The sequence below is a fragment of the Lepisma saccharinum genome, chromosome 1 (genome assembly GCF_977018435.1).
Source record: "Lepisma saccharinum chromosome 1, izLepSacc3.1, whole genome shotgun sequence".
Classification (NCBI taxonomy): Eukaryota; Metazoa; Arthropoda; class Insecta; order Zygentoma; family Lepismatidae; genus Lepisma; species Lepisma saccharinum.
In genome coordinates, this window is record NC_139229.1 from 178,334,367 (window position 1) to 178,406,455 (window position 72,089).

A 72,089-nucleotide genomic window follows, 5' to 3' on the forward strand; every position below is an offset into this window, starting at 1 on the left:
AAATGAAAAAGATAGAGAAACATGGCAGAAAGGTAGAAAAAAAGGAAAGACGGATAGAGAAATAGAGGCAGATGAAAGAGAAATTGGAAAAGAAGAAAGAGGTGAAGAAGATAAGTAGAGAAATGGAGAGGCAGTAGAAGTATGGATAAAGTATGGAAGATAGAAATAAGTAGAGCCCACCCCCACAAATTTCGCTGGCAACCAGGGGGGCTGCTTGCGCACCCCTTAGTTTTCTTCCGCACCCCCTATCCAAAACCTATATTCTACCGAAAACATTACCTCTTACAGTGTCATATTATGTCATGTCGTTGTCATTCAGCTCCGAATGTTAGGTTTCTGAAGTGAGACTGCTGTTACTATTTACAACAGGCAAGCATTGATCCTACTCTCAAAGAGATTCCGCAATTATTTTCCTATACTGTCGGCAGTCAGCGGCCTTTGTCTTTATTTCTTCAGAATTTGTTGTGAAGAATTGTTTCTTCTCGTGTTTCAAGTAGTCTGTTGTATGTTTTGTTGTCCGCCTACTTGTTCTTCCTCTTTTCTTCAAGTTGCATTGGAACAAAATTATAGTTGCTTTCAAGTATCATCAGGTCGTTCTCAGGAAATTATTTAACGCGAGTTGTATCGTGACGGTAGTTTCCTTGTTAATTCGTTCTATTTGTTCTAGTAAACGTTACCATTTCAGACTTATTCAAAGACTGTTACGAAGAGGACAAAAAATCGCGAAGAGATGTTACAGTTCGTTGTTGGGCACAGTGCGGCCCAATGGATTTTAACTAAACGTTTTGTCTTGATACCACAGCATCTGGGCAGACGGGAAGGTAGGTTATGTATTATTTAAAACGAACGCATATCAAAAGAGGGGTAAGAAAGCAACGGAACATTTTCAGAAAACTGAACCAGTCCAAAAAAAATGAATTGATAATTACACGAAAGAGACTACATAATTTCATATTGATTGTGTTATTTTCCATTTCAAATTGCAGAACTTTAGGTTGCATAGTAGCGATTTCTTTCTTTTACCTAACGCACACAAACTGAACACTCGCCAGTTGTTATCAGCTATGCAACGTATTTGACATTTGATTAATAACTTAATTTTGTACCTCAAATGGTTGTGCTTTATAATCAAGTGATCCAGAGTTCGATAGCCGGTGGAGGCACGTAGTGGTTCGGATCCCACTTTAAACCGTATGTCCAGTCCCGATTAGCCTATATGTGCATAAAGTGGACTTAAAACAATGGATGCCAATCATGAGCGTCGCCAGAAATTTTTGTAGGGGCGGTCAAAACTTGATTAGTAAAAATAATAATAATAATAATAATAATAATTATGACGGTTCTGATTGTTAGTTTACAATAATAACTATTACAAAATAATAAAATTCGCCGATTATGTTCCAAAGTTATCATTATTATTATTATTATTATTATTATATAAATGGGAAGACATTAGTACTCGGCCTCATGAATTTTCAGCACAACTGTATTCCATTATTTTTTACGTTCCATACAGTTACTGTAATGAAATTCATATTTATTGTATTTTGTTATTAACTTTGCACACCTTGTTAAAAAGATACTTTGAAAGTTAGGGGAAATTTTATTCATGAAGTTTATGTTCTGTAATCTCTAACACAAAACTATACGTTTTGGAACTGTAAGAACTGAGGAACCATTTATTCTTTGGATTAAATGGAAGAAGATGAAAATCTAAACTGGTTCCTGCGTTTTACATTAAATTTTTTCGATCTAATGCATTTTTAACTTTTGTTATTCTGCTCGAGTACTAACTAAAGGAACTTTATTTATGTTATAAACAATAAAAAATATCTAATTTTTTTGTAACTTCAAAATAATGATCCAAATTTCCAAGGGGGGGTCGATGGACCCGTTCGACTCCCGACGCCCATGATATCAATCTAAAAGTGTACATTTCAGTCACGGTCATTTATGTTATATTGTAAGACGTTGCAGGACCATGGTAACTTCAAACTGAAGGATTTTTTTTTAGAGAGAGTGAGCAACACAATTAGCGGGGGGATTTACCTCGACCCCTCTCCGTAGGAAAATGCCTTGCCTTGCTTGCCTCATCATGGAAAAAGTCCTCCAGTCGTCCATATATGTTATTATCCTCCCTTGAACAAACTGTTCTTTTCAAATTACCAAACATCGTTGTTGGTCTAAAATCAGGCAAAAATGAAGCAAGTCGCTGGTATTCTTCGGTTTCATTAGCATATTTACATAGATGCATAGGCGCCGACTTTGGGGGTGCAAGGCAATTTATGCCCCCCCCCCCCCCATTCATGTAGATGATTAATCCTGGCGCCGTCGCTGGTGGCAACGCAAATTCTGGTATGAGTATACAATTCCTTACGTCAAATTCTAGCAATACCAACAAAGCGAAAATTGAATGGAATTCCACCGTGTTGTACGTATTAGTGGTTGTCAGAAATTAGCAAGAAAGGTTCAGTAAAAGCAGGTACGCCTCACCCGCCCTGTTTCTCGGAAAAGATCTGACCATGCAAAAACCACGTGATCATTTCCTGTTTCGCTCACTTCTTTTTTTAAGGCATGGTCGCGTTATCTACACAAACCAATTTCCTGCAAGTTTAATATCAACACAGACCAGCGGCGAAGAAGGCTTTATTTGTGAAACTCCCAGCTTGAAGGAAGACCTCAAAAGCATCGCCATGTTACCTTCAACTACAACTCTTGTTGGCTTGTGTTTACTCTTTGCTATTCTGATAGCTGAGAATGCCGGCGTCGACCCTAGTAACGGAGAAGAGAGTGAGTATTGTCACACTGTTCATTAGTTAAAAGTTACAGACAAGTTACGAGGCCAGCCTCTTGGAAGTAATAAGTTACTTGATTGATTGATTTGCTTAATTTTACTTCGCTTGTTGTGCCACTTTTGGCTAATTTGCAAAGATGGGATGAGTGATGACCAGGCGCGGCTCGTGCATTATTTACCCGGGGGTTCACTGAAGTGATGTGACATATATTCACTTTCCGCAAAATATACTTCCTTCGCCCAACAAAAGGATGGGGGAGGGTTTAAAAGCTTTGTCAAGAATTCTTTTTATCTGGGAGTATAAGGTTTTGTTGTAGGGGTGTGCGAATAAATTTAGGGCTGAAACTACAATAAATTGTGCCTTTATGAAAAAAGTTGAGTTTTGTTGGAATATCATGGACGTCCTCAAGTAGGGGCAAGTAATATATTTTTTCCCCACGAGGAGCAAAAAACACTCCTTCAGTCTGAAGTTACTGCAACGCTTTTATAATAATTACCAAAAATTACTGTGACTGAAATTAAATTATATTCGTGTAATATATAATTTTTGGTTTACATTCAATTTCCATGGGGGGGGCGACCCCCTTTTCCCCTTCCGGACGTCCATGCTGACTAATCAGAACTGGTCCTACATTTGTTAAAGGGAAATGGCAACTAATGGCATGCGCATACTAGAAATCGAACCTGAGACCCTTTCATTTATACGCGACAGGTTTGTTCAAATTTGGGGCTGGTCGACCAGCACACGCTTTTTTTCAGTGGACAAGGAAGTTTGTTTACGTTAATTATGTGCATTTCTATGGGTCATTTCTTACCTGCGCGGACAGCAACGCCTACACTGCATCAATGACATAACCTAGGTAAAGTCCATCCCTCGTTTCACTCGCAGCATCACTTAATACTTTCCAACAAGTATCCAAGCACTTCAAAAACTAAAAAAACTTAAGACTTTGACACCGAGCGACAGCGAGTCACGTCTTCGCGCCATTCTTTCTCTTTCGCGAACCCGAAGTGTTTCCACCTTTAAGGAAAAACCTCTGAATGCATGCACAAGGTATTTTGGTAATGTATCTCCTTTATTTTAATTCATCGCATCTAATTTCAGCTTCTATTTGTTTCCACTCATCCATCTCTGACACAATCTTGCATTTATTCCAAGAAGTTCGGTGCAAAAATGATACAAGAGAAGATTGAATATGTAATGTGTGCGCTTCAAACTTGAACCGCACACAGCAACACTGGAAGGGAGGAAGCAGCGAGAAAGGAGCCTTGTCCCGCGGCTTCTGCGAGAGAACGAACTGCGCATGACCGTTGGGTAGAGACATAGGTTCTGGAATCTCATCTCCCATGTATTTTGTCCTATACCCTCCTCGCACTTCTGCTCCCGCACGAAGCTTTCACAATGGCACGAGCTGTCCTGTGGGGGTTCAACTGAGGGTCTGTATCAGGGCGGCCGATTCGCGGTTTCTTCTTCTCAGCAAGAGAGTTCGCCGTGTTACGGGCACAAATACATGACTTATTGTGTAGAATTTTTAGCGAAATAATGTGAAAATTTAAAGACATTGTTCATTGTTTATTCTCGAGGTGATTATCGTATATTACTGGGGGTTCACTGATCCTGTGCGCTATAGGGCCAACCGCGCCTGGTGATGACATGATGAAATTGATGAATGGACACTCACAAACGTCCATGCCCAGGCCGGATTCGAATCCGGAACCCCTGGCGTCGTAGCGCGATGTGCTAACCACTCCGCCACAGGGGTTGGCTAATAAGTTACTTGCTTCACCAGTCGCGCAGGAACGTACTGTAGGATTACGTTCTAACTCCCTGAATTTTCGAAAGATAATTCGGAACCGGGATTTTTCCACCTGTTCGAGCGGCTCTGGCGCCCACCGAGCGTCGTATAGAGTGGGTGCCTGGAGGAAACTCTGGGGGGTTAGGACGACCTGGGGCGTGGTGTTGATCAATCCCACCTTCGGCCGTGATCAAGAAAGTGTGGGATCCTAACTCCACACCCCTCTACATGCCTTGATGGCGTGATGCAAAGCACAGGAAGGCACTTAACTTTTAGAGTACTCCTAAACCCTTCGATGATCTTATGAAGATTTATTTTCCCAACAATGTTCCTGTGTAAAGCGGCTCTAGGGTCGACCCAGATTAGATTGATTTTATTTACTTCGTTCTTATCCCATGTTTGGGATAATCACGAATATGAGGATAAATGGTGATACGATGAAGGGACAAACATGTGGACAGCAGCAACCCTGAAGGGAAAAGAGCGTAATGCTGATCACATCACCTCCAATATGGTCCAAATCGAGAACTTGTGGAACCCTACCTACAGACCCCCTATGCACCATGCGCTACGGTATTATATATATATATATATATATATATATATATATATATATATATATACAGTGCTTCGGATCCAAATTTAAACTGTATGATCAACCTATCATGATCATATTCTCGAGCCTGTTAAACTTTATGAAACAAAATATCGCTCTCTCCGGGAATCCGCACCTGCAGACCCAAGGGGCTTCCGTCGAAAGATTCTCATTATAGAAAAATAGTAGTTTATATTTCTACAACGTTGCAATTCAGATTACCATAGCCTATTATGCCGTATCGTGGTACTGGTTAGTTGGGATCCGGCCTCCGTGGCGGAGTGGTTAGCACAGCGCTTTACGACTCCAGGGGTCCCGTGTACGAATCCCGGTCTGGGCATGGGTGTTTTTTTGCGAGTCGCCCTTCATCAATTTCATCATATCACCACTCCAGGAGCGTATATTCTAGGCTACCTAGGCTATCCGCGAAGCCTGAAGTCTAGATAATAAAATACAGGAGAAAAATCTATCAGAAATTGTAAATAAAATTATTCATATCAGTAACATGATGATGATCGTGATTCTGGAGTTGGCAACCTGATATCCTACGAGTTGGTAACCTGATTTCCTATGAGTTGCCAACCTGATTTCCTATGAGTTGGCTACCTGATTTCTTATGAGTTGGCAACCTGATTTCTTATGAGTTGGTAAACTAATTTCTATTAATAGCCTAGGACCACGTGACGTAGTGAAATAACACAGATCTTGGACTCAGTATTCCAGTCGTCCACAAGGATATGATTGCGATTTTCGTACAGAAGGTTTCAGATAATCACTTAAATATCGCAACGATTAAAGTTTGTTAAAGGGGTGGGGCTCAGAGCAGTATGCGATAAGAGGGTTAAATGTCTTCGTTTATTAGCAGCCCTATATTGTTCATCTTTTTTCGCGTATGGCCGGTTTTTTAAGGAATGGCGGATAAAAAGGGCTTATATCTTCCAACCCCCCCCCTCCCCCTCCCTGCGCTCGCTACCGACTCAGAGGAATAGAGAAAATGCTGAAAAATATTTTAAGCATTATTTTTGTTCTTGATTAGAATTCAAAATTTTGGGTGCGTCAGCACTTAGGCTATTTTGCACCCGTCACATTATACGGGGTCCAGCCCCTTACCGTTACAAATAACATCTCTAACGTTGCATAAGTAAAATCTTTAAATATTCTGACTTCTGTTAAAAGCTGAGGCTGTAAAGAGGGTACTCAGCATACACAAGGACAAAAAACAGGACAACACACACAAAATTATACTGGCCATAGTGGCAGTCGCCAGAGCCTCGTTCGTCTGCAAAATGCAGTTCAGGGTGTACTGCGTGGAAGTAAGGTTGACTTTTGGACGCCTGCGTCGAAGATACCCCTTTAAGCATTACTGAAAATATAAATCTATCCTCGCTCTATATTAGCCAAATTTAGTTATATTTTCTTCTCCAGTGGCAATTTTATGATGTGATGTTTCTATATTGGAAAGTCATTATGCTTTGTAGTTTCTCGATTCATACCAATAAGAGAAAGCAAACAGATCTAGAAGATTCAAAGAATATTAAGATTGATTGATTGATTTGCTTTATTTTACTTTGCCTTTTGTGCCACTTTTGGCTAATTTACGAAGATGGGGATGAGTGATGATATGATGAAATTTATGAATGGACACTCACAAACATCCATGCCCAGGCCAGGATTCTAACCCGGGACCCCTGGCTTGAGAGTATTAAGACATCACACACACACACACACACACACACACACACACACACCAAGGACGGTCAAGCACACAGGAAATCACTATTAAAAGCAATAGTTCATATTTCAGGTCATCATTTCCTTTCTTTGTAATCTTTCTGTTTCAACTGCTATCAAACACGAAACTTAAAATGAACATTAAAGCGTATAGGCGCCGACTTTGGGGGAGCAAGGCACTTTCTGCCTCCAAAAATTCACGTAAAAGGACAAATTTTACGTATATCAACGTATATAAAGTATTGTTTATGCCGATCTCCCCCCCCCCCAAAATATATATCTTAAGTTGGCTCCTCTGTTAAAACCTTTTAAACTGCCAATGATACACTTTTGTTACATCAAAATGTAACAAATGTTTAAACAGTAATTTTATGAGATGCTGTTCCGTGCAATGCATTAAAAATGCATCATTTGAGAAAATTGAAGTGAAAATTCTTAGCTGATGGAAAACTTCGTGCGTTAAAATCAAGGGCGAAACAATGGTGCGCTTGACTCTGGCATGACCCACCCAATACCAGACTGGGTCATCTGGTGTCAAAACGTAATATTTAGGTAAAATGCATGACAAAAATAATAGGAAAGTCTGTAGAAAATTATGAATATGATGGCGAACCTACCTTGTTTGAACCATATAACAATGTACGAGTAAATAACTGACTTCATTTTTATTTGAAGATATAGCCCATGCAAATATATTGACAGTCATCACTTGGCCAAGCCTCACCAGAATTTCTGGCGTAGCGAGTGGTTACGATGTGAATATTACGTTGCCCCAGCGTGTGGAGGAGGTAGTGCCGAGCCCAAGGAGGGTTGGTGGAAGTCATAACGCTCATTTTGCCCAGTATTTCTAAAAAGTAGGGATGTGCCGAAGCCGATTACAGATGTATGAAAATCGGCCGAAATTGACATATCGGCATCGGTATCGGAATCGGCAAAAAATCCGATATTTAAACCGGTACAGATTATACTAGAGTTTTTACCTTCTAATAAGTTTAATATTCTAGTTTTGTAAGATTTATTGAAAATTTTGTTATGATTCGTCAATATTGTAGAGTTTTTGTAATAAAATTATTGCAAACTCATTCAGAGGATCAACCTAACTATAAATCGGAAATAAAACAGTACATTGCTGAACCAGGATCTGCTGTTGTATTGGAAATTCAAAAATGAATATTCAAACCTGAAGCAAGTCCTGAGAAAATACTTGGGTATACCTGCTGCATCAGTATTCAGTTATTGGGTGTTCAGTGTTGTTGAATAGATTTGAGACAAGAGAAGAAGTAGGTTACTTCCTGAAGTGCTTCCAAATCTCGTGTTTCTGAAGTTGAATCTGGCAGAACAGGAATTCATTTTACATTTCAAATAACTGCTTGTGTACTAATGTTTAATCTCTTGAGAATCCATTTTCTTCTTAAAGGTTCACATAACATTTTGTAGATGCAAATGTACATTCGCATCTCTTGAGAATATATATGAATGGCTTATTGCAGAAAGGGACCTGAGTCACTTTTGCACAATTCTGAGAAAAACAATGAAAAATCGTATAATATTAATAGTGTAAGAAAGAAATGTGCCGTTGTTGGCTCAAATATTCAACATAATGAATAGTTAATTTTGCAACCCTCAATGCACCCCCCTGCAGTATGCTGCTAGACACAGTGGAGATGAAAAAATTAACTCCGATACCTCAAAAATGTGACTCAGGTCCCTTTCTGCAATAAGCCATTCATATGTATATACATATGATATGCAATATAAATGTACATGGCAAATTTATCTTTTTCATGCGGAAAAGAACATCCCATTTCTGTTTAATAATCTTAAGTATCGGAATCGGTTAAATATCGGCATCGGTATCGGTTCCAAAAATTATCGGTGAGTACATCGGCATCGGTAAATTTTCAGCTTCGTCACATCCCTACTAAAAAGAAAGTCAAAGGCAAAGCAAAATGAGGACTGACTACTAATAAAGTATGCATAATCCCATTTCAAAAATCCTAGGTACGCCACTGGGATGGGGGATGTTCAGGAAACACCTCATGGTGGAATAATCTTGCAAATTTCTCCTAAACTGTGCCTAGAATACATTTTAGGAAGGCAAGGAACTAAACTCACAGTAATTTTAGAACATTTAGGGAACTAAAATACTTTGATAAAATTTTAAAAGTGTAATGACCAGATGTTAGGCAAAATGCCTATTCTTTCCTGTTAGAGATATGATGGAAACGAATGTTGCGAAGGCCAGGGGTGGGGTGGGTTTAGCTTCATTTAAAGGCAATTTAATTTTGCCTATTCTGCCTATTTCATACGATATTGCCTATATTATTTCATAAATAAGGCATTTTCTTTAAAATTGGGACATGACTGAACTCTGTGCATACAATTTCCTGTTCCCAGGATTAGTTTCCGATGCTTCCAAGAAATTTAAAAATAATAGTTTGCGAGTTATTGCAGCTAATAAGGACTTGGACAAATTAAGGGCAATTCAACAAGATCTGAAAGGTGAAAATTTACAAACTGAGTTAGATCCACATGTTCTCGCGTGCTTTAAGTATGCTCCGGTAACATCTGTGGAGGTCGAAAGATCTTTTTAATTTGAATTTGAATTTGAATTAAAAGTTGTGGGTGTGTCAGCACTAAGGCTATTTTGTACCCGTCACATTATACGGGTTCCAGCCCCTTATCGTTACACATAACAACTCTAACGTTGCATAACTAAAATCATAAAAAAAACTGACTTTCGTTAAAAGCTGAGGCTGTAAAGGAGCACACAGCACAAATAAGGACAAAACACAGGACAACACAAACAAAATTATACTGGTCATGGGGCCAGTCGCCAGAGCCTCTTTAGTCTTCAGTCCAGAGTGTACTACGTGGAAGTGAGGTGGACTATTGGGTGCACTACGTGGAAGGAGCACCCCTTACACCCCGAAAGATGTTTTTAAATTCTAAAAAATGTGTTGTCAGATTGCAGACATAACTTGTTGGTTGATCGATCAATTGAAGAAATACCTTGTTGTGATGTGCAACCACAATTAGTGCTTCTCATTCAGAGACTGCCATACCGTACAGTACAAACTTGAAATGCAATTTAAACAGTTTCTTAGTTCGAACTGCTGTGTGGAATATATAGTGTAATTTTTTTAACTGAAATAACCCTGTGTGCAGTGAGAAAGTGTATATGTAAATAATTTGCGTACTGGTTGGAAGTAGCCAACAATTTCTTTTGTCAGACTATTGTGTGTAGCCATTATACAATGGAAAATTTTGGGCTGACGTGACTCCTGTTTGCAGTGATTTATTAAGTACAATATTGGACTGCTGTCTCTAATGATGAGCTCCTGGTTTATTTTAAGCAACTATAAAGAATATATGTTTCTATATTATTTAAACACCTATTTCTTTTTGTATGTCTATCGTCATTATTTTGAGTTAAATTTCATTGCCTTTTTTATTGCCTATTTGTATTTTAATGCCTATTTTGAAAATTATAAGTGCTATTTGCCTGCCTATTTTATATGTTTTTAGTGCCTAAACATCCGGTCTCTAGTAATGTGTAATTTATGAGGAAACTGGTGGCATATTCACACAAATAATTTCACTATATTTAACTGCCGTAAATCTAAGGGTATTGAGCTGAAACTGCTGCTAGACACCTTAGAGAAGTGATCGCAATCCGTCGTTCGCGAGATACCAATGCCGGGCTCCGTGGCGGAGTGATTAGCACAGCTCGCTATGACGCTAGGGATCCCGAGTTAGAATACTGGCCTTGGCATGGGTGTTCTACGTGACTGCCCCTTCATCATAGCATCACTCATCTTCACCGTCGCGATTAGCCAAAATTGGCAGACATGCGACGTGAAATGACCTAATCCAATCAATCAAACTAGCAAAAATAATTTCAGTGACTCGTGCAGATGCCGACAGTTACCTTGAGGTGAAACTTTTACACCGTCGCGTCTCATGCTTATTGCACCTGCCTGCACCCCAATCCAAGGTTGTTAAAGGTCCAGGAATTGTAAATAAATTCAATTCCGGTCCAGGAGAGAAAATCAGTACGCGTAAATGGGTTCTGGACCGTAAAGAACCTTTTTTATCTGTAAAGTGTTTCAATTCGGTCCAGGAACCTTTTTACCAGATCAATTTAAATTCGGTCCAGGAACCCTTTTTCAATGAAACAATACGCCATTTGGACCGAATTTAAATTGTGCGAGAAACAAGGTTTCGGTCCTTCAGCGGAACCCAATAGAACCCATTAGAATTTATGGGTTCCTGCACCTTTAACAACCCTGCCCCCATCATACAATCCGGTCATCCTTCAGTCTCACGGGCAACTAGACTGGCATAAGCACGGGGGTTGAGAAATTTTGAGAGAATCAAAACGTTTAAATGAGAGCAATAATGAACTCAGGGGAAAACCAAAGTGGTAAATGCAAACCCTCTTAAAATGATCCCTGATTACCGTTTTGTCTTTAAACAACTTTTAAAACAAAGGTTGAAAATGATAATTATGAAATATTTTATCGTCTGTTCTTCCCCCTCCCACCAGAATGCAGCTATGCAATATCCGAAATCACAATTCCAGCCCCTTACGAATAAAATTCCTACGTACTCTAGTGGCCCACGTATGAACAAAGGTAACGAATCGCAAAGTGCTAATAAGCAAAGTTAAAAAGAAGACCCTGATACGCGGTCATGTCCATGCCAACTACTATTATATCTCAATAACTACCAGTGATGTAAAGGTAAATTTAATTGGACTGATCTTCCTACCAAAGAGCGACTCATGGCAACATAAATTAACTCAATCGACTTGTCTTTGAGAAACAACAATATGAAGTGATTTGTCGATATCTCGAAACTAGTGAATGTGAACATCTAAAAATTTTCTAAAGTTAAATATCGTGCAAATATAAGTTTAACGCGATATGATTCCTTTCGTTTGTTCCATCCGCCTGTTTATTGAAAAGAATATCTTCATTCCATCTACAAAAAATTCAATCCACCTTTGGTAGTTTGCCATGTATTTTCAAATGTGGGAAGTAGCTGCATGTTGCGAGTAGTTTGGCGATATCTATCCAAGAAGATTGCCATCTTGTTGCATTTGTGACTAATTTTCCTCTTTGTCCCTTTGTGAGAGCTTTAAATTCAGCTTAAATTAGTCTAAGATTAGTTCCTTAGATTAAGAAACTAAAATCTCAGCTTAGAGCTATTAGCCAGGTAGTGCACAGCATAGAAGAGTGGATGGGGGTGGTACGAAATGCAGTAAGTCACCAATATTGTGATAATTGCAGAAGAAACTCAAGTTTATGCAGAAACCATGAATGATCTAGTATTGCATTTGAGTGAAATCGGTCGAAGCATTTAAAGTTTTCTTAACTTCATGTGATAAGTTATGGTCCGCCAATTTGGCTTATTGCATGGTTCATATTTCATATATTTTGGTTTCGAGACAAACTAATGTAATTTTTAAAATGTTTTGTAGCTATCGAAGGCCATTGTGACAGCAATGGACACTGCAGTCCCCAGAACAGCGAGTGCAACGACCTAGGGTTGTGCGAATGCATAAAAGGATACCTTCCGGCACAAAACCGCAAATCCTGCTATCCAGGTAATGTAATATTCTGTACTATTGTGGAGGTGTTGTGATCAGCATCACGCTCTCGTTAAACCAAGGGGTTGTCCTTTGATATACTTATTTATTTGAGGATATGTGAATCCAGAGCAGGAATATCATCGGAAAAATTCCATACTGTTGTTTAAAATATTATTGAATTCCATAAACACATTTTCAATCAGAATGTTCAAGGTTATACTCTACAGGGTGTTCAGGCTGAAAGTATCAAAAGATCCCAGCAGTTGTAAGGTACATTAAATTCTAAAAAAATATTTTTGTACAAGGTACACCCTTTCTCTGGATTCTATGGAGAAAGCAAACGAAAAGAAGTCTCCACACAAGAAGTTAATAGTATGCAATTGTCCGTTATTTTTATTCTACTTCCTGTGTTGTTTCAAGACATGTGATTCTGTTGATGCGAAGCAGATGATGCCCTCTTCTTATTGACGTTATTATTTCAAGTCATGAACACACTGAATGAAGATGGAAATGTACAATTCGCCTTTTATTTCTTTTGTTGTTGGGTGTACCGTACACACAGTTTTTAATGAAATACCATGCAAGCATCAATTCTGCTGACCGAAGTTATCAATGAACCTTCTGCTGTTGTATCCACATCTTGACTGAGGCAACAGATGCCAGTTTTGCGCGTGCATGACTACTGGTAATGCACCTGCCCAGTGACCTCAATAGTGTCACAAAACAATTCTCCTATGGATTGAGCTTGAGACCGAGAATATATAGCGAGCGGTTCTCGCATTACAAATTAGTTTTTTTTTTGGATACTTTTAGCCCGGACACCTGTTATTTCATCTTTGATTTAGCCTATTGTTGATGAATAAATTTCTTCCATTTTTCTATCAAACTCCTAACTGTTTAATTGGGTCATTTCTGGCGTGAATAGATGTTGAAGAACCCATTATTCATAACCGGAATCAACTTCCGCTGATAACAATATGGCGCTTCCTGATTCATCTAAATTTCCTGTTTATCAAATAAGTAACTTGATTACTGCTCAACATGAGACACCACATTTTATACCCAATAATCTAAAACTTTGTGTTCCACGTTGCACACTCCATGGACTTAGCACATGGAAACTAAAATTCTGAACATTCTCTGCAAAATATAGATTGAAAAACCTTTCTCATGAAAATCGGAACATGTACTTAATAAAAGAATAATCGTCTTAGTGTTCAAACGGTTAGAGAACACTGAATGTAATGTCTTGAACACAATAAAAACTTCATACATTGTTATTAAAATAACACTTCGAATATTGCTTACTAATCATGTTTCTCTTTTGTTCATTCCATATTACAGAGAATTCAGCAACCAGCATCAGTGTTTCTGTCGGCGCTCTTCTTCTGTTTTTATTCTCACGTCTTGTGTACTGAGCGCAGGAACTACAACCTATTGTGAATCTTGACACCATTTTGGAAATAAGAATCCGAAAATATTTAATATTTTAAAGTAATTTTATTCTAAGCCCGTAATAATTCAAGTATTCGTTTTAAGAATGTCTGAGAAGTTTCTATTTGTAAGCATTTTCTTAATAATTGCACTAATAAAGCACTGTTCAAAGAAAGATATCCAGAATTTATTTAAAAAAATCATACTATTAGATCTGCAGATGAAAACTAGTTATTGTCAAGTATTCTTGAAAAGGATGAGTGGCGAGTTCTCATTTCCAATTTATATTTTACGCCTAATAAGTTATTAAAGAAAAGTCTCTCTCTCTCTCTCTCTCTCTCTCTCTCTCTCTCTCTCTCTCTCTCTCTCTCTCTCTCTCTCTGTCTGTCTGTCTGTCTCTGTGTGTGTCAAGTGAGCTGCAGTGAAGCAATTAAATGTATAAACGTCACAATGGCAAGTGATGATAAGACACTCACAACTATGCACAAAACCTGGCCGATGGCGTAGTGTTAACGTCGTCGTCTTGTAATCAAAGGGTTCAGGGTTCGATACCCGGTGGAGGCACATAGTGGTTCGGATCCCACTTAAACTGTAGGTCCAGTTCCGATTATTCTTTCTGTGCATAAAGTGGACTTAAAAAACGAACTCAAACATCTATGACCAAGGAAGGACTCGAACTTGGGACCTGTGGTGGACAGATCGTGCGTTTAAAGTGCAAACACTGACAAAAATATTGCCCACTGCTAGTTTCTGTGGCAGTTTTCTTTGTGTATCGCTCTACGAAGTCAGAGGTCCAAGGTTCGAATCCTAGGATGTGTTCTTTCCATCACCTAAGTCATCAATTCATCACTCATCTTCATAATTTCTTATTGCGACCAGCATCGAGTCAACAAGCCAGTTGCGAAATGAAGACGTTTATACTTGCCAAACCCAACATCCCGCGAGTCGAAAGGTATGAATTCTGGTCGGTATCTAGTTGAGTGGTACCTAGATGACCTGGAATGAAATCTAGCTCTGTGGAATATGCGCTGTACCGTTGGCTCTAGGAAAATTTGACAAGTCCGTTCAATGGTTTTCTCATGGAACTACGAACACTTTTTTTCAGTATATATGTTTCTGCCACTGATATAGCGGGTGTTTCATAAATAATTGAGGGGTTACAAGAATTTATTGCAAGTAAACTATTGAACTTACGTTAATGAAACCAGTCCAGAACGATCGAGGAATGCAAAGAGTTTGTGCGTGTATGTTTTGTTAAGCTGATAGTTCTTATCCCTGCCACTAGGCGACACTCAAATCACCCATATCACTGACACACAGTGTTTTTGTGCAATGTTTTGGTCCCCAAGATCACCGGACCTTACACCGTGTGACTTCTTTTTGTGGGGTTTCATCAAAGACAGGATTTTCGTCTCACCGATGCCGCGTGACATCGCAGCCCTAAGGGAGCGTATCATCACAGCGAGACACTGTCGACAGGCCCATATGGATGCAAGTCTGGCAAGAACTAGACTATCGTGTTGATGTGTGCCGTTTCACCGGTGGTGCACACATTGAACATTTGTAGGTATAGAAAAACTGTTTGAGTTCGTTCTGGACTGGTTTCATTAGCGTTAGGTTCAAAACTTTACTTGCAATAAATTATCCCTCACTTACTTATGAAACACTCGGTATGTTATACACATACGTTATAACTATTCATGTGTTGGGAAGTTGTCAGCAGAACAGGCCAACATGCTAGAGGTTCCAGCTCAGCTCAAGTTAACATAGAGACGTATTCATTGGCGGACTTAGCGTGGGGAGGGAGGGGGTCGAGCAAAATAAAACAGAAGCTTCAATAATGTCTTTCTAGACTGCCAAAGAATACAAAGGATAATTTAGCAGAAATAGGCTAATCGGTACAGGATCTATTTGAAACTGAAATGTGCCGCCACTGAAAATCGAATTCAATACATCTTGATTACAGGTCGATAATAGCTTTAATACACACCAGCAAAAGCAGAGGCGGCAATACCAGGTTTGCGTTTCTCTGCAGAAATCGAGTCTAATATTTTTTATAGTTTCCACTACATCGAAAAAACTTACGAGATTTGAACGCCACTGATATGCAAAAAAATCGAATAAATGGAGTAATAATATGGTTATATTTTTACCTACGCTGTGATGAACATTTAAACATCATAATGTAGATTTTTTTGTACGGGACTCGGCGTCTACCTTGGACCTTGCTTGGTATAAAACAAAACACTTGCACCTCTGTAGCCATTGTACTGATTATAGGATTTACAAAAAATGGGGGGAGGTATGTGTACTTTATGTGGTAGTCAGTCCTCAATTTGCCATCTTCCCCTTCCTTTGACGATCATTTTTTTTACGAATACTAGGCCAAAAGGGGGGTTATGATCCTTACCAACACCCTCTTGGGTACGCCACTGACTGGTTATGTACGTACATCATTTTGTACATTTTTGTTTGCATTGCCAGAATTGTATTATTATTTTTATTGGTCAAAATCATTTGTTTGACACTTGGCAAAACAAATAGGAACTCCTTAAGTAAATTTCTTCAATTACAGAATCATTAATATGGCATATTAAATTCCACATGAAGTTTTAGAGGGTAATTTTGTATCACGTTTACATTATCCTCTAAACAATACCAGCAGCGCTGCTCTTGTCAGTAGGGCGTCTGACTGCTATGTGGGAGACCTGGGTTCGTTTCACGGGATGAGTGATCTGAGGTCGGAATTTTTCGAGCTGGTTTGGGGCGGCTCACCCAGACTCAATTCATTAGGTACAGTCAACGGCAAAGATAATGGTAAGAAAATTATCCACCGATATTGTCATTACTTTTCTATTCTACATCCTGTGTTGTTTTAAGGAATGAAACTCTGTTGGTTCGAAGCAGGCATTGTTCTCTGCTTATTGACGTCTTTATTTCAATTCATTGTCCTCACATTGTGTAATACAGAGCGAATGAAAATAGTGGTGGACAATTTGTCTACTGTTTCTTTCGCCGTTGGGTGTACAAGGGGGGGGGGGAGCTAAAGGCGGCCGAATGAATATGTGGGTCCTACTTTCTAAATGTGCTTTCGTGACACGGTGCTATACCTATGCACGGGGAACTTTACCTTTACCGTACCTTTACATTATGGAACAAAGGTACGAAATGATGATTGCGGTACGAAACCTCTTTACCTACCTCATATGCACACCACGGGATCTGCGGGTCCCTTAACGCCGTCACTCACCAAAAGCCTACAAAACCTCGTCTTCTTTCTAAGCATCAAGATACTTCACCAAATGACCGATTCTTTCAGTCAGAAAATAACTTTAGGACTGAAAGAAATATTTACACTCAACAGGATGGTTAGACCATCCCATCCCATATATCGCTTTTCAACATGTAAATGTCAGTGCCAAGAGTGATTTTTTGTCAGGTTGCACACATAAATGTTTTACAGTCCACTTCATGTTCAGATAGGCTAACCGGGACTGGATCTATAGTGGAATCCGTACCACTGTGCAATGTGCCTAAACCTGTGATCGAACTCCGAACCCTTTGATTCCAAGGCACCTGAGGATCCGAAATACCAAAACGACATCAATAAGAGCTGTTTGTTTTCATGTTCTGTAGGCCTTGTGAAAGTTTAATGGCGACGTAAGCGACATCCTGTATGTATGTCTCCCCTAATATGTGCGCGCGCATATACACACACACATACACAAAAACAAACAAACATGCTGAGTGCTCCACCCGGAAAATTCTCTATATCTGCCTATAAGTGTATCATTGTCTTTGTTGCACCTTCCCGATGACGCAGCGGTGGCGTCGTGGCCTTGTAACCGAGGGGTTCCGGGTTCGATACCCGGTGGAGGCACATAGTGGTTCGGATCCCACTTTAAACTGTAGGTGCATACAGTGGACTTAATACACAAGCTCAATCAATCAATCATTATGTTTGTTCTATCATCCATTTTATCAGTTCACCAGTGTTAAAGTACAATTTATGCATACACAAAATAGGCTAATGGCCCACTGAGCAATCTGCCTCTACTGGGGATCGAACCAGAGATCCTTTGATTACAAGCCACTGCGTAAGCCACTATATTATCCGGGAAGCCCATTATTCCTCCTCATCGTCTGGATTAACCAAAGAAATTAATGTCCTCTACACACTGTTGAAAGATATCGGTGTTGTACGTACAGCAACACCTTGTGTACTTATGTTCCAGAAAATCACAAGCAGCAAAAGGTTGAAGTAAATTAAATTCGATAGACAGAATATTTTACTGTAAATTATTTTCTTGTGCTCATATTACAGTGTGGATTTTGGAAAAGAGTAAGGGGTCGTGGATTTGAATCTCGGCATGGATGTTCTTTGTGAGTGTCCCTTCATCAATTTCATCATGTCATCACTCATCCTCATCGTCGCGATTAGCCAAAAGTGTCAAAACAAACAACGCTAAATAAGAAACATCAATTTATAAATCAAGCCAAACAAAAGTTGAATTCGCACGGTGGTTAGGTTGATGATATGTGGTGCGCAAATCATTGTGTTTCGAACCCGAGGCCCTTAACTAGGTTATTATAATGCAACTAACTTTTCGTTTTATATATCCGACGGAACCAGGCTATTACAGACCTCAGTGTGATTGTTCTGGGTAACTTTCCCTGAGATTTCATTTTATGCAATATGTTGACTGGAGGTTCGCCCCACCCCCCTTCCTGTATCGTTCCCTGAAACCACGTCCTTCGCAGTCACATCCGGGAAACGCGTGACTCACGTCGAGGGAAGCAACAGCCGTTATCAACCGTCCGTTTCTGAGTTATCTGGGACGTTGGCACAATTTGTTTACTTTGCCTCTTTTTGCGCGTTTCCAAGAAACTGTCAAAACTTCAATGCTATTTACTCTAAGCGACTCAGAAGAAAAACTGGAGAAAGCCATTTTGAGTCTGCAAGTAAGGGTGTAGCCAGAATTTTCAATATGGAGGGAAATTATATGTACTACATCCAGTGGCGTGCCAAGGATATTTAAGGAGGGGGTTAGGTATACATTTTTTAGTAGTTGGCCCTCATTTTGCCATTTTTTCCTGCATTTGATGTTTTTTTAGGAATACTGGGCCAAAGGGGAACGCCACTGACTACATCTTTAAACCTATTTCCATGAAATTAGGCGGGTGGCAGAAGTTCGCGCTGTTGCCACGTCGGAGAACAACCCTGTGTGTTTGGAGGTTTAAGAGAATGAAAGATCTCGTTGTAGAGTTGGTCTTTGTAATCCATGTGATGCAAACTCACAGTATTTGCTCGAAATGTTAGGGATGACACAAAAGTGCCCTGGAGAGAGGTCGGTCTGACATCGAATTAGGCAACGCAGCCCGGTTGACGTTGCCTCACAGTGCGCGGGAACCAGCGACATTTGTCCCTCTCGCTTTGCTTTTCCAATATGTGGCAACAGCGCAATTCTTCCCAGACGCCTATTTTCATGGCCGTGCGTTTAGTTGGAAAATAGAGAATTTGAAAACCACCATGTTTAGGTTTTAAAGAATCTCCTATGAAAGTTTAAAAAAATAATAATACTATCCGAGGAATAACTTGATTATCCATCTTGATTTCGCTCTGCTCCCTCTGTCTATTTTCGTTAAACGTCAAACAACAATAATACAAAATACCGTATAATAAGACTGCTATTTTCGCCCTTTGTACTGCTGTTATTATTCTTACATGAATTGAGAGCTAAAAAAAATGTTTCAGTTGACAAGCAATAACACATTTAATCAAAAGGTCTGGAGAAGTGGTAGATTAATGACATTGTGTTAATGTCCGAGTTTTTACTTAATGCTAAGCAAATAAAAATTCCTGTGCAGTCAGCCGGTGGAACGTGTGGCCGACAGGTGAAATAGTGAATTGTAACTATAATTTTCAACAGAAATGATATGAAAGAAATGGAATAGAAGTTGCTGAAGAACAGCAACAAAATATTAACTAAGCTGATGATCAAAGGGTTTAATGGTATCGTAACGGATGGATTTTTTCATCATGTCTTGCTTTCTTCCTGAGTTTAAGGAGCATGTGGACTGGGTCTGCCTCTACAGCGACTTTTCTAAAACGTCTCTTGTTTAGAAATTCACGCTTATATATCAGGAACAGGTTGTCTACATACTTGCAATAGGAAAAAAAAGGATCCAGGACAACAAAACTATTGTAAATACCTAGACAACAGTGAATACAGAGAACACGAACATTCTCCGACTTGCTCAAGGAGGCATTCCAAGCAGATCTGGGTTTCCCAGATATTTTTTCATATTAGCGAAGTTTTAGAAACAAGAGTAATTTTGGAAACGTCTTTTCTGAAAGAGGTCCTGAGGATATTTGATAATACTTCCCTCTTTATACTATCCAAGTAGTCCACAATCTCTATATGGCCGTTTTAAAATTGTATCTTTACAATAGTATGTGTGGAAATTAGGGCTGAGTCGATACCACTTTGAACAGATACCGATGCCGATACTTACACCGATTATCACTGATACCGATACCGATATTACACCGATTATCACTGATACCGATGCCGATACTTACACCGATTATCACTGATACCGATACTTACACCAATTATCACTGATACCGATATCGATACTTACAACGATTATCACTGATACCGATACCGATGCCGATATTTACACCGATTATCACTGATACCGATGCCGATACTTACAACGATTATCACTGATACCGATACCGATGCCGATACTTACACCAATTATCACTGATACCGATGCCGATACCGATTCTTGAAAAAATTGAACGTTGTTCAAAATATTGCTTAATATTCGTGTATTCCACTCTAATATACTTGCATCAATTTACCAACACATTTGCTTAAAATATTCAAGAATTACGTCAGATTATGAAATAAAATGTTGTGTTATTACAAAATTGCCTAATTTCCAGGATAATTAGACTCCACGAGAGTGTCGCACAGCATTTTTGAGGAGTTCGTAAAATACCAAAAAATACCGGGAAAGTATTGACCGGTATCGGTAAATAAATTCTAACCGATACTTTCCGATACCGATACCACTGATATCAGCTCAGCCCTAGTGGAAATAAGTAATTCTATCTCACTCCTTCTTCTTAAACTTGGACGAAACTTCGCAGAAATTTTAAAAAACAAATGCAGGTTCGTCTAGGACTCGATCCAGGTCTCTGGCATATACGCCTATGCTCAACTAACTGAGCTATCGAGCTTTACTTGGTTTAGCTTGGTTCTTGACTCCGCAGCTCAGTTGGTAGCAATGACACGGTATGTCAGACCACGGGTTCGAGTCCCAGTTTTGAGCTATACGTTTTCCCTTAATTTCTTGCTTAGTGCATCTACTGTCCGTGCCTAAATGTAAGGTAATTAGACAAAACTTATTAAACTTGAAGAGACTTTGTTAGTAAGAACGCCTAGTAAGTGATCCAAAAGTTTAAGATGCCATTTTCGTAACAAAAGAAATTCGACACTGATAATTACAGTAGATAACGGATAAACGTTACAGAACTGGGTGCACAATCAGACAATTAATAGCTCAGAAGCCATGTCCTGAACCCTTTCAAAGATGATTTTGATATCCTCCTTACTCTCGCTGCTAAAGACTAGGTTCATCCAGTCCACTGCTCTTTAGTTCCAGCTCTCTTGGAAAGAAAGTTACTTGGAAAAGAATTGTTCAATATCAACTGATTCCTACTTCACACACTTCTTATCTCAAGACGGAGAATAGTTCGTCAATTAACTCAGTGAATCTAAGTCTGTACTGATTATTCTTGAGGAAATTTTCACACGCCACTGACACTTGGGATTGCACCATATACTTCTGGAACTCGTCCGGAGTGTCTGGGTTCATGAGCACCCTCGCGTCCTCTTCGTCCATCAGGACGATCGGAAAGTAAAGTATGGAGCAGGCCATCCCCAGGAGCTGCTTCGACGAGAAGTCCTTCTTCAGGGCATCGAAGGTGAATTGCGGAAGCTTCACACCGAGGGCGGATAGGGTGTTCGAGAAGGACGTGTGGTAGTCTCGGAGGAGGGAGTCGAGGTGTTTGTCACGTAGAGAACGGCGAGTGCTGACGTACAGGAAGAGGATGAGGTCCAGAGTCGGAGGACCGTATCTTCCTAGCTGGAGGTCCAAAAGCTTGACGGCAAGGGGAGCTTCCCCCTGCTTGTCATTCTTGTACTTGAACAGGACATTGTTCACCCACAAGTCTCCGTGACAAGTGACGTTCACGACATCCCAAGGCTTCACCAACTCGCACGCTGTGTCGTACAGCCCCGACATCTTCTCTTGAAAATCGGCGACCGAATCCTTGTACCTGGGGAGAAGTTTCGTCAGGGTCAGCGTCGTCTTCACGCAGTTGCCGAAATAGTTGATCCAGAACTCCTCGTGGTTGAAGAGCACCTCTTGAAGAAACGGATAGACCTCGTTCAGCGGCTTCCCTTTGTTCTTTTCCAGAGCCACGGAGGCGGCATGCAGCTTTGCTAGCTCCTTCAGCACCAGGGAGCAGTGTTGGACGTCCAACCCTTGCATTCGGTCCCTGAGCCCGTAACCGCTCACCGCGAGATCCTCCAGGATCAGGAAGTCGTTGACGTCATCGGAACGAGCCAGGAAAGACCTCGGGTACGGCATCTCGACCCCCAGGCGTTCCATCTCCGGCAGGATCTCGCTATAGAATCCGACCTCGGTCCTGAACGCGCCCATCTTCTTCACGATTTCCTTCTGGCTCTCCTGCAGAGGGAAGCACTTGACGAAGAACCTAAGCTGCTTCGTCTTCCCGTTGTGCTCCACGGTCGCCGTCACTCTCCTGTGGGTTGCGAGGAACCCAGACACCTCGGCCGTTGCTGCTTGGGTCTCGTAGTCCGCGAGCTTGAAGTCAGAGGTTCGCAAGATCTGTCGAATCACCGTCGACAAGTTTTCCTTCGTTACTACAAGCTCCGCCATTTTCCAAAGCTCTGCCAACGACACAGATGTCTCCGCCATTCTTAAAGTACATTCCTTCCATTACATAACCGAATAACGATCTTATGTAAATCAATTTAGGCAGAAGATTCCCAGCGCATCTAATGCCATGTGCTCAGGAAACTACAACAAAACGCCTAATTAATTTTCGAAGATGATGACGGATTTTTCACGAGTCGTTACCGAGAGAAATTGAACGATGATTTTTTGCATGTGTGTCTCCAAGCATGGAAGGAAGACTTTCTTGCCGGCCAAGGACGCTCCCAAAAGCAACTCTCGCACGGAAAGTATTTCCCAGTAACGGCGGTGAATAGCATGTAATTTAAAACTTAATCTTACCATTTAGCTTTACGTAGAAAATAAGGGAAACAAATTAACTGAACTCCTAACCGATAATTTTCTTTGACTTACAACTTTCGCAAAATGCCCAGGGCAGAAGCAAACAAGCAAGAAGACAAGCAAAATAAGAAAAATGACGGCAACATAAATGAATATTGACCAATGTTACCTCAGAAATACCTAAAGAAACTATAGACTTTTTCGATTACCAAACAGATTAAAGATGGCGCAGCGGCATGCCTGATTAATGCGCCGCTGCATCTTTGGCTTATGTCAGCAAAGTGATTTTTTGGTCAATTTCTCCCGTACTGAAAAATACGTAGGTATAATATTACAAATTCTGAAAATCCATCTAGTTCTGTAATTGTACCTGTAGTATCTCTAACTTATTCTCTATCACAGAAATCTAGACAATAGGTAAAGCCAACCGCAGGAAGCCAGCCTACGTTGTGAAGTGGTCAGCGCAACGCCAGCGGTACCAGGTTCGATGCACGTTGCTTTCATCCCATCATCCATATCACCATTCATTCTCAGCGGCCTCCCTGATGGCGCAGTGGTAGCTTCGTCGCCTTGTAATAAAGGGGTCCCGGCTTCGATTCCCGGTAGAGGCATATAGTGGTTCGGATCCCACTTTAAACTGTAGGTCCAGTCCCGCTTAGCATTACTGTGCATGAAGTGGACTTATTAAAACACCAACTCAACCAACCAATATCACCATTCAGTATTCAATTCAATTTTCGAATCCTCCGATTATAATGGGTAGCTATAACTATAAAGAAAATTATAACAAAATTATAATAAATGGGCGTGCGGTTACAATTACATTATAGATTTGGTCATCTCCAATTAGGCTTCCTGGTTGTCCTAATTCTATACGAATTATGATACTTAATGATGTTCCAACTATTCCTGATTAACCCAATAGGTAGAAAATTACATACAGGGTGATTCAAAAGTCACTATACATTTTGTGTTTAAACAGGTTTTATTGCACCATATGCAATTGTAGTGAAACATACACCACACCAGCACACAGAATCAATACAGGGTAATTATAAAGTCTCTATACATTTTAGTGATATCGTGACAAAATGCATTTCTTTTGCATGTTATGTGAAGCAATGCTAACCATAGAAGAAAGTACAGCCGTTGTTTTTGCTCGTCTGCGTGTAATGCCGTATGAACAGGTGCGGATGGACGTCGCCTGGAAATTCAGAAAACCAGGCCCCACTAGGACCTGGTCAAGAACCTCGGCAACAAATTCAAGCAAACCGGTAAATGAAGAACGACCTGGTAGGCCCACCATAACAATACAAATTGTACAAAGAGTACAGGACGCGATCACACGTAGCCCCACTTAATCGATCAGGAGACTCAGTATCCATAATCCCATCATCTACCAACTGTGATTCATAGCACAGTGGATTGGGGCACCCCAAGCTTCTTATTATGCAACAACATTATGGGGCACCACTCCATTTTGCCATCATCGTTCGTGATCACCTAAACGAAGTGAAGTTTTCACCGGTAGAATGACTGGTCGTGCCTCGCAAGGGGGATTTGCTCCCTCCTCCTCGAAGAGACCCCCTTAGACGTTTTCATTTGGGGCCTTTATCAAGTATAAGGTGTACGTGGTGAAGATCCACAGGGATGCCCAGTTGAAGCAACGATTTACGGCCGCAGTTGCTTAGATTACACCAGCTATGATGGAGAAGGTGTTTCGTGCTGTGGAGGATCGCTGGTATTTGTGCCTAGGCTTGAGGGGTGGTCACATCGAGTTACACTGATTTTGTGCCCTACTGTGATGCATATTTCAGTACGTATTGTATTTTGTGCAATTATACCTGTTCATGCAGAAATGTATAGTGACTTTATAATCTGGACATTTCATTGATTTTTTTATTCTCCTGTTGATGGATTTCTACTGTTAAACATCTGTGACTCCCAGTGGCGTCAACTTGTATGAGCCTGTTGGCTTAGAGTCCACTAAAAATTTATTGTTATTAAATTTTAGAAATAAAGTCCTCGCGTTTAACATAACGAACTGTTTCATAATTACACACACAAAAAATCTTCCAACTTAATTAATGTTCATAATAATTTGTTACATCTCAAATTTGACACTTGTCAGTGTTCTATATTATTTACACTATCCGTGGTGATGTCGTTATTACGAAAGTAATGGAGCCTTAGAGCTTACGACATGTGTAATGTGTTGTATAAATTTCTACAGAAAATGTCTTAAGTTCAGGCGCCACAAGTGACTGCGTTAGCATTGTAGAGGCCGGCACTAGATGGGTACGAAGTCTGGGGGACACAATAGACGCGGGGCTTATAACCAAAGTTGTTTTTCAGAAGTCTGAAATATCAGAGATTTTTATTCCTTAGTCTGAAGTACAGGTGTCCAACACAATTACAGCTTCAACATTATTACAATTGATTAATATATTTCGTATAATTACCTGAGAACAATACACAGAACGTGTTCGTCGTTAAATGTGTGAGGATATTAAAAATATAACGACCCTGCGTTACAAAAGTTTCTATAATTTCTAATGTGTCGCTGGTGTGACGTTCGTTATTCTTAATTACAAAACTGGACGTGTTCATATTTTACCTATCGAAGTGGCATTTTTTATTATATCTAATAATATTCCCCATCATAATTATGTTTTGTTTACTTTTCATTAAATTTTAACACTGTAGTGTCATAATGCATATGAACTATTTCTGATTCAAATATTTGAACACGATTTTTATACAGTACTTTGCTAAGAATATTAATTTATTTATTAGACAAATGATACCACAGAACATTGTTCCCTTGAGGCATACATACATTCTGTGCATTACCACATCCATAAATTATTTTGGAGTCACTAATTACCATACAGACAAACTCCTTTCTCCACTTCCCCCAGTAGCATCCATTTTGAAGGAATGCAATGACATACTGTTTACATCAAGCTGCGGATTACTTGCCACTACTTCATTATCATTTTTGATCATTTTCCACATCGGAGATAACTTTACATAGTTTGAGATTTTGGGCCATGAAAGAACTTGGGCTTCTGTCTGGTTCTCATTTGAGACACACGATATTGCCCTGAGTCTATTTTGTTATTTACAATTTTATATAGCATGTTCATCAAATCTATATTAAACCTTTCTTCCATTTAACGATGTTAAAGTGCGATACAAGCTCCGAGTACAAAGTCAGAGTACGATATCAGTAATTTTAGATATTTTTAAGCACGTGAAAACAATCCGTGAAGTCAAGAAAAATCAAATTAGTTGCTCAATTCGAAGCACCAGCTTCCTATAAACTGTAGACAAACAATTGTTTTAACTAACGAAGGGTTGTTAATGGTAAAGTACTTCAATTCGGTCCAGGAACATTTTTTTCCGGATCATTTTAAATACGGCCCAGGAACCTTTTCTCCGGATGAATTTAATAACGGTCCAGTAACAATTTATCCGGATCAATTTAAATCCGGTCCAAGTTCCATATTGGAATGAAACAATAACCAAATTGGACCGAATTTAAATTGTGCGAGAAAAAATATTCTGGTCCTGTTGCGGAACCCAATAGAACCCATTAGAATTTATAACTTTGCCCTGAACCGCTGGGCGTCGGGCAAGTGGGTCTGGCGTATACGTTCTACATAGCTAGTTCTGTCAAATCCCGCCCAAACAAGACTCCTTATCACCATGTATGCTGAAATATCAATCGGTTTGGTTTGTTCATTTTCTGCACTAAGATAACACGTTTCTCTAAGTCCACCATGCTGAAAGCAATACGAGCAGGGGAGGTGCCCACGAATGAACTGATAGGACTTTCTTTACCAACATCCTGTTCCAGTACAGAAAAAAGAGAATATATCGGAACACCTTTTCGATCAATAGAATCAAAGATTTCTTTGCAAGACAGAAGTGTGTGTGAAACAGTAGGGTGCAATTCCCTCCACAGAATTGTTTGTGTGCGTGTGCAAGATACTAGATTTCAGTTGCTTTGTACAGAGTATTGTTCAGCTGCGATGGGTTTAAACTACCTTCTGCTTGCTGTCTGTCTGATATTCAGAGTTGGTCTACCGCTAAACACAACACAAGAAGCGTCGTCTTTTATGATTAACGGTAAGTGTTTGAAGAACTATTCTCTAAGATACATTAACTTATAAATTGTATTTTCTCCAAGTAGGACAAACCTGTTGGAATATGCAGTTATTGTGAGGAGTTTCTCCAGAATCTTCAATCTGAAGGATGTAAAGCTATGAATCTTTGCATTTATACAATACAAGTGCTGATATTTAACACATTATTATTGCCTGGCTTGTTTTACAACGAATTAGTACCGTGTCTATCTATAAGTGTTTCTTTCTAGTCAGGTAATGTCAGCTTGACTTATCTACCATGTTCAGAAATAATAGGTTTTTTTCCTTATTTTACGTCGCTTTTCCACCACTTTTGGCTAATTGTTACGATGAAAATTAATGACGATTGGAATGAAACTGGTGGCCAGTCCTGGACTCGAAGCCCGAATGTTCATGATCATGAGTCAATTGAACAACAATCTCAGCCACCCACTCGGATCTAGTCTACCGTAGTCGAAATTGCAAACAATCATATGTTTGTGAAACTAAAGGAAACTTGAAAAATCCGGAAGAAACAAGTTGCTCACCAGAAATCGAACCCGGTATCCCCAGAAAACAAGTTTAAGTCATGAAGAAGAGTACATGTATAGACAAGGCTTAATAAAGACAACCAACTGCCTGTTTACCACGAAGCATACCATAAGGAAATGAATTCTTTCGTAGAGAGCCCGACCCTGTGGCCGAGTGGTTAGCACATCGCGCTGCGACGCCAAGGGTCCCGGGTTCGAATCACGGTCGGGCTTGGTTGTTTGTGAATGTCCATTCATCAATTTCATCATTTCATCACTCATCCCCATCTTCGCAAATTAGCCAAGAGGCACAAAACGCGAAGTAAAATAAACTAAATCAATCAATCAATCAATCTTTCGTAGAGAGGCGGACAGCTAGGAACACACCGTTTTTTGTTAAGGCAAACTGATTTATTTATTTAATATTTTACTTCGCTTTTCTGCCACTTTTGGCCAATCACGAGGATAAGAATGAGTGATGACAGTCCGGGATTTGAACCCAGGGCCCTTAAGGCAAAGTGAAAGCGAAATCGTGCCTATGGAACGTGTTTACGCCAATGTCATTTAAAATCCAATCTAGATATTATATAACATTATTTTAAAAATGGAGGGAAACCTGTTTTTAATTACGTTTTTCCTTGCTATTGGCGAGGATTTTCACCGCAATTCACATGCGTTCTTATGATGTCACTATAGGGGGAAGGATATACTCACAAACCGCCTGCATTTAACAGAAACAGAAAGTTGCATACGTGTACACTTCAACACAGGGATGCCCGCAGGAGGATTCATGACGAGCTTGCTTCATGGGAATTTTTTTGGGGGAGGACAACATTTTATAGTTTAGCCACCATATCTTCACACAAAAATGGGGGGATGGTTTCGATGTTGGCATCTCGGTCAGTGGTAAACAATGTCTGATGTTTTCTTTGTGATAGTTTCGAGTCGGCTCGGAACTTTCGACATGCGGACTTCCGTTTTAGTGTTGGATGATTTCACGAATGATTTGTTTCTTGCAAGTGTTCCTGTGTTACGACTGACTGGATAATTGTAAAATACTGTCAGTTTTCGTTGTGTAAAGCATAGGCCCTGACTTCGGGATGTGGCGGGGGGGGGGGGGCAAGGCACTTTCTGCCCCCCCAAAATTCACCGAGAATGACAGGTATTATGTACATTTACATATATAAAAATATTGTTCATGCCAACCTTGCCCCCCCAAATATTTCAAGTTGCCGCCTGGAATTTCAAAAATTTAATTTTAAAAAATCAAATAAAATCCATTCAAACAAAAATCAATTACTGTGTTTTTATCCAAACTATATTTGTGTGTGTTTGCGGAGGAGGGTTGTGATGAACAATTCTTTTGGGGGAAAATTTGATGAACGACTTTGGGGGGATGCGTCCATGGCCTTGCTTCAACACAATAAGTATTTCGGAATAATTCTTAAATGTACAATGAGGCCTCTCCAATGGCGCAGAAGTAGCGTCGTCGCCTTGTAATCAAGGTGTCCCGGGTTCGATACCCGGTGGAGGCACATAGTGGTTCGAATCGTACTTTAAACTGTAGGTCCAGTCCCGATTATCCTTTATGTGAATAAAGTGGACTTAAAGCAAAAATTCAATTCAATTAAATGCACATTGCTTGTTCATTCTCGTTTACTTTTTGCTTCACTATTTCTGTAGAACTTTTGGTTTTAATATACAACAATGCTCCTCAGACAGACGATAACAAAAAATCAATAAATACAATATGTTAATAATTATTATGGTTAAACAGAAAATTAAACTTGTTGATTAATACTCTATCCATGTGTAGACAGATACTATTAGAAGAAAATGTGAAAATAATAATAATAAAAAGAAATGTCTTACATATTCCAATGTTTTCTAATTTCAGTTTTCTTATTTTTCTAGGTGGTAAGTGGCTTTGGCCGTCTGAAGGAAAATGTGGTGCAGGGGCAACTCTTCAAGGATTGAAATGTTTCTGCGACGTAGGCTACGTTCTCGTTGGCTTCAAGTGTTTGCCAAGTATGTATGGCCTACAGTAACCGACACTTCTGGTTTGTTACAGTCCAAATGATTTTCAATATGATACTAGGATACAATCGAACTTTATCGCGTCGCTTAAACTCAGCTGCGATATTCAGGTTCTGATGGATTATGACTGTAACGACACCTACATAACTCAAACATAAAGTTTGGTCATTGACTATGTGGGGAATCTGGCTAAACTTGCATTAACTTATTCAGGATTAAGATTTATAGACAAGTGCAAGTTGGGATTGTAGACGATAAAATAGGCTTTACAGGTTTCTAGAATCTGTGATTCTCAACTTTCATACACTGAGGAACACTATACCTAAGTTATGGCGCATTTGTAGATGCAACAATATTGATAATGCATTGCATTAGTATGAACATTTGCACAAGATGGATATCGTTATCGAAATGTAATGCTGACAAGCGAAAAGTGGATGTGAGTATGGGATTGATTGATTTACGAGTAGTTCAATTCGATTTTCTGCCAGTTTTGGTTAATCACGAATATGAGGTTGAATGATATGATGAAAGTGATTAAGAGGTACTCACAAGGAACACTCATGCCTAGTCCAGGATTCGAACCCGAGACCCCTGGTGCCTAACGCGCAGTGGTAATCACTACGCCAGTGAGGTAGGCAAAATGTTGAGTATGTCTTGATTGAATATGTCACGTTTCGTTTGAAAGTAAGAGGTTCGTGAGCGTGAGCATAGAATGGACTTAATGTGAACTTTGGAAAACTTTTGAGATTATAGTCATTTAGGCTGAGAAACAGGTAGCAAGGCAATAAGGAAGCATTAAATTTTGCGCCTCTGTGTTAACAATTTTTCAGATTCAATTGTTGACTCAGAAAATGTAATCTACAAATTAGATTCCAACGAAACCCATATATTAATACAATAACATCAGGGGGTACGTGTTCCATTCCCTCAGAAGGCTAAGATAATTCAAATGTGTATAAATGTGATTAATTTTATTAATGAAAATCCTTGTCTCTCTTCTCCAGTTGCATCATCCATAAACGCACCATGCTTATCCACCCTCCAGTGCTGGCACTTGGGAATGGTCTGCCAGTTCGGTCGGTGCGTTCCTCGTAACATTGGCGGAGGAGGTAAGTGGGGACAACACAATAATTGCATACAAACCGAATTTTATAAGAGAGTAATGGGCGTAAGCAGAGGTACGGCCAACTCTGGGATCCTGAATTAATTGGGCCTGAACAGAGACACGGTACAAGCACGGATGAGGGTTGTTAAATATTGGATGCGATTATCACAAGAGGGCCAGACTACGTGAGGGGACAATGTTTGGAAATACAGACAAGGGAGGAAAACGTTTACTGCTGGGGCCTGGAAGTGAAAAATCTCTTATATAATAGCGGAATGGGTTTTGCATGGAAAGAGGGAGGAAGAGAGGAATCTTAACAGGAAATCAAATCAATCAGAGACAGGTTACTGGACATAGACAAGAAAGAATAGCAGACCGCCAAACAAACACCTCAATCAGGGAACAGATAAAAGTAAGAGAATGGCGGAATGCGAAATATATCAAGCTTGTGGGAAAAATGAAAGAGGCGCGCTGGCATGGTTCAGATTAGGGGGATGGAAACAACTAAGAAAGCGAAACGAAGCAGGGGAAACGATATGTTATTTGTGCGATGGGGAGGAGACGAAAGAGCATATCCTACAGAACTGCCCTTCTACATGTGACCTAAGGGACAAATGGATGAAAAATTTAACAGGGAGGGAGGTGATAGAAGTGGTGGACGGCAGAATAAAGATAAAGGAAACGGAGCAGCAAGTGGGGAAGTACCTAGGAGAAGTAAGAGAACGGCGGGGGAAAGCTATTGGAGAAGGCAGCGAAATGAGTGATCATGCTCCAGCCGAGCCACCTTTATAGTGTAAGTGTGTGTAAGGTAAAATGTATGTGTTTTTGGTGAGAGTGCAGGAAAAGAGAAGTGGTGCAAGGATGAAGGAAGAAAGACTGGAAGAAGAACTGTTGAGGGAGGGGAAGAATGTGTATATAGGGAACAAAGTAAGAGACAGCTTAAAAGAAAACTAAATGTAACAAAATATTGTAGAAAAAATCAAAACTATGTAGTGCGTACAGCCTATGGCTCGCACAAAAAGAAAATAAATTCAAATTCAAGTGGGCGTGTTGATGCGCTGTGTGTGTGAAGCAGAGAGAGTAGTACCTTTTGAAATGAAAAAGTAAGTGTGTTATTGTTGAACAAGTCTGACTTCCTGAAGGGATCTCTTGGTGTTTATATTTCTTTGTTCTTCGGTTTTTATCGTTTAATGGTGGCCCTCCTACAGATGGCGTATTGACTAAAATTATTGATTTGTAATTCATGGTACCCGAGTTTGCTACCTAACTAATGAAGATTCAGTGATTTAGAACTAATTTTAAACCGCAGATTCATTCAGTCTTGGCTAGCATATCTGTATGCAGACTTAAGAGAAAAAAAATATCTAATGAGGTTACTGTTCATGGAGGTCGCTAGAAATATTTGTAAGGCATGTCGGTCCATTAATAAAACTTTAGTAGAAATAATAATTATTACTATACTTATGCTATAAACTAATACAAACAAATCAATTGTATTCCAATTTAGTATTATTATTATAATTAATGTTTAACATGTCCAAACACTGAAAGCACCTCCGATGGTTAATACATCTATCATTCAAAATGCCGTCGCCCTTATATCAAAGACAAAATTGTGGTGCAAAATTGATATTTTGAGAGAAATATATTTAAAACTCCATTTTTAAAATGCCGTTTAGCTGGAAAAATTATGTTTAGATAAACATTAAAAAAGCCGTTTAATATTCTAAAATAATTCGTGCTTTAGTACGATAAAATATCAACCAAAAACTTGAAAATTACCATTAGGTAAAAACACCGAAAAATGCACATACATGCGTTGGTCTTATGGAGAACGATAGCGCTCTCTATGAATGTGCTCCGCAACCCCGAACGTTTGGAAACCACTTCGTTACAGTACCTCCGCTCAGAGACATATATATATATATATATATATATATACATATATATACAGGGTGTTGCAAAATACCTGTTACAACGCTTGGGAGGTGATTCTACAAGTAAAAACAAGGAAAAAATGTCATGTGAAAAAATGTCGAAATCGGCACCGTTTTCGAGTGACAGGCGTGCGAAAATCGCCTCACACCATGTGTAAAGTACAATAACTCAAGAAGGAAGAAATATATCAATGTCGGAATAAAATAATACAAACAAAATCGTACCTGGTGAATACAATGGTGCATCAATTGAGGCCCAGTGTAAATTGCGCAAGGGGACTCTCAAAGAAAGTGGGGAATCCCCTGATGGAAAATACAAGAAATTTACTACTATCTTCTACATAATGTTGAGATCGGAATGTAGCCAGTAAAAAATGGCGACGTATGTCCACATGTCCCACTACTGCTGGGACACCGTCCCACACCCGGGAAATAGGAAAATAACTGCAAATCTCCTGTTGTACACGGTTCACATTGCGGTTCGAAGAAAAGAAACCAATTTGTCGCATGTCTCACTACTGCTGGGACACCATCCCAAATGGAAAAAAATACTGGAAAATCATAAAAAAAAGTTTTCAATCCCTTAATGTTGACACACTACTTTGCAGTACGAAAAACAAAAGTTAAACAATGGCCACATGTCGTTAGGCTGTACATATACTACAAGAGAGCTCCCCAAAGAAAGTGGGTAATCCTCGAAGGAATGAAGACGGAGAATGGCGAGAAAACGCACACAATGGCATGTAACATTTCCAGGCACAGCACATCTGGAAGGGATTCCACTGAGAAGCGCACAACCTCCGCACATGCAGATCGACGGTATGAAGTACAGCGATATCCAGCATCTTCACTCGTACCTTTCACTAAAGGACACTATGTGGTGCTGATAGGGGCTCACACAAACACCGGTATACTCAGAGACGTTGTTGAAAATGTCCGCCATTGACTTCAAGACAAAGATGGCATCGGCGAAGCACTGATTGTCTGGTACGTGCAAATACCTCTGGCATGTCACCAATTGTCCCAGCAGCGGCACTAACACGAGCAACGAGATCCTCAGCACTTTCCACAGGGGTTTCATACACGAGCCTTTTCATTTCTCCCCACACAAAGAAATCCAGTGGTGTGAGGTCGGGGGAACGAGGTGGCCACGGTAAAGGTCCACCCCTGCCAATCCAACGATCGCCGAAAATATCGTTGAGTAAGGCTCTGGCTCCCCGGTCGAAATGTGCGGGGGCGCCGTCGTGTTGAAACCAGATACGTTGTCTACCTGCCAGTGGCACGTTTTCCAAAAGTTCAGGTAATAGGTCATGTAGAAACACCCGATAATTCCCACCACACAAAGTAGATGGCAAAATGTACGGGCCTATCAAGTGGTCACCTACTACGCCACACCACACATTCACTGCGAACCTATGTTGATGATGGCGCACAATGATTGCATGCGGATTGTCCATATCCCAGACGTGGCTGTTGTGGCTATTGAACATGCCGTCCCTGGTGAACATTGCCTCATCGGTCCACAAAACTATTGTTGGGAACTCTGGAATGGAAAGAGTTTGTTGCACGTACCATTGGCAGAAATCCATGCGATGGGGAAAGTCCGTGGGCAGTATGTGGTGCACCTTATGCAATTTGTATGGGTGCAATCCCTCCTCTCGAAGAACGCGGAACACATTGCTATGGTGGGTTTGTTGAGTACGAGCAATGACACGTGTGCTGGTGTCAGGACGGTCTCGTATCGCGTCCAACACGTCCTCTTCAAATTGCACAGTGCGCACAGTGCGGGGTCTTCCACAATCCCACCTACGGGGTAGTAGAGATCCAGTTTCACGCAGTCGAGCATCAAGTCTTTGAAAGAGTGCATGTGCTGGTAATCGCCTATTGGGAAAACGTTCGTGATACAAACGACGTGCTTCACGGCTGTTTCGGTTTGCCTCTCCATAAACGAGATGCATATCAGCAAGCTCGTGGGTAGAGTACTCCACCATTGTCTTGTTCGAGAACTGCCCAGAAACAGGGGCACTTTCCCTCCGAGTGACGGATCACAACTACCGTGATTAGCACCCACGTAATGTCACACAGGTGTCCACGCAGTTGTTGCAAACCGAGAAAGAACACGGGAATACGTACTCTACGTACAGTATTCCTTAGCGCAATTCAACCATACACACACGCCAGACTAAACTCCACGCTGCGAGACGCAGAACAAGACAGGAAAAACAACGGTCGACTACAGTCTCTACGTAGTATCCACCAACACTAATACGTAACAGGTGACCTACACTCACAGCGCCTCTAGTGGAGCTTTCTGTACCAATTAGCTGAAATCAATCTGAGCGTAATTTGACGGCATAGCGTCATTTTCGAGTGAATTTCCTATTTCCCGAGTGTGGGACGGTGTCCCAGCAGTAGTGGGACATGTGGACATACGTCGTCATTTTTTACTGCCTACATTCCGATCTCAACATTATGTAGAAAATAGTAGTAAATTTCCTATATTTTCCATCGGGATTCCCCACTTTCTTTGAGAGTCACCTTGCGCAATTTACACTGGGCCTCAATTGCTGCACCATTGTATTCGTCAGGCACGATTTTGTTTGTATTCTTTTATTCCGACATTGATATCTTTCTTCCTTCTTGAGTTATTGTACTTTACGCATGGTGTGAGGCGATTTTCGCACGCCTGTCACTCGCAAACGGTGCCGATTTCGACATTTTTTCACATGACATTTTTTCCTCGTTTTTACTTGTCGAACCACCTCCCAAGCGTTGTAACAGGTATTTTGCAACACCCTGTATATATATATATATATATATATATATATATATATATATATATATATACATGAATACAATAATAGAAAATTAGTATAATTTTTCTGATCTAGTACTCCTCGTTTCATCAACAAATTCCTCCCAAAACCAGTAACGTCTTAATATTTTCCAGGTATTATTACTCCAGTCCTGGGTTCTAGCTGCTATTCAACTCAAGATTGTCAAATGCGAATGCAGTACTCTAGTAGTTGGGTTGAATGCTTCGAAAACATTTGCACCTGCAAAGATGGATATTACGCAACAATAGACGGTAATGCTTGTACAGGTAAGTTATTATTAGCACACATTTTTTCATAACTTCCACATCCTTATTTTCCTAGAAAACGAATGAATATGCCATTGTTGCATTTGATTTGGAAAATTACACTGTGTATTTCGTGAAGAGCAATCTATTGTAACTAGTTCTAAGCACAATAATAATTGTATTCGCAATCATGTGTGGAAGCTACACCTCCCCCTAATTCAGAAGCCGGTTTATTGAATTGAAAATAAGGAACGCACGTAAGATACTGTAAATGCCTGCTTCTGCTGCGACAGTCCTCTTTCATTTGCTCATGGAATTCAATGTACTTCCGAGGTACAATCAACAGCAATAAAAACGAGACTTCTACAGTAGATCCTAAAATACTAGCTTCTGTGCATGGTGCTACATGTATATCTGTTGCCTAACTAAACGACGTTGGGCGGACTTCAACAGAAAGTTAGGTAGGTCATTGCTGTAGTTAGGCGGCACATATACCATGCAGAGGAGCTGGTATTTCAGGATCTGGAAGTCTCGTTTTATTGCTGATGGCTTTATACATGAGTTAGTGTAATGTTAATGCTTACTTGCTCCTAATCCATTTAAAATGTTTTCAACCACGATGGCATTCACAACACTATTCACAGTTTATATACGAGTCTTCTATTTGTTGTCCAAAGTAAAAAGTTGGGAAAATGGGACAAAATTACGGCCTAAGTAGCCACTGTTTATTCTTCGGATGATTTTTATGCCAGTATACCTACTATACGATTCCCCAATAACTCAAGTGATTTTTCTGTGCCACACATTACGCCTTCCTCCAAATTCAATACGTAAATACGTAAGTAATGTTTATTGTTCAGATATACTTTCCTGCTTGTGCATTTTTAAAAAGTGTCTTTCGTACATTTAAAGGTCTGAAGTTCTTGTTCCTCAGTGGACCTGAAATGTCCATTATTATATTTATTCAGTTCATTTTTGGAAATGTGAAGTTAATGGATTGAAAGAGAGACGTCAACTGTGCAGACTAACTTCCCTAACGTCATCAATACAAAATATATACCCGATGTGAATTTAGGATCATTGCCAGTGGTTCGACAGCCCTTGAAGGGCTTAGGCCGATCTCCCGACTGGCAGTCTCCCTCCCACAATCCTACCTAGAGGCGTGGAGATCTTCAAGCAGTAATGGAGTGACGTGTGGTCAGCACGTCGAACCCCCAGCCGTTATAGGAGATTTCCGAGACCGGGTTACGCTACTCACTCGTAGCTCCCCAATTTCCTCACGTCTTGAACTTATTAACCCTAGAGAGTGCCACAAATGTAAGCAACGAAGAGTTAGGAATAAACTATGGTAACCTTTTGCAAGTTTTTATCTTTCTTTCAGATGGAGCGAATCAAGTTTCAGTTTCAATTGGAGTAGTCCTTCTGTTGTTTGCGTCTTCGTTTCTTGTCTGAGAGAGCTTCGAGGCAACCGTTCTTCCATCGAATGTGCAAAGCTAGAAGCCGAACGAAGGTGCTTGTAGCAAGAAATGTATGCTTTGAAGACTTATTCAGTTACAACAATGACTCTGCTGCGGAGTGATTATTGTAAAACAGAACTAGGATTAATTCAATAACCTTGTCTTGGCAGCTGATTAAAGATATTTATTAAACATAATGTATATAATGTATGTTTAAATGTGATTTTTAAATGCTCACAGAAAAAATTCAATTGAGCTTCACCTTATTTTTGTTCTGGCTTTCTGAATTATCAAGGAAGATATTTGACAATGATGGCAAGAAAATACAGTATGCACAAAAATTGTAAGATAAAGAGTTCTCACTCACATGGCCAAACTGTTGTTATGTTAATTATAGCTAATGAATGCTCAATAAACATTTATCTTTGATAGAACACTTTTGTATTCATTTTTATACACGTGTGAGGATATATACAACCAGAAACGAATCAATATAAGTGTTTTTTACGTAAACTGGTGCTTTTTAAACTTTATCTTAGAATAATTATTAGGATAATAGAAGAAACGAGCGAATGACTAAAATTAAATTACATACCTTTGCTGTTAGCATATGCAAATGATGAGTAACAAGGGGACGATATAAATACAATTAAGAATAATACTAAATAAATTTAAAAGCAACAAAAAACAGGTTTCGAAGTCAGTAAAGATGCTTACAGGTCGAAACAAACTGTTTGAGAAAAATCAATACTTAATTACTGAAACAAATAATTTAAATCAGTTCGACCTACTTATGAGCAATATTAACAAATGAAAAGTGTGGTTACATTTTTGTTCAAAAACTCTTTTCCTCTTGTGTAATATAAACAAATCTGGAAGATTAAAATGTACCAAATGGTATTTTTTTTCGTTGTAGAATATTATATTGTATATCAAACATGATCTACACATCGAAAGTGGAAGATAAATTACGAGTTTTTGAAAAACGGCAGATCATTTAGCACGCATGAAAGAGGAAATAAATGTTTATGGGGCCCTTGCTAGGAAACCTGGTGGTAAAAGACTTTTATAGGGAGACCAAGGGGAAAGGCAATGCTGAGATGGACAAATAGAAGTGCCATACAATCTCTTTCAATTTCCTGTCTCTCGACTGATTGATTGATTGATTTGGTGTTTAGGTCCACTTTATGCACAATAAGGCTAATCTGGACTGGACCTACAGTTTAAAGTGGGATCCGAACCACTATGTGCCTCCACCGGGAATCGAAGCCGGGAGCCTTTGATTACAAGGCGACGACGCTACCACTGCGCCATCGGAGAGGCCCTCCTGTTTGTCGATACCTAAACTTAGTTTATACGTTTATATACCTATATAAAATACTTTCTAATAAATGTGTATCATTTTCATATTCCTTATATCTATTTACATAAATGTTTTCAAATATATATCTGCTGTTCGGAACGTAAGAAACTCCAAAATAGATTTCTGAGATAAACTTGATGCTGTGTATCAGAAGGCCCCATCACTCGAGAAACGGATACATACAAATTAATCAGTGTTCGAATTGAAGGGGGGGAGCCAGGGAATTTCCCTCCTTCAATTTTTTTCATCCCAGACTTTACATTTATATTTTCATTCAGACCCAGGGAAAAAAATCCCTCTTCTGAATGTGTTTTTTTTTATTTGTGATGGCATGACAGTCATTCACTGTTTGAGTCATAAATTCGAGCTTGCTGTTCACGATGTTGCGAAAAAGGATATAGTCATTGCACTTTAAAGTTTTTATGGATGCACTTTATTTTATGTTGTCAAAACAGCAAAAATCAAAAGGATCTGTTCGAGAGTGGTGAAGCAGTGGCAACAACAATGATGGAAATTAACAAAATGTTTGAAATTTATTGGGTGGCATCTTATCAATCTGTGTCGGCAGTATTAAATAATTATCAGGCTCTTGTACATTTCTTTTGGAGTGCCGTGATCTCAGGGCAGCTATCAGTTGAAAAGAAAGAGACAGTGCAAAGGAATGCTGAAGAAGGGTGGTAGTAGAACTTTGTCTTTCCCATATTGTATTAGATTTCCTCAAGTAGTTTTTTTGCTTCTACAGAGAAGTGCTAGTATAATTACTGCATGGCAGGAAGTGGCTGTGGCAATAAAATCACAAACTTCAATAAAAGAGCACCCTGGGGAAAGTGCATAGATGTAGAATTTTAGTTTTCTCTAAACAAAGACGATGAGAAAAAAAATCATATTTTCGGAAGCATTTCCTTCGGCGATTTCGGATAAACATTAATTCCAGATTTGAAGATCATGGAATATTCGAAGCAGCATCTGTTTTGAACCATGAGAAGTGGCCAGAATATGAAACAGAACGTATGTTGTATGGCGACAAAGAAATCACTGTTGCGTCGTAGGGTTGTAATGAAAAGGAACTGCTGCTCAGTTTGCAACTAATGCAAAAACATGAAGACGAGCTCAGTAGGTGCTTTGCTGAGTGACGTTTCTGCATACAGATCATTCCAATATCAACGACCGAGTGTGAAAGAGGTTTCAGTAAAATGAACGTTACCGAACAACGAAATCGAACGAAGGATGAAACAGTATGAGCTTTGTTATTTATCGCTGTGAATGGCTCTTAAATCAAAATTGCAAAAGAGCCGACTTTTTTGAATGTATGATTTTTTCTGAGATGATGTTTTAAAAAACGAATACTTTGGCTTTTTGCCAACTTCGGCTAACCTACAGTATTTCACTTGCAGTTTCAGTTGTGAGTTTTGAAGTACAGTACGTAATGTCAAGTTTTGCAAAAGTAAAAGTCGAATGAAGTCCAATAAAACCCGTAGAAAAAATCTATTTCCCCCCTCACCCAAAAAAGCCTTTTTTCGGATCAACTCTACCTACAGGGACGATTTTCCTTTGACAAAATCTTCTGAAATGAGGCTACAGGAAGGACACGATGCTGCAACACATCATTTATACATTTAAATCAGTAGCGGCGATTGGGTGCCAAAATGGGGGAGGGGGTGGGCGCAAAGACAGTTTAATTTTTCTTTGTAAACAAGGCTTAGCACTAAGAGGCCATAATGTGGAGGCAAAAAGTCGGGGGAAGGGGGCCACTGCCCACCTCGCCCCCTAGTTGACTTTCCTCTCCAAACTTGTTACTGGTAAAGTAGATTATTTCTTATCTTCCCTCACATTTCCAGACTGTATGTTAAGGCCCATAAATTACCTCTTTCAAATCTCCTTTCGTAGCACCAAAATGGCATAAGTAAAGGAGAATGGGCAAATTATTTAACTCTGAAAACAACATCGGCATAGACTTTGGATGTAACTGGAACTTTAGTTCAGTTAGTTTAATTCGTTGCTTTTTTTGTATGCGATTAGAACGCCGCTTTAATTGGCATGTTTGATGAAGTTCCCTTCTTGAATACCTTCTGTGGTTATTTTTCTCTAACTTGTAATAAAATTTCACCTTTTCCTATATCTACTTATTAAACATAAATTATAGATTGAAATGCCATAATCTAAGTGTATAAGTTATTCCTGTCTATGTAAATGTGTACTTACAAATAGAACACAGATGATACACTTGTCGTGTTCCAAATAAATAAATGGTCTGAAGAAAGCTGAGTTTCTGCAATAGATTCTCTCACTCTCTCCATCCGTGTGATGGATGAAAAATCACATATACAGAGTGTCCCACAAAGGGGTTTACACTATTTGAATGTTAATAACAGAGAAAGTATTACAGATAATCTGATGGAACTTTTTGTATCTGGATCTGTCATGATTAGTGCTTATTGCCATTCATTTGTTTTTCTTTAATTTCATTTCAGTTGCCAGTAGTGACAAGTAATTGACAAGATGGCTGGGAACCTTTCCGTTGAGCAACGGAAGTGGATTTTAGAGTGTTTTTGGAAATGTGAGAACATGAAAGAAGTGCAGAGACGATGGCGGGCAGAATTTGATAGTGCGCCACCGTCACGTGTAACAATTACGAAATTACGCGACAAGTTTGAGAGGGAAGGAACTGTGTGTGATCCGGGACAGTGTGGCAGGAAGAAATCAGTATCCGACGAAAGAGGGGTGGAAGCGGCGGTACAAACTTTCACAAGCATTTCTTACCTTGTTTCTCTATCACTTTCTGGTTCCTTTCTCTTTCCAATTGCTCGATTTCACTCTGTCTCTATATTTTCTTTCTTCCTTCTCCATCTATTTGTATCTTTTTCTTTCATTCAGTTTCCGCCTTTCTCTTTCTTTCTTTCCATTTCCGCCATTCTCTATCTTTTCATTCTTTCCTTCTCCGTCTTCATCTATATTTTCTTTATTTCCCTCTCCGTCTTTCTTTAACTTTTATTCCTTTTCCTTTCTTGGTTCTCTTTTTCTTTTCTTCACTTTCCGTCGTTCTCTATCTGTTATTTCTCTCCCTTCCCGTCCTTTTCTATATTTTCTTCCTTTCCATCTCCGTCTTTTCTACATTTTTCGTTCCTTTTCCTTTTGTCGTTCTCCAACTTTTCTTTATTTCCTTCATCATCGTTTTCTCTCTATTTCTCTCCCCGCCATTCTACACCTTTTCTTTCCTTATCCACCATTCTCCATTTCTTTCCTTCTCTGTCATTCTCTATCTTCACTTTCCGTTGTTCTCTATGTTTTCTTTCCTTCACTTTTCGTCGTCGTCTATCTTTTCATTCTATCCCTCTCCTTCTTTCAATTCTATCTCCTTCATTCACTTGCTCTATCTCTTATTTTTTATTTAAGTTTCTTTTCCATTCTATTTTTCTCTTCTCACACGACAATATCCTCAAAATTTCTCAAGCTATTTGGGTATACATACATGGTGACGCCCTTTAGTCACAGGGTTTCTCGGAAGCAAATACTACCAGCGTGAATACATTCTAATACAGTATGGTGTCCCACAGATCTTCAGTCATACTCTCTTCCAATGTGAACCACTTTCTAATTTTTTTCTGTTCGATTTGGATTGAAATTGAAGGGCGATATAATTGAAATAGAGCAAAAAGTAACTCAGTGGGAAATATTTATTATGAATCACATCTACGCTTTGAAACGATAAAATAATTGGAATAAATGCAAACGCAAACACAAGCATCATACAACTTACTATTAAGACAAGTCCATACAGATATGGGCTCATTATTTACATGTAAATGCACCTTATTGCTTGATTACGTCCTCCGAACTTCAAACACTACTTCACATGCAGATATGTAATGGCTATTGCATTCAGTATTATCACCAAAGGGGAATGGAAATTGCACGGTTGACCTGAAACTAAATAAAACAAAAGATAAGTAAGGTTTTATTTTTTAAAAAGGTAAGTAAGTTGCATGATGGCTGAGACGTGTACTTAGAAAGGAACAGTTTCTGTTTCTTATATTTATTACGTAATAGCTACAGGGGAATGAAAAATTTTAAGAATCAAATATTTTGTTTTAACATTTGATACATTGTAAAAACCGTTTCACCAAATTGCCACAAAATAAATGATTGTCCATCACAAAAGCACGCAACACAATACATAATTTTGGCACAGCAGTCCGTACACATTTTTCTAAAAAAGGATCAAATTCGGAAAGTATGTAAAACATGTTGACATGAATGTTACTTTACATCGCCTTTCTGCCTCTTTTTGGCTAATAAGGATGAGTGATAATTAGAAGAAATCGATGAATCACTTCGCCAGGTTGGGCGACAACGAGCTCGGCCACAGAACTGGCTATGTATTGTCGTTAAAATGTGTAACTACATACATATAAGTATATACGTGAAGGAGGAGATAGGAAACAAGCCAAGAGTGAAGAGAATTAAGAGGGAGAAGAAAAGAAGATATAGAAAGATAATTAAAAGTATAGAAATAAAAGTGAGTACGAAAGAATAAATGAGCCTTTTCTTCTAGTTTCATATAAGAGACAGGTCAAGAAACTGCTCTTGCTCATCCGTGTGGCATCCATATACATATAATGTAGCATCGTATTTTATTGTTAAGAACCTACTGATGGATAAAAGAGTACAAACCTAGAAAAACTACAGATGCTCGTGTGTAAGGATTGAAGATTAACCCAATATCATAAAGTAAAAGACCCAATGGTATTTCACGGTATAATCCCATGGTGTAAGGGGAGGGGGGGGGGTGTCACCAGTTTCACCTTATCACCTTCATCCTCATATTGACGATTAGCCGAAAGTAGCAGAAAGTGCAGTAAAATAAAACAAATCAATCACTCACTGTGTAATCTCAAGAGCTTGAACTGTTCACAATTTATTGATCAGATACATAGACGAAGACGAAGAACAACGTACGCACACGAATCGCTAAGTTCTTGCCACGTGCTGCCACACAATATTTCTCATTCAATACGGTAAACTTTGTACAGACCAAAATATCAGTATCCAATCAGAACCGAGTACCCGATTCCGGAACCAAAATTTAGTTATCGTGGATCCGGATATTTCATGATACGGATCTAGCCATCCTTAGTACAGACAATGTTGTTACTTGTTCAGTTTGCGAGGCAGTAAAGTTACAAAGGGGCGGGGATCGTTTGAAAGTTTATATAATCTACAGGTTGTGAACACTCCCATGTTTGCTGAAGGTGCTGACACGGATAAGTATATTTCAAAACACACATCTATCTTATCGTTTATTACTTACTGCAAATAGCACAAAGTTTGGTCAAGGCAGAGGTAAGCTTAACTACATACAGAAGTTCGGTATTTTCTATTCGCGGGCGTCCAAAGAGTTTTCCCAAGGCTATGATGCAAACGGCATAGGAAATTCATATGTCGCACGCATGTTCGACGCTCTATGTATCCTATATATAATGCTACCTTCCTTTCTACATAACTTTTATATATTTTATTTCCCATTATGTGCAATATTACACACTTATATCATACCAGAATGCTTATCCATTTGTTATTGTAATATATATTTGTAAACCGGGGCTGTCCAGGACTGCCGAACAGCCTCGGTACTTGGTACTTGATCCTGCAGAATGTCTGCACAAGACACCTGTAGAATCAAGACAACTTGTAAAACTTCAACAATAAAGAAAAGAGAAAAGGAAAACGGGGGAACCGACATTCATGTAAATGACGTCCTGGTCTTTTTAGGTACCAGGACATAAGCGCATACCCTCGAATGTATGCGGGTAGAGGTTGCGCATCCTTCAGGGGTTCCCCCTTTTTTTCTATCTTAAACTTCTCCCACCTGTGCCGACACCTGCGGATCTCATCTTTGTGGTGGTGGTGGTGATGATGATGATGATGATGATGATGATGATGATGATGATGATGATAGGGTCATCCTGCATCTGAAACTGTCGTTATTCAACACGTTCTGTTTCCGGAAGAGGAAGAGGTCAGAAGGTGCAAAATGAGGTAAATATGGCAGGTGTAGCAGTTTCCACTGTTGCAATGCAGTGCGAGTCGGTGAAGCAACAACAAAACCCCTTTGGACAACATTCCACGCCTTATACTCTTTGATTATTTGCAGACGGGTGTGACGTAATTAGACTGAATGCAAGACCTTTCTAAATGACTCTTTCACCTAGACTTCTTTTGGATCGGGGAGAATAGATGATTCCATTGTTTCAATTCCATTTTTGGCTCCATGATCATAATAGTGTACCCAACACTCACACATGGTGTTCACATGTGGAAAAAAAAATAATCATACAATGGAGAAAATGGCACTTGTTCACAGATGGATACTCAACTTTCTTTGTCCATCACAACACTTTCGTCAACATGAAGATGAACCAAAGAAATATTTAAGGCTATAGTGTGACAGTCAGATTTACCGTCATTATTATTATCATTATTATTCATGTATGCAGAGGTAAAAAGACGTGTTGATTCAAAGTGTTAAGTGTTTTAATTTGTAAGATTACATATTTGATTTTTGCCAAGCCGACGGGAGGAACGAGACATTCGCTTGTGTTAAGGGCGAGCACCTGAAGGGTCACGCTATGCGTCTAAAGCTTAGGAAATTCGACCGTAATGACAAACATTTAAATATCTCGGTTTCCAACGGTCAGATTCATGTGAAACTTATACCAGCGCAGCGGCATGTGTGCAAGGACGGATGTGTGGAGTTTCGTCACGATCAAGCGACAATTACGGACGCCAGATCAAATCGGTTCTAATTGATCAGTTTGTGGACAGCGATTGCAATTGAGCTATGGGCGACAGCCAGGCGGAAGCTTAATCCGCACAAGTCAACTTCGGACACGGTACGTCCTAGTTTGGAGACAATAGAGCAAAGTGGACTGACCTCTTCGGAAGCGTCGCTTCAACGATCGCCTAGCGTCGTTTTTCAAAATCTAAATAAAACGAAGGACATGGTTTTTCGACACACAGTCTTACCGCGATCCTTGTAGCGAGAGAAGCTCCGTGCTACCTCTCCATATACAGTCTTACCGCGATCCTTGTAGCGAGAGAAGCTCCGTGCTACCTCTCCATATACAGTCTTACCGCGATCCTTGTAGCGAGAGAAGCTCCGTGCTACCTCTCCATATACAGTTTTACCGCGATCCTGGTAGTGAGAGCAGCTCCGTGCTAACTCTCTCCATATACAGTTTTGCCGCGATTCTTGGAACGAGAGCACCTTCGTGCTACCTTTCGTGTACAGTGGACTTTGTTGTGTTGTGCGAACACCAGTGTGTGTGATAGGCAGTAAGCCTACACGAGTGCGCCTACCTCAACCGCTGGGGGAAGTTGAAGCGAAACCGTGTTTCCGTGATTACCTTACGCCATTTATAATTTTTGAGAAACGAGGAACACCGGAAACTATGGCGGGCTAGAGGAAGAAGAGAGATGGGGGCGTTACGTCGATTCGCCCGACGTCAGAAGAAACTACGCCGATGATGCCTATCCGCCGCCATGGAGAGAGAGAGAACGTCGAACGCCGCCCTATTGATACGCCGACGATGCCTACCATCCGCCACGTTGACGCCCCGACGACGCCTACCATCCGCCACGTTGACGCCCCGACGACGCCTACCAACCGCGACAGAGAGACGTAGAGAGAGATGTTGACGCCCCGACGACGCCGACGACGCCCGCTCAGATGCGACGCCGAACCGCGCCATACCACGGAGATCCACCGATCCCGAGAGGAAGAGGAGCCGGGGAACTGGGTGTTTGAACCCTTTTTGCGTCTTCATCGTCACGACCAAGGAAACCTTTCGCGTGGATACTATGTGTTTTCAATCGCCCATAAAGACGCCAGGATGCAACCCGGAAGCTGAGAGATGGTAAAGTATTCATCTGTGTGAACCTTAACACGTGACGGCCCGATTGATTTAGAGAACGCCCTTGAAATTCGTCGACATTTTGAAAACGCCCACTCAACTCGAACTTCATACCAAACTCCCGTCGCGCTTGTCATTTGTAATCTATTCGTCTCAGGTCAATTTTTCTTATTCCTTGTGATATTTTTTTTATGATCTTAAATTCATTGTTGTTTGTGCTCCTTTGTATTTGTTTAAAGTGCGTACTATTAGAGTAAAGCGCCGCCCGCTTAATTGCATATTCTACTTGAGGTTTGTTCATTTTTATGTGTCAGCGCTGTGTCGCTGCTAGCTATGTCCGGTCGCATATGTGATTATTTGTTAAAGTATTTGCCTGGTAATGTGAATTGCTCGTCGCGGCGAAGTGTTTAAGTCCCGCCTGCTAGAGAGTATATGTTTGCGCCACTCAACGGAGGTTATTTGTTATGTTTGGAACCACGTGAGGTCTTGTAAAAGGAAAACGTCCGCCCACGTGAATGTAATTGCCGTTGAGACGCCTTTGTTTATACTGGTCAAGTAATGTATGGTCACCGCGCCGACTAGTTTCTTTTTTAAAAAACAAAAGGTGAACTTAAGTAAGGGCTGGCTAGGATTTAAGTAGCACTGGAGCAAAATCACAAATGACCTGATTAGACAAAAAGTAAGATAAAATTAATTGAGAATGCAATAATTAGGGCTTGTTGTCATAAAACCTGTACATGTCATGTATAATTTCTTGTGTCGATGACCCCATGAGGATTGAATCTGAGAGAGAATGTGAGAATGCAAGTGTGGGGACCTGTAATAATTCCATTTTTGTTGGTTATGAATAGAATATACTTTTTATTTTCATGTTAATTTTGGGCTATATCATTTTCGTATGCATGTCGCTACCCGTGATTTTCAGGTATGCAGCTAGCCGCTTCCCGGCTACAGACCACCCAATGAAAAGAACGCTTGGCAGGTTCTGGACCTCAGAGGATAGTCGCCCCATGGAGTTCGTTTTTTTTTTAGGTGAGGAAGGGCCACATTATCCCTGACACAATGACAAAAACGAAACAGAAAATCGGAAAGAAAAATGATAAAAGCAACAATCAAAGCGAACAAATAAGAAAGAGACGGTAAGAGTGACAAAAAGATGTCCAAAACTAAAAAAAAAAAAACAATAAAGGGAACAAAAATAAAAGAAAAAGGAATGAAAACAACAGCGGTTATTGATTTTTCAAATATGCCTACTACAAGTTATGGCGCTCTGGCTTCCATCTTTATTGACCTTCGAACCACACACACACAATCGCAATGCATATTCATTAACACACACACGCCCGCACTTGGAACAACAAAACAACACAACAATCCTTCATAGTAACAACGACTACTTCACGGGACTAACAAAATTAACTGCGAGAAATATTTTCAGGTCTGAATCCGGTTAGAATATCGTACGTTTGCTTCCTAACAACTGAAGTGCTACATACTTTAAGGAATATAAAAACAGGGTAATTTAGATCAAGCATCAAATTAAAATTTCTAAAACCTACAATTACGTAGCAGCAACCACTTTCGGAAGCCATAATGCACTATGAACATTACACCATAAATGCACACTAATAACTTCCAGAACATGAGAAAACGACGTTCAATGACGTTCTGTCAGAAATTATAGGTTTGACGTAAACTTTCTTTTGAACTTAGTGCCGCTTCACTTTAGTGTTTTAATAAACTTCTTTATTCTACAAAATGTGTCTCTTTCTTTTAATTTTAGTAAAATTGAGTAGCGTGCTATACTAACATGGTAGCGTGTATTAAGTGAAGGGTCTACCAATTTGAACGTCAGAACTTTAAAATTAGATAGAATGAAAACCACAAGTGATAATGACATATATATATATATATATATATATATATATATATATATATATATTATTTTGAAGAGCAAACAATGGTATTAAGTTTTGAACAATATGTCGTTCAAATGTCCTCCTCTGCTTCGGTGGGTGGAATGGATTCTGATTGTCCAATTTTCCAGCACGTCTGCACACATATTGAGCTGTTTAGCGTCAATGGTTCGTTCGATGTTCCGTATCAGGTCACGAACTGTGCGTGGCTTAGTCTCATAGACCTTAGATTTGACATAACCCCATAGAAAATAATCCATGGGGGTTAGATCACATGATCTTCGAGGCCAGTTCACATCACCCTCTCTGGACAGAACTCGTCCGGAGAACTTTTCCTGCAATAATTCCATTGTTTGTCGAGCTGTGTGGCAAGTTGCACCCACCGTCTTGTTGGAAAAAACACATTGTTGATATCAAGATTTGCCAGTTTAGGCGCCACAAAAACTGCACCACCATATTCCTGTATCGCTCCTCATTGACAGTCACGTGATTTCCATGTTGGTCCTTAAAAAAATTAGGCCCGATCACGCCGTTGGCCCAAAAACCACACCACACAGTCACTTTCTCAGGATGAAGGGGTACGTCCAGAATCACTTGCAGATTTCCCTGCCCAAATCCTACAGTTTTGTTTGTTAACGTAGCCATGAAGAAAAAAATGTGCTTCATCGGAAAATATGATTTTCCGGCCAAAATCTGGATCGACATCCAACTGGTAGAGCCCAATTAGCGAACTCCCGAAGCAGACAATGATCTTTAGGCTTAAGTTCTTGAGTCAGTTGCACTTTATAAGCTTTTAGGTGAAGATCGTGACGCAAAATTCGCTATGTTGTCATCTGTGAAAGGCCGAGTTGTTGCGAACGCCGTGAAACAGACAGATTTGAATCGTCCACCACGCTCTGGCTTACCGAAGCGATATTCTCAGCTGAACGACCGACTCGACGATGGACAGATGTTGGCTCGTTTGCTACTGAGTCTATTCGTTCAAATTTCTCTACGCGGCGGTAAATATAGCGTTCTGTCTGTCGATTATGTTGACCATAAATTCCTCTCAATGCACAAAATGTCTGTCGAACTGAACACGAATTTTGATAATAAATTCGAATAATTTCTATGCGTTGTTGCATTGTGTATCTCTCCATGATAACTTGCCACAGACTTAGTGCCGGATCTACAAATCTTGCCCCCCGCAAAATATTACCAAAGGCCCCCCTCTACCTACCTACTTTCACACACCACACACACATTATATATATATATTATGTGTGTGTGTGACTCTTGATCTCATATGATGCAAAGCCTCGACAGAAACTAGACTGGAAGAAGGGAAAGAAGAAATTAGTTTCCTTACTTGAAGAAAGTTGGAAGAGGAGGAAGAAGAAAATTGAAAAGCAGAGAAAAGATAATAAAAGAAAGATAGGAAAGAAGAAAAAGAAGAGCATAAAGAAACATGATAGTGACGACGAACAGGAATCTTCAAAAATGGAAGAAACAACTAAGACTGGTCATTATAAGGAAAAGAGGTATTGTGATTTGTCGATTGATAATCGACAGGGTTATTCAAAAGTCCCTGAACACTCCCTATAAAGAGTAAAGGAAATAGGTTTGGTACATGATAGAAACAGATTAGGCTTAGGGGAACCACATTGGTATGTTCCAAGCGGACGTCCGTCATATTGGTGGCCGCCATATTGAATTCAACTCAAAACTTCTAAATGGGAAGGGGTTGATGTGCATAGGAGGGGACAAAGCTAAGTAAAGCATACATACTGATTTCTTTCTGTTTGCGGGCGGGGAGGGGCAAAGTTTATTCTTTTAAAGTTGGGACCTAATGCACTTGAGTTAAACTTTAAAAAATTGTAATATGTAATTATACAAGATAATTCTTTACATCTAACTTTTGTCTGAGAATTTGATTATCATATTCCTTTTCAACTTCTGCTTGACTTTCCGAACGGAAACAAAAGTGTCTATTTTGCAATGGACTAGCTTCTTCCTCTATTCTCGCACATATTCATTCATAATATGCCATGCGTTTTCCTTAGTTCATTGTCGGTTTGAAAAAGGAAATACTGAAATAGTAAACGCACAAGCACAAGAAAGACACTCACACTGAGTAATATTCCAACATTATTGATTCTGTCCATTTCAGAACAGAATTCTGCGTAATTTCCCACCTGTTGTGTGCGAAGTTTCTGTGTGCAAAAGTTATGTAATATGTTGAAAGTTATAGATTGGGCTCCCTATAGGAGGGGGGACGAGAACTTGAAGGGCCCAGGCCCCCCTGACCCCCTTGGTTTCGGCGCCCGTGGTGATATATGACACTGTTTTCTCAAACCTGGAAAATGATGCATTTATTACAATCATGCAGTCATAACATTTTCCTGTTTAAAGATGGGTTGAAGAAACCTTCACCATTGCATTTCTCGTGAAAATTTTAGCCCAATTTGATTCTAGTCTGATTGCCACACGGGAGACCCGGGGTGTGTGATATGAGGTCGGATTTTTTTGGCTTTATCCCCACATAATGCGTCTCCAGGGCCCACCCAGAGGGTAAAGGCGGCCGGAGCGTGGTGCTGATCACATCACCTCCAAGATGTCAGACATCGAAAATATGTGGGGCCCTACTCCCCATACCCTAAATGTGCCTTCATGGTACGGTGCTATATGCACAGGGAACTGACTGTACCCCTGAGTAACATTTTTTCTTATATACATACGCGAACCCTCTACTATGTCAATGGCCGAGGGCCCCCTAAAGGCTTACTTCTCTCCGCCCCCCCCCCCCCCGCACTGCGGGGTTTTGTGGCTTGTAGATCCGGCACTGCACAGACTACTGCACACAGATGTCACAGTCCAATCTCGTCATTTCAGTCAGTGTTGCCACAACACTCTTTCAAAGTTCTGACTTTCAAATTGGTAGACCCTTTAGTTACTACTGAATGAAGAGAGAAATTCACAAGGAGGAAATTAATAGCGGCGGCAATATGAAACAGTAGAAGACAATTACTATGAAGCGGTACAATTTTATACAGATGAAAAAACTGTATGTGGTGGTAAACCTGTTTCAATAAATTGTATTTTCATGCAAGTTTGTGCAAACAGCACAATTTAAGAAAAGGTGAACTACTACTAAGCCCCGCGACAGGTTAACTTTGCAGCAGGTTTTATGTATCAATCCACTCTAGAGCGGCACTCAGCATCCCTGTTCCAGTCTCACCTTAACCGCTGAGCTGTTCATATCACAGACAGTGAGAAAATCCGCAGTATTGCAGCGGAACTATTTTCTGTGCGCACGTTTGGGTCTATATATGCGAAAAGTTGCTGCAAGGTTAACCTGTCGCGGGGCTTAGAGCTAGATATTGTCTTTTCAAATAGCTCCAGAATTGTGTCAACATTGAAATGTAACGAACTTTTTCTTCAGTCTAAGACATTTATTTCCGTTTCTCCTTGCTTAACTGTGCCACTACCAAAACAGGAGAATGTTTATTAGCGAATATACATTTCAAGAACAAACACACATCTAACAATTCTGAACAACGAATAATCACGACAATACTTAACAACGAATAAAAGGAGCTGCATGAACAAATAACGAAAAGAAAGAGTACTTACACTCGCAATCCGTTTTATCTTCAGACAGTCTATACCCTCCAGCCGCATCACAAGTGCATATTCCTTTGTCGCACATAGCTGCCTGCAGGTGAGGCATTGCGTAGCATTCGTAGTCCAGCTTGCATCTCTGACCAAATGCTGAAAATCAAGGAAGCTCAGTTTTTATTTCAACCAATGTTTTCAAAGTTTGAAGTCCACTTTATGCACAGACAGGCTAACTTAGACTGGACCTGTACAGTTTAAAGTGGTATCCGAAACACCATGTGCCTCCATTCGGGACCACTTTTCGCTTTGATGGTGGTGTATAAGGGGATCTTGTGGCGGAATGGTTAACACAGCGTGCTACGGCGTCAGGGGTCCCGGGTTCGAATCCGTCTAGGTATGGACGTTCTATGTAAACCCCGTACCAGCTAACTGTAGACCAGGCAAGCGAGAACAAGTCTCTGCGCAAGTAGTGACGCGAGACGACTCCACCAATGAACAGTGACAGAAACGGGATTGCGTAATGGACGACTGGAGTTACAAACTTTCTCTCCTTCGCTCTAGCAGCGTTGCAAACTTTTGAAAATTATAGTACCGTACGCACATGACAAACGACCCGTATGTTTGTCTCCAGGTCCGTTCGCTTTGTTAAAGAATTTCTTAGGGAAATATTAGGGATAAAACAGCAAGAAGAAATTTTGAGAAGCCGTACGTTTAGCGTATAGACAAAGGTCTGGATCGTACGGTTGGCAACGCTGAGCTTTCACCACTCGATTTTCCTCGTCCTTCTCTGCTGCTATGAGCGACCCTGCTCCACAGTTAGCTGGGACAGGGAATAGTGTCCCTTCATCAATCTCATCATATCCAAAAGTGGCAGAAAAGAGACGCTCAGTAATAAAACTCAAAGAAAAAAATAATGTAAACATGAAATGCTTATCCTGAATTTCACAAGAAATCATTCTTTTTGGAAAGATAATTAGTAAATTATTACATTATCATTAACTTGAAGAACACTCAAAACTACACAAGGGGAATCACATTTATTTGTGTACTCGGGCGCGTGTCTTCCCTCTGCTTTGTTTGTGTGTGTGTGTGCTTGCAGGGAAGCGTTAAACTTATGTTGTGTAACTTTTATATATCCTTATTTGAATGTTTGTTTTAAAGCAGTAAAGTGAAAAAGTAAAGATAAGCCCTGTGCATTGCAACATACCGTTAAAACAGTGGGATTCACAATCTCAGTTATTCGTGGAGGTAATCTAACCACCACATGCTTCGGCCATCTTTACCCACCCCCAGCTATACCCAGTGCTGAAAAAAATCCCAAATAGCTAGCATTACGGTATTATAACACAACAGGTATTCCTTTTAAGAAATAAATAAATGCGACTGCCTACCTTTCGTAATCCAGCAGGAGTACATCCTGTAATGTTTTCCCATTGGGCACTGACACAGTCCCTCTCTACACTCCGCCCCTATGTGGCTGTAATTCTCACACTGTCTGCTTTCGATGCAAGGTCGCAGCATGCCAGAATCTGAAAAAAAAGAGGATATACAGTAGAATTGAAATCATATTACATTGCAGTGAAGTATGAAATGGTATAGATTTATTTGCACGAACAGACTATTGTTTTTTTCATTTAAATGAAGTACCGGTTTCTAAAAATACTGGCTTCTTCTTTACTTTCTTCATAAATTTAGCGGGGGTTGTTCTTATTGGCTCCAAATGTCGTCTCCTATTACAACGAGTACAAAAATACAGAATGTCTGCTACAAATTCTTGATTTCAAGCAACCAAAAGTTTCCAAAGAATACATTATCTTCATCGCTACAATGCATTAACCTCAACTCTGTAACATATCTTCATTACTCATGAATTTTGGAAGGTAAGTTATGCCCCAAAGGTATTTCACCTTTGTTCAAACTGTCAGTTTTACAGTTTACAGTATTTTAAATTAGAGACATTATTTTTAGGTATGCTGGGTCAAAAGTATACTAGATCTCGGATTTTTAGGTTTTAAATAGTGTGCTTTTAGCTTCCTAAAATAGGCTCTAAAAATCCTAAAATTGGTTCTAAAAATCCTAAAATAGGTTCTGAAAAATCTTGAATTAGGCTCGAAAAATCATGAAGTAGGTTCCAAAAAACTTAAATGGTTTAAAATTCCTGAAAAATACTGATTAGGAACAATCGTTATAAACAAAATTTCAAAGGAACCGTAAGAAATTTTAATAGCTACATGTAACAACCAAATATTATTTTTCTAGCCAAATTTTCATTTGTATACATTATTTTCAAAAATATGCACAAATTATTGTAATACTATACTAGTACTGTTAGTAAGAGCTACTTGTTGATGTTAAAAACTAATTACGTAGCTATGTACGAATAATTTGCTGTACAATAACAGGCTGGCTACTCACCGAAAATTCTGCATGAATTATGCATTAATGTTTATCCATAGATGTGAAAAATTGCAACATTTATTAATCCAAATCCCATTTAATTTAGCCATATTTATAAATGCCCTGAGGCAAGTTCTTCACAGTTTAGCTTTCATTTTCAGCGAGGAATGAAAAGAAAGCTGCGTGGAAAATGAAACAGAATTCTCTCAATCTGTTTACTTTGTTAACAATCAATTTGACAGACGGAAGATTATTGCAAGATAAGATTTCTTCAAGTTGATTAGGTAAATTTGAGTCTGAAATTCTTATACAATTAAAAAAATTTTCGTATAATAGTATATCCTGTAACATTTTTGACTTGCGTTTGTTGATTTTCAGACTTGAGTCGGAGTATGTGAAACGGCAAATGTAAACTCCACACCTTAAATTAAATATTTTAAATATATATATATTTATTTATACTATGTATATATATATATATATATATATATATATATATATATATACATAGTTTAATTGAACTGAGTTAAACTTTTTGGATAGATTGGAATCACACAGACCCTTTATATTGTTATTTAGTGTGGGGTGGGAGAAGCCGTAATACGTAAGGCTGAAATAGAGAAAACGTCTGCTTGTACCTTTGAATTTTTGAAAAATTCACCTTGAAAACCGGGAATTATACTTGAATTTTATCATGGTCCTAGAGTGGCCCCCCTGAATACATAACAATCTTTTTCATGTCAACCACATTCAAACTCCGCCTTTTGTCCGTGGGGATCATCTTGCATGCTGAAAATGAGCTTTCAACAGAAAGATTTCACAGTTATCCACTTTTTCGTTTATTTGGTAAGAGTGAAACTTCGCGCGCGCGTGTGATAATCTTATAAATAGCTTCGTTTATAGGCGATACGCCCAAGCGCGCACTTTGCCTTACTAGGTTGGAAATAGTGGTTTCAAAACCGGCTTGATAAAATATATCTGAAAAACCACGAATCTAAATTTTATCTTGTTTTTAGAATGGTACTAGAATTGAAATAAATCCTTAGCTTGGCCTCTTTACACCTTCCTTCCCTATAGACTTATAATTCTATATGCTCCACCTGCTTCTGGGACTTTCGGTGGCGTGTCCATGGTGGTAGTTCTAATCCCCTCATTTACAGACACAGGTCTCTGTAAAATACTGTAAAATAGGGCTACAGCTTTGGCTTTGATTTTAGTTATTTAGCGTCGCTCTTCTGCCACTTTTGGCTAATAGCGACAATGCGGATGAGTGATGATATGATGAAACTGATGAAGGGACACTCACAGAGAACACCCATGCCCAGGCCGGGATTCAAATCCATGCGTCGTAGCGCGCTGTGCTAACCACTCAGCCACGGAGGTCGGCACAGGGCTAAAGTAAAAGGAAGTCTTAGACCCTCTCACGCTCATATACCTCCCTTGAACACGCCACTGCTTTCAATGAACGTCTAGGTATGAAGTCCGGGTAAACTTACATTCCATGCATTCTACTCTTTCTGCCGACAAATAATGCTCCTTGTCGCAGTTGCACACGTGGTGGTCAGGAGAACATACTTCCCAGTCGCCACAGCCTGCGGCGTCCGTGCAGTTGGCTACATAGAGGGAGAAGTAAACATGAGTCATTTAACTTTAGTCCTTTGCTCTAACCATGAAAGGAACAAGTAAGTTAATTAGAAATATGCACCTTTTGTTTCACTTGAATTGAAACTTATGACTACTCTGTTACAATACAAAACTGAGACGCAGAATTTTCATAATTGCGTCTATTCAAAACTACCTTACCTGTGCATAACGTGAACTTCAGCAAGTTTCCACAAATAATTATTAACACATATAATTTTATGTATGTGGCTGAGTGGAAGAGAAGGCTTTGCGCGACGTTAACTCCGCCATTTCAAACAAGGCGGTAATGTTAATAAATAAATAATAGAGTTAATTAGTACTAGTAATAAACTTTTGAAATAATCATGATTTATTTTTTAATAACTTATGTACAGTCTGTCCCAGGAATCTGTGAAGCAACGCCGCGCATAACGGTAGAGAAGGGGGAGGCGGAGTACAGCAGTACGGGCTGCTGCAAACGGCTGGTAGCCGCAGTACTTGCGCATAGGTCTTGTTTTCGTTCCCCAGAGACTCGTGGGACAGAGTACAGTGATGCTGAACAAATGTTCCCTTGCTGACTTGTAGTTTGTGTTCAGCATAGCAATATTTGTTTCAATAACATGCACCACGAGCAATATTCACAGCTTGCCTTCCATAAATACAATGCAACCTCTCCGATGGCATTGTAATCAAGAGGTCCCGGGCCTACTAACCGGTGGAGGCACATAGTGGTTCGTTTCGGATCCCACTTTCCAGTCCCGATTAGCCTTTCTGTGCATAAAGCGGTTTTAAAAAAGACAAACAAATAAATGCAAAGGGACAGGAAACAAAGGATGAAGGAAAGAAGAAAAATAAAAAGGGGGGAAGTATTTTTGAAGATGGAAATATTTTCTTACAAAATATTATACACCCAACCATTTTCGTCCCTTTACATTTTTACGTCAGGTGTTTATCAACCGAATTATGATGTAATTTTTAACTGAATTTCCAGTTCGGCGTCCATTTCTTAAAAATCGGATTGTTGCTTTAAGTCCACTTTATGCACAGAAAAGCTAATCGGGACTGGACCTGCAGTTTAAAGTGGGATCCAAATCACTATGTGCCTCCACCGGGCATCGAAACCGGGACCCTTTGAATACAAGGCAATTACTTTACCACTGCACCATCGGAAGCGCACCGCTTTTTTTTATTTTTAATAACGGTCATGCGATTAAGATATAAAATTTTAAATAATAATTTCCAGATCAAGACTTTCATCTTTAGTGAAATAAACTATTCATTTATTGTTTATGAAAAGCTAAACGTAACCCTGTTCTCGGTATATAAAGGATTTAATTTCGTATGTCCGCCATTTAAAAAAAAATAGCTATCATGTGTGGAAGTAATAATTTCGTATATGCAGTTTTAAATTTCTCGTTATGTTCATGTTATTCTCGGGTTCTACGACCACAAATCATAGAATCTACACTGAAACTAAAAATAAGATATTATTTCAACACTTTTAGATTTTGAGCGACCATATTTTCCGCCAATATTTATTCCAGGAGCTTTCAGAAAATTCATCGTTGGCAAACACAATTTTCGCAGAATAGAGAATATAAAAACAGTGATTGCCGCTTGTTATAAACAAAAACCCAAAGAATAAAAAGTTTTGACAATATTTACCCTTCTAATGTTATTTCTAGGTGTACGATTTTCAAGTATTATCAAGTTAAGCAAGTGCTAAATTTTTTGCTGTTTTTCGATTCTTCGAATTAATTTTTGAGTCTAGTAACGATAAAGTTTATGGTTTTCCATAATATTCACTCACATTTTACACTTAGTATGATTTAAGACAGCATTTTATTCTGAAGGATTTTGTCTTCTCTCCGTTAACCACTTTATTTGACTGAGAACATCTTCCAGAGTCTACATTTGATGTATTTATAATTTTTCGCGTCAGAATAAATTCGATGCTCCTTTTTTAAGATACAAATATTTGTTATTTTTGGGTTTCGAAACACCGAAAAACTTGCGCCTTTAACAATCCTAAACATATTTATTTTGCTTCCCTCAGCTTTTCGTTGTTACCATTAAAACGAAGAATCAATTATATGTATAATTATAAGTTGAATGTACACAAGACACATCCCTAAGAAGGCAATTAACGGCGGAATGGTTGTGATCTACTTACCTCCAGGCTTAGCCACAACAAAAGTTGGAAACGCAGCAAGAAGAGCCAAATAAGACAACATGTTCTTCGACACGAACCCCATGGTAGCCATAGTTGATTGAATCCCTCACGAATTTGATAGATGTATCAACAAAGCCCCTTTCCTATCTCGTTGTCAAACACAGATAACAGAAGAGGAATGTTATGTAACAAGATAATCCTGCTTTTTTGTCAGTTTTACTGGATGAAATTTCAGAACAGATTAAACGCCAGAGCCGTTATATTATTACAAATGGGCTTCAGCCACCATTAGGCTGCTTAGTCTGTGGCACATATATTGGGATAACTCAAATATTTTGTATTTTGCTTACATAACAACGCTTTTTATATCTTTTCATGCTAATCGCGAGAATGTGGATTAATATTAATTAGATAGAAGGAAGGAGAGGGGTTCAACAAAAAACCTTATGAGTTGAGAAAGTAAGTCAAGTACTCAACGTACTCGGCCACAGAGGTTAACATAAATATTTTACGAACTAATTTAAAGGGTTGACTATAAATAATACACACACTTAGAGAAAAAATGGGTATTTCCGTCCTACGGCTTAACATGATAACATTCATGGGGAGTTTACCCCATTGTACTAATTGTTTCTGACAGAGTTTTTGGGAATAACATCAGATTGTACCATGGTGTGAATGCCAGACTTTTATCATACAGATAGGCAAAACATAGCACAAGTATACGTAGATGTAATTGGATTACAATTCCACTTGTGTCGCTACTACTACTTACCTAAGCCGTTAAATTTCCGGTACCCCTTCCCCCTACCTTCTTAAGATGCAAGAAACACTACTTTGTCAATTGCAGTGACTGCATAAATATCTTACTCTGTGTGTGTATGAGAATGAACTGCAACCCACTATCTTCATTGAAGTTTAAGACGTGTCAGGAGGTTTGGGAACTTAAATTTAGACAAGAGAGGGTAGAGGAACGATTGCCACTTACTCTTACATAAATAACGATTAGTACGAGTAAATGTCTAGGAGAAGGGTGGATTGTCATTCTTAATCTCCCACTAATTTCCCTCGGATTGATTTGCTCAGTTACATTAAAGGAACTTGATTTGCTCTCGGGGTGATACCGATACGAAACCGAGACAGCCTGGTAAAAATCGAGATGAGGTCCTTAGGAACTTATCGAGAAGAGATCGAGAATGAGACAGACCTCTGTCAATTTAAACAAGTGTTTTCGGGTTACCAGGCAGATTAATTTGGCGTCAGTCGCATTTGCTGCATGTGGCCGTGGTTGCACATCATCAGGATAATTAAGTTTTTCGAGTGTTCAAACAGAAAAAAACTTTAATCAGAAAAGGTATTTGCCTTAACGACCTCTAAACGCGGTTAAAATTGTGCGGTGATATATGCACATGTTGCTTAAGCTAGGCCTACGTATTTCGAGACTTGAGACGAGAGGCAAAAACCATTTACATCAGGGTGGATAAAAATAATGATTTTTATTTAAAAATTCATTTTTGATCGATTTTTTAAATTTTAAATCGGATTTTTTATTTAAATCGATTTTTCTATTTTTTTTAAAAAAACCGCTTAAAATTGCTAGTATGGTTTTTGGCACCATGCATACATACAGTTTTTTTTTATAGAAAGGGTTTTTTCTGTTAAACAACCTTGTAAAATATTTGAAGAGTTTAATTAAAGCAAATAAAAAAATATACGTAAATATACATTTTTATGTTTGAATTTACTATGGAAATGTTTGTTGAGTGTGTTAATGAAACTATAATAATTTCAGTAACTTTTCTTCTAGTGAAAATATAACATTCTGCATGTATTATATAATTATAACTTAATTTTTTTTTATAGTCTTTGTGGCTGAATTTCTCTGCAGTTTACATGTTACATTTCCTTTCGTATGAGCTTCATCCCATCAGTATATATTTTGTGTTTCCTTTCTTTTCCTCTCTTAGAGCCTAATAACACCATTCAATGATTACTAGATTAATGTACTTTCAACAAAAGTGATTCTGATATCTACAAAATCCTCATGAACGTTATTCTACAAATTATTTTTTCAAGTGATTTAAATCGCGATTTTAAATCAACCTGATTTAAATCAATCCAGCTTGATTTACATAATACATTTATTGTTCCTATCCTGGTAATTGCTAAGACCTCGACAGACGACATGCAGGAACACGACCACCCCAAAATGTTACTTTCTTTTTAACTTTGGCCGATCAGTGTCCTAACAAGTGATAGAAACTAGGAATAGCTTTATCAAACGTGTTTTAAGTTATCTGGATATGTACATGTTATTGTTCGATGTTATCTAAATTCCTGGACGTATTCTAAAAGGGGCTAGAAAGCAGTGCATCTTTAAATGTTTTTACTTCAGTGGGAAAATCCACGTTATGCAAAAACTTTCAGAGCTAAAGTATATAAGGCAATGGAGTTGGTTGCCTTGCACGCTGTGGACAAGACATGGCTCGCTTCCTTCTGTTACTCTTCGCTACCTCCGTGGCAGGTAAGTTATCTATTCTCCTCGAAGTTTATATTGTGAACGTTACACGTCTGAGTTTGTGTTCTGTGAAGAACAGGGGCGTCCCCTTAGCACATCCTTCTGTTCCGTGAGGGATTTTCGTAACCTTTGATATTGTGGACAAAGAATCACACACCTAACCTAATTTCCTTTAAATTACACCAAATGTCGCGTTTAAATATGAAAATACAGAGAATCAAAAGTGAACCATAATAATACTTGAAATATGAAGACTGAAGTTTTATTCACTACCAGTCAATAATTTCGTGGACCATATTACAAGATACAGTGCCAACTCCCTACTGCTATTGCGACATTATCTACCATTTGGGAGCGATTGACATGCAGCATGTTTGAAACTTCTTGGATCTTGGGTTCAGTTCTGACCATTCTTGGTCTACGAGTATGCTCATCAGCACATCATTCTTCCAAACGGTATCTCCCCTGTGCAAAACGTTTGCGCCACGCAAAAACAGCACTACGGGCCAAGATTTCAGCGTTTCGCTTGCAGATTTGCCTAACTTTTAGCAAAACTGCGACATTCCAGATTTTCCGCCGCTCACAGACAACTACCCCTCACAACAACGATGATCTTTTTGCACATACCACATACACACAACTGGGACGAGAGCAAAACTGCCACGACACCAACTTGTGGCTCCACCTATCCACTGTAGACAGTGGTGTGCCCAGAATTTCAAAACGAAAAGGGGACTACTTCTTTAATAATCAGCGCTCATTTTGCCTGCCATTGACGTTCGTTGTTTAGATATACTGAACCCTCACCAACCTCCCTTGGGCACACCACAGCAACACAGTAGTGGCATATAATTTTAGCAAACTATATTTTTGTTTATTGCTGTTAAAACGTGCAAAAGTTTAACTATAAAAGTTAGCACTGATTTAGTTATCATTACTATTGCTAGGATTTTCATGACTTAGAATATTTCTTTTGGTAAGGGTGTGTTCCCTAAATATATAGAAATTCATATTGTGAAGAAACTAATTAAATTAAGGTACTTTATAAGGACATATTTTGGCATATTTGGCTATTTCTGCGTGATAAGAGCATATTTTGATTGATTTTCGGTCATATTCAACATATTTTCCCTTTTTCAAGAAATATAGCCTACAGTCATTTTCGAAGTGCATTCGTTGTTACTCCCATGTTCACTCGAGTTTTTTTTCTTTGGACTGCACCAATTTTTTTTTCATTTACATTTAAAATTTACAGAAAATATTAATTGTGCATTGCAACACAGGGCTCATAAAGGGAACTAAAATAGTACGTATGTGAAAATATCTCAGCATATGCTAGATATTGATGTTTGAAACAGTCCACTTATAAGGTCAAATTTTTCAAATCATAGTGCAGATTTTGTAAAATTTGTAGGTCATAAGAGCATATTTTATTTGGCATATTTTGGTGATTTTTAGGTCATAAAAATCCTAGTCCTACTCATTACTTTAAAACGTAACCAAGTTTCAGTAACTCGTTTCAAAAAGTTACAATTATCGTTACTCGAGAAGAGTGTCTGCTACTTGTAACTGGAATGTAGAGCATAAATATACAACGAATGGAATCCGAATTTAACGATTCTAAATCCAGTGAAATTGCGTTTCCAAAAACATGAATAGAGGATTTGAGACATATCCAATATAGAACTTAATATATATAGCTACACAACGGTGAAATTTCTAGGACTAAGGGAATACACTCCAAATCATGGGAAATTAAAATAAAGTCTACTAGCACCATTGCATTTTTAATAATAGCTGAGAAAAGTACATGACTCAAATGACCATACATTTCTATATTCCAATTTTTTTAAAATGACCTGTCTGTGTGAGAAAGATAGAGCAGCCGAGTACGAAAGAGAGAGAAAGAATGGGGGGTAGTCCAAATGTTAAATGTCCTCTACAAACGTTACAACCGCCACTGTGTACATTGTACTTGAAAAATTAACAAACCAAAAAGCTTGTGATGCAATATTTTTTTTTAACTGCTGTGTGTAGATTCGGAGTAGAATTTCTTATTAAGTTTATTATACGTAACTCAACATACATAGGGGGCGGAAGAATTCAGTGAAAACCGAAAAATAAAAACCTTGTTCTCTGAAAGATTAAAAATGTAGGTTTCACTTAGGAATATATTTTAAAGAGTTCTGATACATTTGCATTTGTCAGCTAACCAGTTAATTTCTTTTTTTAAAAAAGAAAAGAAGAAACTTGATACTCTTTAAAACTTTTTCGTCCAAAATTTTAGAGGAATAATTTTGGGTAGTATACAAATGACTTATACAGGTAACCAATGGCGTGCCCAAGTGAGTTGGTGTGGGTCATAAACGGCTTTGGCCCAATAATCCTTAAAAAAAGTACATCAAAGGCTGAAAATGATGGCGAAGTGAAGACGGAAGGGTTAAATGTCCAGTAACCCATAAATTCTAATGGGTTCTATTTTGTTCCGCTACAGGACCGGAACCTTTTTTCTCGCACAATCTAAATCCGGTCCTAGTTGCGTATTGTTTCATTTCAATACGGAACTTGGACCGGATTTAAATTGATCCGAAAAAAAGTTCCTGGACCGAATTGAAATATTTTAAACATAAAAATGTTCTTTAAGGTCTAGAATCCATTTACGCTTGCTGATTTTCTCTCCTGAACCGGAATTGAATTTATTTAAAATTCCTGGACTATTAACAACCCTGGTCAGAACTAATGTTTTTTGTTGAAAGACCAATTCATGTTTTCTCATTCCTTTATCTACTTTATGTCCAGTCCAGCTGAAAATCTTGCACTATATACATTGTGGAGAGAATAGGGGAGACATCGTAAAATCGTAACTTTTTTAAACTAACCTTCGAAACTGTCAGATATTTAGTAATTTCCCTACATTCCAATGCAACATCACCAATGACGTCGAAACACTCAACTTTACTACCGAGCGCGGCTACTGAATCAAAACAAGTAAACAGTCGTAATCCAGGATTCTGCCAGTAAACGTGAAATTATGTCCTGCTATACGTGGCTATTGATGTCAACATGAAACAACCTGTGCGTCCAAGAAACGCTGAATAAGGTTTATTAAGGTTGTTATATAATTACGTCAGAGTTAATTCCAATTAGGAAATACATATCAGTACTATTTAACATTATAACAGATAGGCATTTGTAAGTATAAATGTAGCATTTGTCTTGAGATAACAGTAATCTACAAATCAGTATTTATGGCTATTACGCAATTCCTGTTTTATTTGCCATTTTCCTTCTAGCTATGCCGTCCAACTGGTTCGCCCCACTTCCGCCAGGTGGCAGGATAGTCGGCGGTCAGGATGCGTTGGAAGGAGAATTTCCCTACCAGGCAAGCATATTTATTTTCTACCAGTGGATTCAATTTCGAACTTGATGAGATGATTCTTTTGTGCATAACATGATAACATTTATAAGTGGACTTCATTTGTTCCGAAACGTCTCCTGCCTTTTCCTGCACTTTTTACATCCAAGATGAAAGAGAAATATTGTATGTCGCACACATTCACTCACCCACTCGCACGCATATTGAGCAGTAAGACTCCTCGGGTTCCCAAAAAAAAAAAAAAAAACAGGGGCTTAGGAAATTTTTCTTCAGTTGGAGGAGGGGGGGGGCAGCTTTTAAATACACCAACAAGTTGTTAAATCTTCTCTCTCACGCCCCATACATTTATAATTATTATTAATATACATTTTATTATACCAGGTGTTTCGTAAATAATTGAGGGGTTACAAAAATTTATTGCAAGTAAACTATTGAACTTTCGTTAATGAAACCAGTCCAGAACGAACGGAGAACTCAGTTTTTTTTAACACCTACAAATGCTCAATGTATGCACCACGGGTGACACGGCATGCATCAACACGATAGGAACGCAGTGTGTGCATGTATCGTTAAGCTGAGAGTTCATATCCCTGCCGCTAGGCGACACTCAAATCACCCACATCACTAACAGTGTTTTGTGCAATGTTTTGGTTCCTAAGATCACGGGACCTTACACCGTGTGACTTCTTTTTGTGAGGTTTCATCAAAGACACTGAAGGCTATTCGACTCACCGATGGCGCCTGATTTCGCAGCCCTAAGGGAGCGTATCATCGCGGAGATAGACACAAGACCCCGTTGATTAAACATGACTATACCCTTAAAATACTATCCTAGATTTATAGCTACAAGGGAACAATTTTGTGTCAAGGGTGGGACAGATACAACACTGCCTCCTTACGTAATACAAATATTTTAATTTCTATGAATTTTCAAATTATGAAAAATAAATTACACTGATCTACAAAAAATAAGAAAGTTCTATTTCTGGGAAACAAAGTAGTGATTCTGAAAGGATTTTTACTCTTGAATGCAAATCTAATTTTCGTTTTTCTGTGTCGGGGATAGTTTCTGAGTAACCGGCACGTAAGTGTTGTGTTTTTTAACGTATTACTTACATTTGACAATATATTACATACACTTGAAGGCATGTGATACACGTGTCGACCGTGCATAATGTATAGCCATACATATCTTACAATTAGAATTATACAATATATGACTATACAACAGTATTTGCAGGGTGTGAAAACATGATATTTGACAACAAAAAATAGGGACAAGGTAATTGACCCTTCAATATTCTAGTTGAGTTGAAGGGGAAATGGAACCGTTAAAATGAGAATTTAATTGTTTTTTGATGTCATGGGTGAGACACAATACAAAAGTAAATCAAGAAGTTAAAATAAACGAACAATATGTAATATATACCTTCTACCTTCTAGCCTAAATTTGTATAATACTTGATTTTTTTTTATCCAAATGACAAGTCTACATTGTTGCCTCACAAGATAGAATAAAATTACAGGATTTCATTCAATTTCAAAAATTGAGTTCAAAGGCACTTTGATATGAAATGCCCCATACATACATAATTTCCACATTTTAACAATTTTAGATATTTTGGAAATCATGTAGCCAACATTTTTAAGCTTGCGGAACAAAAGTCATAGAAGTGTTACGACACACAATGCACTACAATCTGGTAACAAATCCACTGAAATGTATTTCTTCATTTAGGTGAAACGGAAGAGCAAAAACGTGAAAGTCATAAACATTCTGACAACGATAACTTTCTTAAATTAAGAGTCATTTAGATAAAATTGCTTCTGCAGTAATTAGAGGGCAGGAACGGTACTGTATTTGAGTGAAGTCGGATGACGTGTTTCAAGATTGTGGTTGAAAATAGGATTTTTTTTTACGATCGCTATCTAGAATATATTTTCGGAGCACAGGGAACTAAGCTCACAGCAAATTTAAGACATTATTGGTTCAAAGATTTGCAAGGAAACGTTGAAAGTATAATGCGCACTATAGAGGGGGATTGGGCAGCAAATCGGAAACATTTAGTGTTCCTTAACTGGAGGATATTTAATAGTTTTAAGCGCAACATCACATACTTGAACTTTTTGAACTTCTGTTGTTTATCGTAGCTTTTCTTTCCCTTTTGGCTAATCGCAACATGAGGAGTGATGATCAGATGAAATTGAAGAATAACCATACTCACGCCAGGACTCGAACCCGGAAACTTCCGTGGTGAGGTCGAAAGGCGACCACTTTACGCTCTCGGGCACCGAGCATGTATGGCCACTAGATTCGTCAGTTAACTGCTTTGTTATAGCATTTGTGGGAAATTTTCCAGTGTTTCAAGATGGCGAAAAATCAAGTTTTTCCTACGTTCGTAAGCGCTCGACGTTCTGCTGATTTTTTAAACTTCTTTGCCTAGACTACATTTACAGGGATTAAGAAACGAAACTATCGTCGCCTTGTAATTAAGGGGCCGCGAGTTCGATACCCGGTGGAGGCTCATAGTGGTTCGGATCCCACTTTAAACTGTAGGTCCAGTTCCGATTAGCCTATCTGTGCATATAGTGGACTTGAAACGCCTACTCAACAACAATGGTGACTATATGAAATAAGTATATTTTACTCGTAGTGTTTAATATTTAAATAATATTTAAAATCAGTAGTAGTAATAAGTATTCAACGTTATTAAAAATTAAACTGGTGTGCTTTCCTTCCCATTATATGAGTTGATAAAAGGATTGTTCTTTCCCACAGCTGTCGATGAGAAGAAATGGAGTTCACAAGTGTGGCGCAGTCATCATCAGCGAAGAATGGGTTGTAACAGCTGCCCACTGTGCTCTGGCGTAAGTTACAAGAATAATTATTTATTAAGATGTACATCCTCCTAATTAACAAATGAATAATGCAAGGTACAGTCAAGAATAAGAATAACATTTATTATTACCGTATATCGCATAACAAAATCTTTCAAATTCAAATATTGACTATCTCGTCACGCATGATGATAGATAATAGTTATATATTACAATTATTTGCACTATAAATATATTATGAAAGAAGCATACAATTAAAATTACATTAATTACCGTTAACTATGTAGAAGTTGCTGGTATTTTAAAAACTGTTTTTTTATGGTAGTTGGATGGTAGCTGAAATTGACAGTCTTTGATCGTCATTTCTCCAGTCAAGTCTTTAAGAGTCTGGACTCATGATCTAGCCACTTAAGGTCCTGGGATCAAGTCCTGGTCTGAGCATGGATGGTTTTGTGTGTGTTGTACGCTCCTTCATTAATTCGAATCCGGAACTGGGCTTGAGTGTTCTTTGTGAGTGTCCCCATATCAGTTTTTTCATACCATCATTCATCCTCATCGTCGCGATTAGCCAAAAAGTCGCAGAAGAGCGTCGCTAAATAACAACAACAAATCAAATCATCATTCATTCTTTGCAGGTTCAGCACAGAAGCCACAACATTTCTGGCGGGCACGAACAAAGTCAACGAAGGAGGCTCTGTCCATCAGGCTATCCTAAAGGCTGTGCACGAACAATATAACGCTAGCGACCTGTGGAGGAACGACATTGCAGTTATCAAGGTAAATAAGTATCTTCTGAGTCTACTTTAAACATTATCCTCAACTCAACTCAAATTCTCGTTCGAGACTTTGGTATAATATTTGAAAAATTTACCTAAATCAAATTTCTATAACTATGTGACTTCTTCAGATACCAAGTAGGTGTCTAATTATTAAGCCACATGTTCTGTTTATAGTAATTGCAGAGTTAATCCTTCTGTCCAAGTTGTAAGCCTGTGTTGAGTTGTTGCATATATATTTAGGATATAATTTTAATTTTCGACGGTTCGTAGAGGCGTCAAACAGAAGAATAACGTATGAAGGGCATAAGGCAAAGTTGCTTATCTCTATATGATGTGAAAATTAATGCTGTGACACGCTGTATATGTTGCTTAGACTATATATACGTAGATTCGAGACGAGCCTCAGACTTGTCTATCGAGATTGACACGAGAACGAGACGGATTTTATAAACCAAGACCAGAACGAGACAAGAACTTACAACTAGAGACGCGGGGCCAAGTCTCGTCTCAACTCGATAGCTATCTCCAGTTCCAGTGAATCATATCAGAACCAGTACTAAACCTGATTGTAAAGAAATATCCCCTATTAACAAGTGCTTTTCAAGTGTTGTTTGTTTACTTTTACAGGCGGAACCGCCTTTCGACTTTGGAACTCTCGTGCAGCCTGCAAACTTACCACAATTGAGACAAGAAGTGCCAGAGGGTACTCTCGCTACAGTTAGTGGCTGGGGTTACGACGAGGTATAATGATTGTATTTGTATTTTTGTCATTTAGTGTCGCTTTCTTACACTTTTTGACTCAAACACACACACACACACACACACACACACACACACACACACACACACACACACACACACACACACACACACACACACACACACACACACACACACAAATAACTTCCATGCCAAGGCCGGAACTCGAATCCGGTAACGAGATCGAAAGCTTGCCATCAAGGCAGCGATTATTATTATTATTCAGCGACTAAACATTTCGCATGTAGTAGCCTATAATAATAATAACGTAGCAAATCTATATGAAACTCAAGAATAATTTGTTTTCTAGACGTTTTAGTAAAATATTTAACGCAAAAATTCTTAAGATTTTCCTCTTAGAGGCTACTTCTTAAGAAATTGTAATCAGTGATATGTTTGAACCATGATGATATAATTGTAACTATATGTTGCTACTCTCCCCCAGAAAAGGGAATCATGCAGACTAAATAGAACACATGGGCGTCCAAATGGGACCACAGGAGGGCGTTGTCACATATATAATTTCAATTCAGACACAGTAATTTGCGATAATTATTATAAGGGACTGATAGTTGCAAGCAAGACTGCTGTAGATCCTTGCAGGAATATTTTGATTTTATAGGAGGGCAATGCCTTGTTTGCCACGGCCTGGAAATGAATTATTTGCTTGCCACTACCCTGGAAAAATCCTGTGGATGCTCCTGATAGTAGGCACACTTTCATAATTAAAACCGAATGTCATAATTATATAAAACTATAGCAGTAACAAGGTTCTTCATATTTTGAAACAATTGTTCCTTTGTCATTTGTTTCTGACTGCGAAACTTTGCCAAAGTATCGAATATGTTTATAAGAAAACTTTGTTGTTACTTAGCACGTGTCAAGCATATGTGTAAAAAGCAATCACTGTGCAATGTAATTCATCCCATTTATCAAATAAATATCCATTCATTTACACTCTGATTCTACTATCTCCCTGCGTCAATTTTATTCATTTGTTTGTATCTATTGTGCATGAGTTGTTTCGTGTCCCGAAGATTGTATATTTTCTTAATTTTACATTCTAAATATATTTGGTTGATGTTTGTTTGTTTAAATAGCTGCAGAAGTCTCTTTTCGCGAATACTTTTTTTTGGCCTGCACAAGGTTTTTCTTTGGAATAAAGGTGGCTCTGAAAATTAGTTCCAAAGCATCGTAATTATTGAATCATAATCATACATGTTTTTTTTGTACAGAACTGGTCGCTGCCGGTTGACCTTCAGAAAGTGGAAGTGCCGATCGTGAGTGACCAGAAATGCGACACTCTCATTGGAGGAGGAATTTCAGAGAACCAACTATGTGCTGGTTACACAGAAGGACAAAAGGACTCTTGTGGAGTAAGTATTGTAGAAAAAAATACTGCGAGGTAAATAGACACTGGTTAATGACAACTTTGAAACTTATTATTACCCTTTCTTCTTGCCAAAGGAAATGTTGATTTGTTAACTTCGTGCATAGTCTTGTTGTATTGGGTATTGTGTCCAATATTCTGTGAATTTGACAAATGCCAGAGGCTAGCGGAAAACAGCTATCAATGGAATTCTTACGCCAAATAATGGCATAAGGCTACGGGAACGAAGCGATTATATGTTGTTATTGCTGCTGCATTTGTTTTATTTCCTATTTTCTATTATTTCAGGGAGATTCCGGAGGCCCGTTGACTGTCAATGGCTATCTAGTAGGTCTGGTGTCATGGGGATCCGACTATTGTGGCGAGCCCAATTATCCAGGCGTTTATACTCAGGTGTCATATTTCAGAGACTGGATTTACAATAAAACAAATATATAACGGTTATAGCAAATCATGACATCTTATTTATTGCAAATATACATTTGTTATCACATAAGCAACAATGTGGTCAACTTCTTTTCAAATCGACCCGATTGATTAATAGCTGGAATCGAGAATTCACAACAGATTCATACAAATTGGTTATTGTATTTCAACCTACATACTACTTTTGATTTGATTTGGTTTATTTTACTTCGCTTTACGTGCCACTTTTGGCTAATTTGCGAAGATGAGGATGAGTGATGATATGATGAAATTGATGAATACACACTCACAAACATTCATGCCGCCAGGATTCGAACCCGGAGCGCCTGTCGTTGTAAGCACTCCGCCAGGGGGCCGGCCTACATACTACTAAATTTTGTATTCTAATTTTGCGTGACAATAAATTTATATAATACAAACAAAAAATGTGGTAAATTTTGAATTGTATATTGCATTGTATGAACATCGACAACAATCAAGTCTCTTCTTGTCACTTGTATAATGGTTTAAAATCAATTGTCATGAATATAGTACACGAAGTCGTTTTGTGAATTTTCAACAATATAATGGAATGGAATTCTTATCAAAACTATCTGAGAAAACTTCCTTCATAATGAAGTTCATAGTAACGATAATCAGGACCGGATTAAGACGAAATTGGGCTTGATGCGTAAAATTGATAGCATTAAGTTGAAATCTTCGGTGAACAATAAACACAACGACGTTATAGTTACGTCACAGCTCAAAGAATAATAGTAACTGTATAATAAGTAACGCTGTGTCTAGGCGTCCGAAATTGGGGCTCCAAATTTCATTCTAAGATATATTTTCAGGTTAATATAGCAAAATAAAACTGTTCAGCTTTCGGAAAATTCTCGTCTGTTTTCATCTGGGCCTATTTCAGGAATGGGCCTAATGCTGCAGCATCAATAGCACCCGCCTTAATCCGTCACTGACGGTAATGATAATCTAATTTTGCCTGGCAGTGTTCACATTACTATTGAAAATAGAAAAGTGACTTGTAAGACAAACGCTGTTATAGTCACTTGTATTCGTAGCAAGTTTTAACCATTGTCAGTATTTTGTGCTCAACGTATGTAAGTTACATTTGGCGTGCATTACCAATCTTACGTTACGAGGTTAAGTGATAAAGAGCGATAATAGTATTTAAATTAGCACAGATAAAAGGTTTTCAGTCTTCGCTAAAAAAAAAAAAATCACAATCACTCCTAAACGACAAGTAGTGGAGATAAGACAGAATCAACAACTTCTCCGTCTGATTAGAGTGGAATTAAGTTTCAGGGAGGTCTCAGAAGTTGGTTACGCAAGCATTCAATAGTATTTTGTGTCATTAAGTTGAAATGCATGTTGGAGATGTAAAGAAACAGTATCATCTTGCCTGATATCATCCGAAGTTCACCTCGGGTAACACGTTGCGTGAAATGTTGAGTGTTTCGTTGC

General features: G+C 39.0%; 4 protein-coding genes and 1 long non-coding RNA gene across 5 annotated transcripts; 3 read left to right on the forward strand and 2 right to left on the reverse strand.

Annotated features, from left to right (window-relative positions):
• Positions 1–2,585: 2,585 nt before the first annotated feature.
• On the forward strand, positions 2,586–14,121 carry LOC145990317 (uncharacterized). The gene is made up of 3 exons (XR_014441967.1): positions 2,586–2,790; positions 12,402–12,527; positions 13,857–14,121. It is a non-coding gene; the product is annotated as an uncharacterized LOC145990317 (long non-coding RNA).
• Positions 14,122–21,403: 7,282 nt separating this feature from the next.
• LOC145990326 (uncharacterized) lies at positions 21,404–22,938 on the reverse strand. The gene has a single exon (XM_083126020.1). It carries the CDS (start codon positions 22,923–22,925, stop codon positions 21,693–21,695), a length of 1,233 nt encoding a protein of 410 aa, XP_082982146.1. The 5' UTR covers positions 22,926–22,938; the 3' UTR covers positions 21,404–21,692.
• A 4,186-nt stretch (positions 22,939–27,124) lies between these two features.
• LOC145990334 (uncharacterized) lies at positions 27,125–37,874 on the forward strand. Its single transcript, XM_083126030.1, has 5 exons — positions 27,125–27,416; positions 29,857–29,970; positions 30,987–31,091; positions 35,975–36,127; positions 37,488–37,874. The coding sequence occupies exons 1-5, from the start codon at positions 27,320–27,322 to the stop codon at positions 37,556–37,558; spliced, it is 540 nt and encodes a 179-aa protein (XP_082982156.1). The 5' UTR covers positions 27,125–27,319; the 3' UTR covers positions 37,559–37,874.
• Positions 37,875–42,585: 4,711 nt separating this feature from the next.
• LOC145990344 (uncharacterized) lies at positions 42,586–58,642 on the reverse strand. The gene is made up of 5 exons (XM_083126042.1): positions 58,543–58,642; positions 56,243–56,359; positions 53,741–53,878; positions 52,365–52,502; positions 42,586–42,853 (listed from the first exon to the last, which is right to left on the reverse strand). Exons 1-5 carry the CDS (start codon positions 58,631–58,633, stop codon positions 42,771–42,773), a joined length of 567 nt encoding a protein of 188 aa, XP_082982168.1. The 5' UTR covers positions 58,634–58,642; the 3' UTR covers positions 42,586–42,770.
• A 2,381-nt stretch (positions 58,643–61,023) lies between these two features.
• On the forward strand, positions 61,024–70,792 carry LOC145987337 (trypsin-1-like). The gene is made up of 7 exons (XM_083121862.1): positions 61,024–61,066; positions 64,354–64,442; positions 67,216–67,304; positions 67,910–68,051; positions 68,681–68,794; positions 70,048–70,188; positions 70,491–70,792. Exons 1-7 carry the CDS (start codon positions 61,024–61,026, stop codon positions 70,638–70,640), a joined length of 768 nt encoding a protein of 255 aa, XP_082977988.1. The 3' UTR covers positions 70,641–70,792.
• Positions 70,793–72,089: the final 1,297 nt, after the last annotated feature.

Excerpts from the sequence above, each read along its gene's own strand:
- LOC145990326 (XM_083126020.1), bottom strand. The coding sequence starts at position 22,925 with ATGGCGGAGCTTGTAGTAACGAAGGAAAACTTGTCGACGGTGATTCGA.
- LOC145990334 (XM_083126030.1), top strand. The coding sequence starts at position 27,320 with ATGGGTTTAAACTACCTTCTGCTTGCTGTCTGTCTGATATTCAGAGTT. Across the intron at positions 27,417-29,856 it reads GTCGTCTTTTATGATTAACG|GTGGTAAGTGGCTTTGGCCG; the intron begins GTAAGTGTTTGA and ends TTATTTTTCTAG. Across the intron at positions 29,971-30,986 it reads TGGCTTCAAGTGTTTGCCAA|TTGCATCATCCATAAACGCA; the intron begins GTATGTATGGCC and ends TCTCTTCTCCAG.
- LOC145990344 (XM_083126042.1), bottom strand. The coding sequence starts at position 58,633 with ATGGCTACCATGGGGTTCGTGTCGAAGAACATGTTGTCTTATTTGGCT. Across the intron at positions 56,360-58,542 it reads TGTTGTGGCTAAGCCTGGAG|CCAACTGCACGGACGCCGCA; the intron begins GTAAGTAGATCA and ends CCCTCTATGTAG. Across the intron at positions 52,503-53,740 it reads CTCCTGCTGGATTACGAAAG|CATTTGGTCAGAGATGCAAG; the intron begins GTAGGCAGTCGC and ends CTTGATTTTCAG.
- LOC145987337 (XM_083121862.1), top strand. The coding sequence starts at position 61,024 with ATGGCTCGCTTCCTTCTGTTACTCTTCGCTACCTCCGTGGCAG. Across the intron at positions 61,067-64,353 it reads CTTCGCTACCTCCGTGGCAG|CTATGCCGTCCAACTGGTTC; the intron begins GTAAGTTATCTA and ends TTTTCCTTCTAG. Across the intron at positions 68,052-68,680 it reads ACGACATTGCAGTTATCAAG|GCGGAACCGCCTTTCGACTT; the intron begins GTAAATAAGTAT and ends TTACTTTTACAG.